Below are 72,089 nucleotides of genomic sequence, written 5' to 3' on the forward strand. Positions count from 1 at the left end.
TTTCATCCTATTCTATTCCACTCCGTTCCAATGCAATCCAATCCACTCCACTCCACTCTATTCCACTCCACTCCACACCACTCCATTCCATTCCATTCCATACCACTCTATTCCATTCCATTCCTTTCTTTTGACAGGATTTCACTGCCACCCAGGCTGGAGTGTAGTGGCACAATCTCAGCTCACATTTCATTTCATCATTCCATTCCTCTGCATTCCGTTCAGTTCCATTCCATTCCACTGCACTCCACTCCACTGCACTCCACTCTATTGCATACCTTCCTATTCCATTCCACTCCATTCCACTGCACTCTACTCCACTCCACTCCACTCATCTCCACTCCTTTCCACTCCATTCCTTTCTATTCCACTCCATTCCTCTTCATTCCATTTCATTCCAGTCCACTCCACTCCACTCCATCCCATTCCCTCCCTCTTTTCCAATCCATTCCGCTCCACACCATTCCACTCCATTCCATTCCATTGTATTCCATTCTATGCCACTCCATTCCATTCCATTTCTTTTTTCAACAGGATCTCACTCTGTACCAGGGCTGGATTGCAGTGGCACAATCTCAGCTCACATTTCATTTCACCATTCCATTTCATTCCATTGTGTTCCACTCCATTCCATTTCATTCCATTGCATTCCACTCCATTCCACTCCACTCCACACCTCTCCATTCCATTCCACTCCGTTCCACTCCACTCCACACCTCTCCATTCCATTCCACTCCGTTCCACTCCACTCCACTCCACTCCATTCGATCCCATTCCATCCCATTCCATTTCACTGCATTCCACTCCATTCCACTCCACTCCACTCCACTACACTCCATTCCATTCCATTCCATTCCATCCCATTCCATTAAACTCCATTCCACTCCACTCTACTCCACTCCATTCCCTTCCATTCCATTCCATTCCACACTATTTCATTCCATTCCTTTCTTTTGACTGGATCTCACTTTGTCACCCAGCCTGGAGTGCAATGTCACAATCTCAGCTAACATTTCATTTCACCATTCCATTCCATTGCATTGCATTCCATTCCATTCCATCCCATTCCATTCCACTTCATTCCACTCCACTCCACTCAACTCTACTCCACACCACTCCATTCCATGTCACTCCATGCTATTCCATTCAACTCTGTTCCACTCCAGTCTGCTCCACTCCACCTCACTGCACTCCATTACACCCCACTCCTCTCCATTCCTGTCCACACCATTCCATTCCCTCTCATGCCATTCCACTCCACTCCACTCCACTCCACTCCACTGCACTCCATTCCATTCCATTCAATCACATTCAGTTCAACTCCATTCCTCTCCACTCCAGTCCACTCCAATCCACTCCTCTCCATTCCACTACATTCCATTCTGTTCCATTCCATTCCACTTCATTCCATTCCATTCCTTTCTTTCGACAGGATCTCACTGTGTCACCCAATCTGGAGTGCAGTGGCACAATCTCTACTCATATTTCATTTCAGAAATCCATTCCTTTCCATTCTCTTTAATTCCATTCGATTCCACTTCACTCCACTCCATTCCATTACATTCCATTGCATTCCACACCATTCCCTTCCACTCCACTCCACTCCACTGGATCCCATTACATCCCATTCCGTTACACTCCATTCCACTCCACTCCACTCCACTCCATTCCATTCCATTCCACTCCATTCAACTCCACTCCACTCTACTCGATCCCATTCCATCCCATTGCATTCCACTCCATTCCACTCCACTCCACTGCACTCTACTCCACTCCACTCCATTCCAATCAAATCCATCCCATTCCATTTAATTCCATTCCACTCCACTCCACTCAACTCCATTCCATTCCATTCCACACCATTCCATTCATTTCTTTCGACAGCATCTCACGCTGTCACCCAGGCTGTAATGCAGTGGCAAAATCTCAGCTCACATTTCATTCCACCATTCCATTCCATTCCATTCCATTCCATGGCATTCCACTACATTGCATTCCATTCCATTCTGCTCCACTCAACTCCACTCCATTCCACTCCATTCCATTCCATCCAATTCCATTCCAATCCATTCCACGCCACTCCACACATCTGCACTCCACTCCACTACACTCAACTCCACTTCATTCAAGTCCATTCCATTCTATTCCACCACATTCTACTCCACTACACTCCATTCCATCCTATTCCATTCCACTCCATTCAGCTCCAATCCACTCCACTCCACCCCTTTCCATTTCACTCCATCCAATTCTATTCAACTCCATTACACTCCACTCCACTCCACTCCATTCCATTCTGTTCCTTTCCAATCCATTCCTTTCCACTCCTTTCCATTCTATTTTTTTCTTTCAAGAGGATCTCTCTCTGTCACCCAGGCTGGAGTGCAGTGGCACCATCTCAGCTCCATTTTATTTCAAAATTCCCTTGCATTCTATTGCATTCCATTTCATTCCTTTCCATTCCATTCCTTTCAATTCCATTCCATTCCGTTCCATGGCATTCCATTTAATTCCATTCCTTTCCACTCCTTTCCACTCAATTCCACTCCACTCCACTCCACTCTAATACATTCCATTCCATTCCAATCCATTCCTTTCCATTCCATTGTTTTCTTTTGACAGGATCTCACTCTGTAACCCAGGCTGGAGTGCAGTGACACAATCTCAGCACAGATTTCATTTCACCATTACATTTCATTCCATTCCATTCCATTCCATTCCACTCAATTCCATTTCATTCCTTTCTTTCGAGAGGCTCTCACTCTGCCACCCAGGCTGGGTGCAGTCGCATGATCTCAGCTACATTTCATTTCACATTTCCATTCCATTCCATTCCATTCCATTCCATTCCTCTCCATTCCATTCCATTCCACTCCATTCCATTCCATTACATTCCATCCCACTCCATTCAACCCCACTGCACTCCATTCCACTCCTCGCTAATGCATTACATTCCATCCCTTTCCATTCCACTCCACTCCCCTCCATTCCACTCCACTCCATTCCAATACATTCAATTCTATTCCATCCCATTCCATCGCCCTTCATTGCACTCCACTCCACTCCACTCCACTCCTTTCCATTCCACTCCACTCCATTCCTTTCCATTCCATTCCTTTCTTTTGATAGGATCTCACTCTGTGATCCGGGCTGGAGTGCAGTGACACAATCTCAGCTCACATTTTATTACACCATTCCGTTTCATTCCATTCCGTTTCATTCCTTTCCATTCCATTCCATTCCACTTCACTCCTCTCCACTCCACTACAATCCACTCCACTCTATTCCATTCAATTCCATACCATTCCATTCCACTGCATTCCACTCCACTTCACTCCACTCAACTCCATTCCTTTCCATTCTATTCCATTCCTTCCATTCCATTCCATTCCATTCCATTTCATTCCACTCCATTCTATTCCATTCCTTTCTTTCGACAGGATCTCACTCTGTCACCCAGGATGGAGTACAGTAGCGCAATCTCAGCTCACATTTCATTTCTTCATTCCAATACATTCCATTACATTCCATTCGACTCTATTCCATTCCACTCCACTCCACCACACTCCATTCCACTCCATTCCATTCCATTCTACTCCATTCCATTCCACTCTACTCCAATCCCTTCCACCCTATTCCATTCCTTTCCATCCCATTCCATTCCGTTCCACTCCACTCCACTCCACCTCACTCCACTCCACTCCACACCATTCCATTGCATTCCATTCCATTCCACTCCATTCCATTCTATTCCTCTCAAATGGATCTCACTGTGTCACCCACGCTGGAGTGCAGTGGGCAAATCTCAGCTCACATTTCATTTCACGATTCCATTCCAATCAATTCCTTTCCATTAAATTCCATTCCATTGCATTCCACCCGATTCCAATCCACTCCACGGTACTCCACTTCACTCTACTCCATTCCATTCCATTCCATTCCACTGCATGCCAATCAAATCCACTCCATTCCACTCCATTCCACTCTTCTCCACACCTCTCCATTCTATTCCATTCCATACCTCTATTCAATTCCACTCCTTTCTTTCGACAGGATCTCTCTCTGTCACCCAGACTGGAGTGCAGTGGCACAGTCTCATCTCACATTTCATTTCACCATTACATTCCATTGCATTGCATTCCATTCCATTCCATTCCATTGCACTCCACTCCACTCCACTCCATTCCATATATTCCCATTCCATTACACTCCATTCCACTCCACTGTACTCCACTCCACTCCACTCCTCTCCACTCCACTCCACTCCTCTCCACTCCATTCTACTCAATGCCATTCTATTCCATTCCATTCCTCTTCATTCCACTCCTTTCCACTCCACTCCATTCCACTCAATCCCATTCCCCCGATTCATTTCCACTACATTCCACTCCACTCCACTGCACTCCACTTCATTCCATTCCATTCCATTCTTTTCCATTCCATTCCACTCCATTCCATTCCATGTCTTTTATCGGCAGGATCACAGGTACTCACTCAGTACCCAGGATGGATTGCACTGGCGCAATCTCAGCTCACGTTTCATTTCAACATTCTCTTCCATTCCATTCCATCCCATCCCATTCCATTCCATCCCATCCCATTCCACTCCACTCCTCTACATCCCACTCCACTCCATTCAATCACATTCCATTCAACTCCATTCCACTCCACTCCACTCCCCTCCATCCATTCCTCTCCACTCCATTCTATTCCATTCCATTCCACTCCATTCTATTCCTTTCTGTCGATAGGATCTCACTCTTTCACCAAGACTGGGGTGCAGTTGCACTATCTCAGGTCACATTTCATTTCAGAATTCCATTCCATTGCATTCCATTTAATTCCCTTCCGTTTCACTCCACTCCACTAAATTCCATTCCATTCCGTTCTATTCCACTCCATTCCACTCCACTCCACTCCATTGCATTCCATTCCACTCCTTTCCACTGCACTCCATTCCTCTCCACTCGATCCCATTCCTTCCCATTCCATTCCACTCCATTCCACTCCACTCCACTCCAATCCATTCGATTCCATCCCATTCCATTAAACTCCACTCCACTCCACTCTGCTCCATTCCCTTCCATTAAATTCCGTTCCACACCATTCCATTCTGTTTCTTTCATTCGACAGGATCTCACGTGGTCACCTAGACTGGAGTGCAATGTCACAATCTCAGCTCACATTTCATTTCACCATTCGATTTCATTGCATTCCATTCCATTCCATTCCATCCCATACCATTCCACTCCATTCCACTCCACTCCACTCCTCTCCAGTCTATTCCATTCCATTCCACTCTATGCCATTCCATCCCACTCCATTCCACTCTACTCTACTCCACTCCTCTCCACTTCATTTCACTCCATACCATTCTATTCCATTCAATTCCACTCCATTCCACTCCATTCCACTCCAATCCAATGCACTCCATTCCATCCCATTACACTCCATTCCTTTCCACTCCATTCCACTCCACTCCACTCCACTTCTCTCCACTCCACTCCCCTCCATTCCATTCCATTCCACTCCATTACATTCCATTTCTTTCTTTCAACAGGATCTCACTCTGTACCCAGGCTGGAGTGTAGTGGCACAATCTCTGCTCTCAATTCATTTCACCATTCCACTCCGTTCCATTCCATTCCGTACCATTTGATTCCACTCCACTGCATTCCACTCCTCTACATTCCTTTCCATCCTATTCCATTCCATTCCATTCCACTCCACTCCGCTCCACTCCAGTCCACTCCAGTCCACTCCATTCCATTGCTTTCCTTTCCATTCCACTCCATTACCTTCCATTCCTTTCTTTCGACAAGATCTCACTCTTTCACCCAGGCTGGAGTGCAGTGGCACAATGTCAGCTTACATTTCACTTCACCTTTCCATTACATTGTGTTCCATTCCATTCCATTCCACTCCACCCCTCTCCACTCCACTCCATTCCGCTCCTTTCCATTCCATTCCACTGTACGCCACTCCATTCCATTCCATCCCATTCCATTCAACTCCACTGCACTCTAATCCGCTCCACTCTACTTCACTCCATTCCATTCCATTCCTTTCTTTCTACAGGATATCACTCAGTAACCCAGGGTGGAGTGCAGTAGAACAGTCTCAGCTCACATTTCATTTCACCATTCTATTGCATTCCACTGCATTTCGTACCATTCCATAACATTCCACTCCACTGCACTCCACTCCATTACACTCCACTCAACTCCATACCATTCCACTCCATTCCATTCCATTCCACTCCACTCCACTCCGGTACAATCCACTCCATACCATTTCATCCCATTCCATTCCACTCAATTCCACTCCACTTCTCTCCACTCCACTCCAGTCCACTGCACTCCACTCCATTCCATTCCAATCCATCCCATCCCATTCCGTTACATTGCACTCCACTCCACTTCACTCCACTCCACTCCACTCCATTGCATTCTGCTCCATTCCATTCCACTCGTTTCTTTCTACAGCATGTCACGCTGTCACCCAGATTGTGCAGTGGCACAATCTCAACTCACATTTCATTTCACTATTCAATTCCATTCTTTTCCATTCCATTACTTTCCAATCCATTACATTCCATTCCACTCCACTCCAATCCACTCCACTCCACTCCACGGCATTCCCTTCCTTTCCATGCCATTCCAACCCATTCCAGTCCACTCCACTCCACTCTATTCCATTCCATTCCATTCCACTCCATTCCACTCCACTCAACTCCACTCCACTCCACTCCATTCCATTCCATTCCATCCCATTTCATTCCTCTCCATTCCACTCCACTCTACTCCAGTCTACTCCACTACACTCCATTCAATTCCATTCCATTCCATTCGACTCCTTTCCTTTCTAAACCTTTCTTTCAACAGGATTTCATTCTGTCACACAGTTTGCAGTGCAGTGGCAAAATCTCAGCTCATATTTCATTTCACCATTCCATTCCATTCTATTCCATTCCATTCTATTCCACTCTAATCCACTCCACTCAACTCCACTCCACTACATTCCATTCTATTACACTCCACTCGACTCCACTCCACTCAATTCCTCTCCACTCCACTCCATTCCATTCCATTCCACTCCATAGAATTCCATTTCTTTCTTTTGACAGGGTCTCACTCTTTACCCAGGCTGGAATGCAGTGGAACAATCTCAGCTCTCAGTTCACTTCACCATTCCATTCCATTCCACTCTGTTCCATTCCATACCATTCCATTCCACTCTGTTCCATTCCATACCATTCCATTCCACTCCACTGCATTCCACTCCACTACATTCTTTTCCATCCTATTCCATTCCACTCCATTCCACTCCACTCCGCTCCACTCCACTCCAGTCCATTCCCTTCAATCCCACTCCATTCCACTCCATTTCACTCCACTCCACCCCACTCCATTCCACTCCTTTCCATTCCATTCTGTTCCATTCCATACCATTCCATTCCACTCCACTGCATTCCACACCACTACATTCTTTTCCATCCTATTCCATTCCACTCCATTCCACTCCACTCCGCTCCACTCCACTCCAGTCCATTCCCTTCAATCCCACTCCATTCCACTCCATTTCACTCCACTCCACCCCAATCCATTCCACTCCTTTCCATTCCATTCCAATCCTCTCTACTCCACTCCATTCTATTCCATTCCATTGCATTCCACTCCATTGCACTCCACTCCATTCCACTCCACTCCACTGTACTCCATTCCATTCCATTCCACTTCATTCCATTCCATTCCTTTCTTTCAGTAGAATATCACTCAGTCACCCAGGGTGGAGAGCAGTGGAACAATCTCAGCTCACATTTCATTTCACCATTCTATTGCATTCCATTGCATTCCATACCAATCCATAACATTCCTCTCCACTCCACTCCACTACATTACACTCCACTCAACTCCATTCCATTCCACTCCATTCCATTGCATTCCACTTCATTCCACTCCACTCCACTCCAATACAATCCACTCCATCCCATTTCATCCCATTGCATTCCACTCTTTCCACTCTGCTCCTCTCCACTCCACTCCAGTCCACTCCACTACACTCCATTCCATTCCAATCCATCCCATCCCATTCCACTCCATTCCACTCCACTCCACTCCACTCCTCTCCATTCCTTTCTGTTCCATTCCATTCCATTTGTTTCTTTCTACAGGATGTCACTCTGTCACCCATGCTGGCGTGCAGCAGCATAATCTCACCTCACATTTCATTTCACCATTCCATTCCATTCCTTTCCATTCCATTCCTTTCCAATCCATTACTTTCCATTCCACTCCACTCCAGTCCACTCCACTCCACTCCACTGCATTCTATTCCATTCTATTCCATTCCACCCCATTCCACTCCACTCCACTCTATTCCATCCCATTCCATTCCACTCCATTCCACTCCACTCAACTCCACTCCACTCCATTACATTGCATTCCATCCCATTTCATTCCACTCCATTCCACTCCACTCTACTCCAGTCTACTCCATTCCATTCCATTCCATTCCATTCGACTCCTTTCCCTTCTATACCTTTCTTTCAACAGTATCTCACTCTGTCACACAGTATGGAGTTCAGTGGCACAATCTCAGCTCATATTTCATTTCACCATTCCATTCCATTCCATTCTATTCCATTCCATTCCATTCTACTCCACTCCACTCCACTCAACTGCACTCCACTCCACTACATTCCAATCCATTCCACTCCACTCGACTCCACTCCATTCCACTCCACAGCATTCAATCCCATTCCATTCCTCTCCATTCCACTTCACTGGACTCCACTCCACTACACTCCTTTCCATTCCATTCTATCCCATTCCGTTCCACTCCCTTCCACCCCACTGCACTCCAGTCCACTCCACTCCACTCCATTCCATTCCATTCCATTCCTTTCTATTCCCTCCACTCCATTCCTTTCCATTCCTTTTTCGACAGGATCTCACTCTGTCACACAATCTGGAGTGCAATGCAACAATCTCAGGTCACATTTCATTTCACCATTCCATTGCATTCTATTCCATTCCATTCCATTCCATTGCTCTCCCCTCCACGCCACTCCATTCCACTCTATTCCATTCCATTCCACTCCATTCCATTCCCTTCTATTCCACTCCACTCCACTCCATTCCATTCTATCCCATTCTATTCCACTGCATTCGACTCCCCTCCACTCCACACCACTCCACTCCACTCCATTCCATTCTGTCCCATTATATTCACCCCATTCCACTCCATTCCACTCCAGTCCACTCCATTCCGTTCCACTCCTCGCCTTTCCATTCCACCCCATTCCATTCCATTCCCTTCCATTCCATTCCTTTTTTTCGACAGGATCTCACTCTGTCACCCAGGCTGGAGTGTAGTGGCACAATCTCTGCTCTCAATTCATTTCACCATTCCATTCCATTCCATTCCATTGCTCTCCACTTCACGCCACTCCATTACACTCCATTCCATTCCATTCCACTCCATTCCATTCCCTTCTATTCCACTTCACTCCACTCCATTCCATTCTATCCCATTATATTCCACCCCATTCCTCTCCATTCCACTCCAGTCCACTCCACTCCGTTCCACTCCTCTCCTTGCCATTCCACTCCATTCCATTCCATTCCCTTCCATCCCATTCCTTTTTTTTGATAGGATTTCACTCTGTCACCCTGGCTGGAGTGCAGTGGCACAATCTCAGCTCATATTTCATTTCACCATTCCATTCCCTTTCATTCCATTCCATTCCATTCCATTCCACTCCCCTCCACTCCATTTCATTGCATGCCACTCCCCTCCACTCCATTTCATTGCATTCCACTGCACTCCACTCCACTCCACTCCATCAATGCCATTCCATTCCACTCCACTCCTTTCCATTCCACTCTTCCCATTCCATTCAACTCCATTCCACTCCACTCCACTCCACTCCACTCTGTCAGGCCTCTGAGCCCAAGCCAAGCCTTTGCTTCTCCTGTGACTTGCACGTATACACCCAGATGACCTGAAGTAACTGAAGAATTAGAAAATAAGTGAAAACGTCCTGCTCCGCCTTAACTGATGACATTCCACTATTGTGATTTGTTCTTGCCCCACCTTAACTGAGTAATTAACCCTGTGAATTTTCTTCTCCTTGCTCAGAAGCTCCCCCACTAAGCACCTTGTGACCTCCGCCACTGCCCACCAGAGAACAACCCCCTTTGACTGTAATTTTCCATTACCTTCCCAAATCCTATAAAACGGCCCCACCCCTATCTCCCTTTGCTGACTTTCTTTTCAGACTCAGCTCACCACCACCCAGGTGAAATAAACAGCCATGTTGCTCACACAAAGCCTGTTTGGTGGTCTCTTCACACAGACGCGCATGTAATTTGGTGCCATGACTCAGATCGGGGGACCTCCCTTGGGAGATCAATCCCCCGTCCTCCTGCTCTTTGCTCCGTGAGAAAGATCCACCTACGACCTCAGGACCTCAGACCAACCAGCCCAGGAAATATCTCACCAATTTCAAATCCGTTAAGTGGCCTCTTTTTACTCTCTTCCCCAGCCTCCCTCACTAACCCTCAACCTCTTTCTCCTTTCAATCTTGGCGCCACACTTCAATCTCTCCCTTCTCTTAATTTTAATTCCTTTCATTTTCTGCTAGAGACAAAGGAGACATGTTTTATCCGTGGACCCATAACTCCGGCGTTGGTCACGGACTGGGAAGGCAGCCTTCTCTTGGTGTTTAATCATTGCAGGGACGCCTCTCTGATTATACATCCACGTTTCAAGGGTGTTAGACCACGTAGGGATGCCTGCCTTGGTGCTTCACCCTTAGTGGCAAGTCCCCTTTTCTGGGAAAGGGCCAAGTACCCCAACCCCTTCTCTCCTTGTCTCTATCCCTTCTCTGCCTTTCCTTGGGCAGAGGCAAGTGCCCCTCAACCCCTTCTTCTTCAACCTTAGTGGCAAGTCATGCTTTTCTGGGGGAGGGGCAAGTGCTCCTCAACCCCTTCTTCTTCACCCTTAGCGGCAAGTCACGCTTTCCTGGGGCAGGGGCAAGTACCCCTCAACCCCTTCTCCTTCACCCTTAGTGGCAAGACCCACTTTTCTGGGGAAAGGGCAATTACCCCTCAACCCCTTCTCCTTCACCCTTGGTGGCAAGTCCCTCTTTCCTGGGGCAGGGGCAAGTACACCTCCATCCCTTCTCCTTCACCCTTAGCGGCAAGTCCTGCTTTCCTGGGGGAGGGGCAAGTACCGCTCAACCCCTTCTCCTTCACCCTTAGCGGCAAGTCCCGCTTTCCTGGGCAGGTTCAAGTACCCCTCAACCCCTTCTCCTTCATCCTTAGCGACAAGTCCCGCTTTCCTAGGGAGCAAGAACCCCTCAATCGCTTATTTCCGCACCCCAACCTCTTATCCTGTGACCCAATCCCTTATTTCCATGCTCCAACCCCTTCTCTGCTTTTCTGGAGGGCAAGATCCCCCCACCCCTTCTCCATGTCCCTACTCTTTTCTCTGGGCTTGCCTCCTTCACTATAGGCAAGCTTCCACCTTCCATTCCCCCTTCTTCTCCCTTAGCCTGTGTTCTCCAAAACTTAAAACCTCTTCAACTCACACCTGACCTAAAACCTAAATGCCTTATTTTCTTCTGCAATGCCGCTTGACCCCAATACAAACTCGACAGTAGTTCCAAATAGCCGGAAAGCAGCACTTTCAATTTTTCCATGCTACAAGATCTAAATAATTCTTGTCATAAAATGGGCAAATGGTCTGAGGTGCCTGACGCCCAGACATTCTTTTACACATCAGTCCCTTCCTAGTCTCTGTTTCCAGTGAAACTCTTCCCAAATCTTCCTTCTTTCTTTCTCGCCTGTCTCCTCAGTCCCAACCCCAAGCATCGCAGAGTCTTTCTAATCTTCCTTTTCTGCAGACCCATCTGGCCTCTCCCCTCCATGCCAGGCCAAGATAGGTCCCAATTCTTCCTCAGCCTCTGCTCCTAAACCCTGTAATCTTTTTATCGCCTCCCCTCCTTACACCTGGTCTGGCTTACAGTTTCGTTCTGTGACTAGCCCTCCTCCACCTGCCCAGCAATTTACTCTTGAAAAGGTGGCTAGAGCTAAAGGCATAGTCAAGGTTAATGCTCCTTTTTCCTTATCCCAAATCAGATAGCGTTTAGGCTCTTTTTTATCAAATATAAAAATTCAGCCCAGTTCATGGCTCGTTTGGCAGCAACCCTGAGAAGATTTACAGCCCTAGACCCTAAAAGGTCAAAAGGCCGTCTTATTCTCAATATAAATTTTATTACCCAATCTGCTCCCGACATTAAATAAAACTCCAAAAATTAGAATCTGGCCCTCAAACCCCACAACAGGAATAAATAAACTCACCTTAAAGGTGTACTATAACAGAAAAAAGTTGCAATTCCTTGCCTCCACTGTGAGACAAACCCCAGCCACATCTCCAGCACACAAGAACTTCCAAACGCCTGAACTGTTGCAGCCAGGCTTTCCTCCAGAACCTCCTCCCCAAGGAGCTTGCTACAAGTGCCAAAAATCTGGCCACCAAGCCAAGGAATGCCCTCAGCCCGGGATTCCTCCTAAGCCGTATCCCATCTGTGTGGGACACCATTAAAAGTCGGACTGTTCAACGCACCTGGTAGCCACTTCCAGAGCCCCTGGAACTCTGGCCCAAGGCTCTATGACTCCTTTCGAGATCTTCTCAGCTTAGTGGCTGAAGACTGATGCTGCCTGATCACCTCGGAAGCCCCCTAAACCATCACAGATGCCGAGCTTCAGGTAACTCTCACAGTGGAGGGTAAGTCCGTCCCCTTCTTAATCAATACGGAGGCTACCCACTCCACATTACCTTCTTTTCAAGGCCCGTTTCCCTTGCCTCCATAACTGTTGTGGGTATTGACAGCCAGGCTTCTAGACCTCTTAAAATTCCCCAACTCTGGTGCCAACTTGGACAACACTCTTTTATGCACTCTTTTTTAGTTATCCCCACCTGCCCAGTTCCCTTATTAGGCTGAGATATTTTAACCAAATTATCTGCTTCCCTGACTATTCCTGGACTACAGCCACATCTCATTGCCGCCCTTCTCTCCAACCCAAAGCCACCTTCACGTCTTCCTCTCATATACCCCCACCTTAACCCACAAGTATGGGACATCTCTACTCCTTCCCTGGCAACTGATCACATGACCATTACCATCCCATTAAAACCTAATCACCCTTACCCTGGTCAATGCCAATATCCCATCCCACAGCATGCTTTAAAAGGATTAAAGCCTGTTATCACTCGCCTGCTACAACATGGGTTTCTAAAACCTATAAACTCTCCTTACCATTCCCCCATTTTACCTGTCCTAAAACCAGACAAGGCTCACAAGTCAGTTCAGAATCTGCACCTTATCAACCAAATTGTTTTGCCTATCCACCCCATGGTGCCAAACTCATATATTCTCCTATCCTCAATACCTCCCTCTACTACCCATTATTCTGTTCTGGATCTCAAACATGCTTTCTTTACTATTCCTTTGCACCCTTCGTCCCAGCCTCTCTTTGCCTTCACTTAGACTGACCCTGACACCCATCAGGCTCAGCAAATTACCTGGGCTGTATGGCCGCTAGGCTTCACAGACAGCTCCCATTACTTCAGTCAAGCCCAAATTTCATCCTCATCTGTTACCTATCTCAGCATAATTCTCACTAAAACAAACATGCTCTCCCTGCTGATCATGTCCGATTAATCTCCCAAACCTCAATCCCTTACAAAAGAACAACTCCTTTCCTTCCTAGGCAAGGTTAGTGTGGTCACAATTCTTACACAAGAGCCAGGACTATACCGTGTAGCTTTTCTGTCCAAACAACTTGACCTTACTGTTTTAGCCTAGCCCTCATGTCTGTGTGCAGTGGCTGCCGCTGCTTTAATACTGTTAGAGGCCCTAAAAATCACAAACTATGCTCAACTCACTCTCTACATTTCTCATAACTTCCAAAATCTATTTTCTTCCTCATACCTGACATATATACTTTCTGCTTCCAGGCTCCTTCAGCTGTACTCACTCTTTATTAAGTCCCACAATTACCATTGTTCCTGGCCCGGACTTCAATCTGGCCTCCCACATTATTCCTGAAACCACACCTGACCCCCATGACTATATCTCTCTGATCCACCTGATATTCACCCCATTTCCCCAAATTTCCTTCTTTCCTGTTCCTCACCCTGATCACGCTTGATTTGTTGATGGCAGTTCCACAAGGCCTAATCGCCACACACCAGCAAAGGCAGGCTATGCTATAGTACAAGCCACTAGCCCACCTCTCAGAACCTCTCATTTCCTTTCCATTGTGGAAATCTATCCTCAAGGAAATAATTTCTGAGTGTTCAATCTGCTATTCTACTACTCCTCAGGGATTATTCAGGCCCCCTCCCTTCCCTACACATCAAGCTCGAGGATTTGCCCCCACCTAGGACTGGCAAATTAGCTTTACTCAACATGCTCCGAGTCAGGAAACTAAAATACCTCTTAGTCTAAATAGACACTTTCACTGAATAAGTAAAGGCCTTTCCTACAGGGTCTGGGAAGGCCACCACAGTCATTTCTTCCCTTCTGTCAGACATAATTCCTCAGTTTAGCCTTCCCACCTCTATACAGTCTGATAACAGACCAGCCTTTATTAGTCAAATCAGCCAAGCAGTTTTTCAGCTCTTAGTATTCAGTGAGACCTTTATATCACTTACGGTCCTCCATCTTCAAGAAAAGTAGAAAGGACTAAAGGTCTTTTAAAAACTCACCTCACCAAGCTCAGCCACCAACTTAAAAAGGACTGGACAATACTTTTACCACTTTTGCTTCTCAGAATTCAGGCCTGTCCTCGGACTGCTAGAAGGTACAGCCCATTTGAGCTCCTTTTTATTAGGCCCCAGTCTCATTCCAGACACCGGACCAACATAGACTGTGACCCCAAAAATCTTGACATCCCTATTATTTTCGGTCTAGTCATACTCCTATTCTCCATTCTCAACTACTCGTACATGCCCTACCCTTGTTTACACTGCCGGTTTGCACTGTTTCCCCAAGCCATCACAGCTGATATCTCCTTGTGCTATCTCCAAACTGTCACTCTTAACTCTTGAAATAAATAAATAATCTTTGCTGGCAGGGCTATGCTGAATCTCCTTAGGCAGTCTCTAATCAGATGTCCCAGGTCCTCCCAATTCTTAGACCTTTTATATCTGTTTTTCTCCTTCTCTTATTCCATTTAGTTTTTCAATTCATACAAAACCGTATACAGGACATCACCAATAATTCTACACAACACTGTTTCTTCTAACAACCCCACAATATCACCCCTTACCAAAAAATCTTCCTTCAGCTTAATCTCTCCCACGTTAGGTTCCCATGCCGCCCCTAATCACACTTGAAGTAGCCCTGAGAAACATCGCCCATTCTCTCTCCATTCCACCCCCAAAAATTTTTGCCACCCCAACACTTCAACACTGTTTTGTTTTATTTTTCTTATTAATATAAGAAGGCAGGAATGTCAGGCCTCTGAGCCAAAGCCAAGCCATCGCATCCCCTGTGACTTGCACGTATACACCCAGATGGCCTTAAGAAACTAAAGAATCACAAAAGAAGTGAAAAGGCTCTGCCCCGCCTTAACTGATGACATTCAACCATTGTGATTTGTTCCTGCCCCACCTTAACTGAGTGATTAACCCTGTGAATTTCCTTCTCCTGGCTCAGAAGCTCCCCCACTGAGCAACATGTGACACCCACCCCTGCCCACCAGACAACAACTTACTTTGACTGTAATTTTCCATTACCTTCCCAAATCCTATAAAACGGCCCAACCCCTATCTCCCTTCGCTGACTCTCTTTTTGGACTCAACAAACCTGCACCCAGGTGAAATAAACAGCCATGTGGCTCACACAAATCCTGTTTGGTGTTCTCTTCACACTGACGCGCATGAAAAACTCTACTACACTCCATTCCATTCCACTCCATTCCATTCAATTTCTTTCTTTCGACAGGATCTCACTTTGTCACCTAGGCTGGAGTGCAGTGGCAGAATCTCAGCTCACTGTACATTTCACCATTCCATTCCATTCCATTCCATTCCATTGAATTGCATTCCTTTCCATTCCATTCCATTCCTTTCCATTCCATTCCACTAAACTCCACTCTATTCCACTCCACTCCACTCCACTGCACTCCACTCCACTCCACTGCACTCCACTCCACTCCACTGCACTCCACTCCACTCCATTCCATTCCATTCCACTCCATTCCACTCCACTCCACACCACTCCACTCAATTCCATTCCATCCCATTCCATTACACTCTATTCCACTCCAGTCCACTCCAGTCCACTCCACTCCAATCCACTCCACTCCATTCCATTCCACTCCATCCCATTCTATTCCATTCCATTCCCCTCCACTCCACTCTACTCCACTCCACTCCACTCTATTCCATTCCACTCCATTCCATTCCTTTCCTTTCTTTTGACAGGTTCTCACTCAGTCACCCAGGCTGCTGTGCAGTGGCACAATCTCAGCTCACCTTTCATTTCACCATTCCACTCTATTGCGTTACATACCATTCCATTGCATTCCATTCCATTTCTTTCCATTCCATTCCATTCCATTCCACTTCATGCAAGTCCACTCCACTACACTCCACTCCACTCCACTCGACTCGATTCCATTTCATTCCATCCCATTCCATTCCACTCCATTCCAGTCAACTCCACTCCATTTCAATCCATTCCCTTCCATTCCATTCCATTCCATTCCATGCCCTTCCACTCCATTCTATTCCATTACTTTCTTTCGACAGGATCTCTCTCAGTCATCCAGGCTGGAGTGCAGTAGCACAATCTCAGCTCACATTTAATTTCACCATTCGATTCCATTCCATTCCATTCCATTCCATTCCACTCCACTCCATTCCACTCCACTCCACTAAAACCCACTCAATTAAACTCCATCCCATTCCATTCCATTTCATTCCACTCCACTACACTCCACCACACTCTATTACATTCCATTCCATCCCATGACATTCCACTCCACTCCATTCCACTCCATTAAATTCCATTGCATTCGACTCCATTCCATTCCATTACTTTCTTTTGACAGGATCTCAATCTGTCATCCAGGCTGGATTGCAGTCCCACAATCTCAGCTCACACTTCATTTCAACGTTCCATTCCATTCCATTCCATCCCATTCCATTGCACTCCACTCCACTCCACTTCATTCCATTCCATTCCATTCCACTCCATTCCACTCCACTCCACTTCATTCCACTGAACTCCATTACATTCCATCCCATTCCATTCCACTCCATTCCACTCCATTCCACTCCACTCCACTCCAATCCATTTCATTACATTCCATCCCATTCCATTCCAATCCATTCCACCCCACTCCACTCCACTCCACTCCATCCCACTCCACTCCACTTCATTCCATTCCATTCCATTCCATTCCACTCCATTCCACACCATTCCATTCCATTCCTTTCATTCAACAGGATCTCACTGTCACCAAGGCTGCAGGGCAGTGGCACAATCTCAGCTCACCTTTCATTTCACCATTCCACTACATTGCATTCTGTTCCATTCCATTTCATAAAACTCCACTCCACTCCACTCAACTGCACTCAACTCCATTCCATTCCATTCAGCTCCATTCCACTCCACTCCACTCCACTCCATTTCATTACATTCCATCACATTCCATCCGTCTCAGTTCAACTCCACTCCACTCAACTCCACTGCATTCCACTCCATTCCATTCGACTCCACTCAATTCCATTTCATTCCTTTCTTTTGACAGTTTCTCACTCTGTCAACAGACTGGAGGGCAGTGACACAATCTCAGCTCACATTTCATTTCACCATTGAATTTCATTCCAATCTATTCCATTCAATTCCACTGCCCTCCACACCATTCCATTCCACTCCATTCCATTCCATTCCATTCCATTCCACTCCACTACACTCCACTGCATTCCATTCGATTCCATTCCTTTCCATTCCATTCCACTCTATTCCATTCAAATCCTTTCTTTCCACAGGATCTCACTTTGTCTTCCAGGCTGGAGTGCAGTGGCAAAATCACAGCTCACATTTCATTTCACCATTCCATTCCATTGCATTCCATTCCATTTTATTCCATTCCATCGCGTTCCATTATATTCCATTCCATTCCATTCCACTCCACTCCACTCCACTCCACTCCATTCAATTACATTCCCCTCCACTCCACTGCACTCCACTCCATTACAATCCATCCCATTCCATTCCACACCATTCCACTCCACTCCACTCCACGCAGTAACCTCTCCACTCCACTCCACTCCACTCTATTTGAGTCCATTCCACTCCATTGTTTTCCATGCCTTTCTTTTGACAGGATCTCACTCTGTCACCCAGGCTGAAGTGCAGTAGCACAATCTCAGCTCGCATTTCATTTCACCATTCCATTCCATTCCACTCCACTCCACTCCACTCCACTCCACTCCATTCCATTCCATTCCACTACATTCCGCTCCACTCCAGTGCACTCCACTCCACTCCACTTCACTGCATTCCATTCCCTTCCATTGCTTTCCATTCCACTGCACTCCTTTCCACTCCACTCCAATCTACTCCACACCATTACACTCCATTCCATTCCATTCCACTCCATTGTACTCCACTCCACTCAACTCCACTCCACTCCATTTGATTCCATTCCATACCATTCCATTCCACTGCATTCCACTCCACTGCATTCCACTCCAATCCACTCCACTCCACTCCAATCCACTCCTCTCCACCACACTCCACTCCAATCCATTCCATTGCATTCCATTCCATTCCACTCCATTCCAATCCATTCCTTTCTTTTGACAGGATCTCCCTCTGTCACACAGGCTGGAGTGCAGTAGCACAATCTCAGCTCGCATTTCATTTCACCATTCCATTCCATTCCATTCCACTCCTTTCCATTCCACTACTGTCCACTCCACTCCACTCCATTCCATTCCATTCCATTGCACTCCATTCGACCTCAGTCCAATGCACTCCACTCCACTCAACTCCACTCCACTCCATTACACTCCATACCATTCCTTTCCACTCCATTCCACTCCACTCCACTGCACTCCACTCAACTCCAATCTATTCCATTCAGTTCAGCACCATTCCACTCCACTCCACTCCATACCATTCGATCCCAATCCATTCCACTGCAATCCACTCCACCACATCCCTCCGCACTCAACACCATTCCATTACATTGCATCCCATTCCATTCTTCCATTCCCCTCCATGCCACTCCACTCCACTCCAATCCAGTCCACTCCACTCCACTCCAATCCACTCCATTTCTTTGCGTTCAATTCCATTCCTCTCCATTCCTTTCCATTCCTCTCGAGATAGTCTCACTCTGTCACCGAGGCTGGAGTGCAGTGGCACAATCTCAGCTCACATTTCATTTCAACATTTCTTTCCAATCCATTCCATTCCATTACCTTCCATTCCATTCCATTCTACTCCACTCCACTCCACTCCATTCTGCTCCAATCCTTTCCACTCCATTCCACTGCACTCCTCTCCATTCCACTCAATTCCATTCTATTCTATTCCATTCCACTTCATTCTTCTCCAATCCACTCCACTCCACTCCACTCCACTCCATTCCACTCCACTCCATTCCATTCCATTCCATTCCATGCGATTCCACTCCATTCAATTCCATTTATATTTTAGAGAGGATGTCACTCTGTACCCAGGCTGGAGTTCAGTGGCACAATCTCAGCTTGCATTTCATTTCACCATTCCATTCCATTCCATTCAATTCCATTTCATTCCATTCCATTCCATCCCATTACATTCCAGTCCATTCCACTCCACTCTACTCCACTCCACTCCATTCCACCCTACTACTCTCCATTTCAGTCCACCCCATTCCTTTCCATCCCAACCCATTCCACACCACTCCTCTACACTCCACTCTACTCCATTGAATCACACTCAATTCAACTCCATTCCACTGCACTCCACACCAATCCACTCCTCTCCACTCCATTCCATTCCATTCCATTCCATCCATTCCATTCCATTCCATTCCATTCCATTCCACTCCATTCCACTCCATTCCATTCCATTCCTCTCTTTCTAAAGATCCCACTCTGTCCCCCAGGCTGAAGTGCAATGGCAAAATCTCAACTCACATTTCATTTCAGAATTCCATTCCATTGCGGTCCATTTAATTCCATTCCGTTCCACTCCATTCCTCTCCATTCCATTAAATTCCATTTCTCTCCATTCAACTCCACTCCACTCCATTCCATTCCATCCAATTCCGTTCCACCATTCCACTCGACTCCCCTACACTCCACTCCACTCTGCTCCATTCCATTCCACTCCATGCCATTCCATTTCACTCCATGCAATTCCATTCCAATCCCTTCCACTCCACTCTACTCCACTCCACTCCCCTCCACTACATTCCACCCCACTCTTTTCCACTCCACTCCACCACATTCCCTTCCATCCTGTCCCACTCCACTCCTCTCATCTCCACTCCATTCCATTCCATTCAATAACATTCAATTCAACGCCATTCCACTCCACTCAGCTACACTCCACTTGATCCCATTACATCCCATTCCATTCCACTCCACTCCACTCCACTCCACTCCGTTCCATGCCATTCCATTCCATTCCACTCCATTCCACTCCACTCTACTCCACTACACTCCACTAGATCCCCTTCCATTCCATTCCATTCCACTCCATTCCACTCCACTGGATCCCCATCCATTCCATTCCATTCTACTCCATTCCACTCCACTCCACTCCGTTCCATTCCATCCCATTCCGTTAAACTCCATTCCACTCCACTCCACTTCTCTCCACTCCTCTCCACTCCTTTCCATTCCATTCCATTCCATTCCACACCATTCCATTCCATTCCTTTCTTTCGACAGGATCTCATGCTTTCATCCAAGCTGCAATGCAGTGGCACAATATCTGCTCACATTTCATTCCACCATTCCATTCCATTGCATTCCACTCCATTCCATTCCATTCCATTCCATTCCATTCCATTCCACTCCATTCAACTGCACTCCACTCCATTCCATTCCACTCCACTCCACTCCACTGCACTCCACTGCACTTCATTCAATTCCTTTCCATTCCATTCCACTTTACTGCACTCCACTCCATTCCATCCTATTCCATTTCACTCCATTCAACTCCTCTCCACTCAAGTCCACTCCACTCCACCCCATTCCTTTCCATCCCATTCTATGACATTCCATTCAACTCCATTCCACTCCACCCTACTGCACTCCATTCCATTCCATTCCATGACGTCTCACTCCATTCCACTCCATTCCTTCCTTTCGACAGAATCTCACTCTCTCAACCAGGAAGGAGTGCAGTGGCACCATATCAGCTCATATTTTATATGAAAATTCCGTTGCATTCAATTTTATTCCATTCCATTCCATTCTATTCTATTTCATGGCATTCCATTTAATTCCATTCCTTTCCACTCCATTCCACTCCATTACACCCCTCTCTACTACACGCCACTCCATTCCACTACACTCCATTCCACTTCATTCCATTCTATTCCATTACATTCCACTTCATTCTACTCCATTCCACTCCATTCTACTCCATTCCACTCCACTCCACTCCATCCAATTCCACCGCATTCCTTTCCACTCTATCCCACTCCACTCCACTCAATTCCATTCCATTCCACTCCACGCCATTCCATTCCATTTCTTTCTTTTGACAGGATTTCACTCTGTACCCAGGCTGGAGTACAGTGGCTCAATCAGCTCACATTCCATTTCACCATTCCATTCCATTCCATTCCATTCTATTCAACTCCACTCCACTACATTCTTTTCCATCCCATTCCATTACACTCCATTCTACTCCATTCCTCTCCAATCCACTCCACTCCACTCCACTCCATTCCATTCCACTCCATTCTACTCCATTCCTCTCCAATCCACTCCACTCCACTCCACTCCATTCCATTCCACTCCATGCTATTCCATTCCACTCCTTTCCACTCCACTCTACTCCACTCCACTCCATTCCACCCCATTCCTCTCCACGCCACTCCACCACATTCCATTTTATCCCATCCTATTCCACTCCACTCCCCTCCACTCCACTCCACTCCAGTACACTACAGTCCTTTATATTCAATAACATTCCATTCAACTCCATTCAACTCCACTCAACTGCACATTCCTTTCCATTAGACTCCTTTCCATTCCATTCCTTTCTTTCCACAGGATATCACGATGTCACCCAGGCTGGGGTGCCATGGCACAACCTAACTCGCATTTCATTTCACCATTCCATTCCATTCCTTTTCATTCCATTCTATTTCATTCCATTCTGTTTCATTCCACTCCACTCTACTCCTACACTCCATTCCACTCCACTACATGCCATTCAATTCTACTACATTCCATTCCACTCTTCTCCACTCCACTCCATTCCATTCTATTCCATTCCTTTCCCCTCCGTTATATTCCATTTCTTGCCTTTGACAGGATCTCACTCTGTTACCCAGGCTGCAGTACAGTGGCACAATAACAGCTCACATTTCATTTTACCATTCCATTCCATTCCATGGCATTCTATTTCATTCCATTCCATTCCAATCCACTCCAGTCCATTCCATTCCATTCCATTCCACTGCATTCCATTCAACTCCCCTCCACTCCACTCCATCCACTCCACTCCATTCCATTCCATTCCATTCCATCCCACTCTACTCCACTCCTCTCCACTCCACTCCATCCCATTCCTCTCCACTCCACTCCATCCCATTCCTCTCCATTCCGTTCCACTCCATCCAACTCCACTCCACTCAACTCCACTATAATGCACTCCACTCGTCTACACTCTACTCCATTCCATTCACTTCCTTCCCATTCCATTCCACTCCACCCCAGTCACTCCAGTCCACTCCACTCCACTACATTCCATTCAATTCAATTCCATTCCACTCCACTCCAGTCCACTCTACTCCAGTAAACTCCACTCCACTCAATCCCACTCCACCCCATTCCATTCCACTGCATTCCACTCCCCTCCACTACATTCAACTCCACTCCACTCCATTCCATTCCATTCCATCCCATTCCATTCTACTCCATTCCACTCCACTCCACTCCACTCCAACCCATTCCATTCCATTCTGTTTCACTCCATTCCATTGCGTTTCACTCCATTCCATTCCATTCCTTTCTTTCCACAGGATCTCACGCTGTCACCCAGGCTGGAGTGCCATGGCAGAATCTCAGCTCACATTTCATTTCACCACTCCATTCCGTTGCATTCCATTCCATTCCATTGTATTCCATTGCATTCCATTCCATTCCATTGCATTCCACTCCACTCCACTCCACTCCATTCCATTCTATTCCATTGCATCCCATTCCAGTCCAGTCCATTCCACTCCACTCCAATTTACTCCACTCCATTCCATTAATTTCCATCCCATTCCTTTCCACTCCATTCTATCAAATCCACTCCACTACACTACACTCCATTCCATTCCATTGCATTCAATTCCATTCCATTCCAGTCCATTCCACTCCACTCCACTCCACTCAACACCACTCCAATCCACTCCACTCCACTCTACTCCACTCCATTCCATTCCTTTCCATTCCATTCCATTCCACTCCATTCCATTCCACTCCTTCCTTTCACAGGATCTCACTCTGTCTACCAGGATAAAGTGCAGTGGCACAACCTCAGCTCACACTTCATTTATCCATTCCATTCCACTCGATTCCATTCCATTCCATTCCCCTTCCTTCTATTCCTTTCCTTTATTTCGACAGGATCTCACTCTGTCACCAAGCCTGGAGTGCAATGGAACAATCTCAGTTCACATTTTATTTCACCTTTACGTTGCATTTCATTCCTTTCCATTCCATAACGTTCCACTCCACTCCACTCTACTCCATTGCAAAACACTCCACTCCACTCCATTCCATTGAAATACATCCCATCCCATACCACTCAATTCCACCCCACTCCACTACTCTTCGCTCCATTCCACTCCATTCTATTCCATTCCACTCCATTCCATTCCATTCCTTTCTTTCGATAGGATGTCACTCTGTCACCCAGTCTGGAGTGCAGTGGCACAATCTTAGCTAACATTTCATTTCACCATTCCGTTCCATTCCAATTCATTTCACTCCACTCCACTCCACTTCACTCCACTCCATTCCTTTCCATTCCATTCCATTCCACTCCATTCCAGTACACTCCACTCCTCTCCACTCCACTCCACTCCATTCCATTCCACTCCATTCCATTCCACTCTATGCCATTCCCCTCCACTCCATTCCTTTCCATTCCATTCCACTCCATTCCAGTCGACTCTGCTCCTCTCCACTCCACTCCTCTCCACTCCACTCCTCTCCACTCCACTCCATTCCCTTCCACTCCATGCCATTCCATTCCACTCCATTCCACTCCACTCCATTCGTATCTATTCCATTCCACTCCATTCCATTCCATGCTATTCCATTCCATTCCATTCCACTCCACTCTATTCCGTTCCACTCCGTTCTATTCCATTCCACTCCGTTCCATTCCATTCCATTCCATTCCGTTCCATTACACTCCAATCCACTCCACTGCACTCCATTCCATTCCGTTCCATTCCATTCCACTCCAATCCACTCCATTATTTTCTGTCCCTTTCCATTTCACTCCATTCTACTCAAATCCACTCCACTCCCCTCCACTCCATTCCATTGCATTGCATCCCATTCCAGTCCAGTCCATTCCACTCCACTCCACTCCACTCAATACCACTCCAATCCACACCACTACACTCTACTCCTCTCCAGTCCATTCCTTTCCATTCCATTCAATTCCACTCCATTCCATTCCATTCTTTCCTTTCAACAGGCTCTCACTCTGTCCAGCAGGATAAAGTTTTGTGGCACTATCTCAGCTCACATTTCATTTCACCATTCCATTCCTTTCCATTCCTTTCCTTTCCATTCCTCTACACTCCACTCCAACACACTCTACTACATTCCACCCTAATCCACTCTAATCCACTTCACTCCATTGCATTCCATCCTATCTAATTCCACTCCACTCCTCTCCTCTAGCCTCCACACCACTCCACTCCATTCCATTCCATTCAATCCCATTCCATTCCACTTCATTCCACTCCCCTCCACTCCACTCCACTCCGTTCCATTCCATTTCATTGCAATCCACTAAATTCCATTCCATTCCTTTCCTACAACAGGATATCACTCTATCACCCAGGCTGGAGTGCAGTGGCACATTAAGAGCTGACATTTCATTTCATCTTTCCATTCCATTCCATTTCAGTCCACTTAATTCCATTCCATTCCTTTCCTACAACCGGATATCACTCTGTCACCCAGGCTGGAGTGCAGTGGCACATTAAGAGCTGACATTTCATTTCACCATTCCATTCCATTCCATTTTATTCCATTCCACTCCCCTCCACTCTATTCCATTCCATTCCATTACACTCCATTCCAATCCATTCCATTCTTTCGACACGATCTCACTCTGTCATTCTGGCTGTAATCCAGTGCCAGAATCTCAGCTTACATTTCGTTTCACCTTTCCATTCCATTCCATTCCACTGCATTCCATTCCATTCCGTTCCACTCCACTCCACTCCACTCCACTGCACTGCATTCAGTTCCTTTCCACTCCATTCCTTTTCACTCTATTCCACTCCTTTCCACTCCAATCCACTCCATTTCATCCCATTCCATCTCATTCCATTCCACTCCATTCCACTGCACTCCACTCCACTCCATTCCATTCCATTCCATTATATCCAATTCCATTCCCATCCATTCCACTGTACTCCACTCCACTCCTATCCAATCCACTACATTTCATTTCATTCCATTCCATTCCACTCCATTCCACTCCATTGCTTTCCATCCCATTCCAATCCACTCCACTCAACTCCATTCTATATCATTCTATCCAATTCCATTCCAATCCATTAGACTACATTCCATTCCACTCCACTCCACTCCCCTCCACTCCACTCCTCTCCACTGCACTCCATTAGATTGCATTCCTTACCCTTTCATTCCACTCCATTCCTCTCCATTTAACTCCACTCCACTCCAGTAGAATCCACTGCATTCCATTCCATTCCACTCCATTCCATCCACTCGATTCCATTCCACTCCATTCCATTCCATTCCCTTCTTTCGACAGGATCTCACTCTGTCACACACGCTGCAGTTCAGAGGCACAATCTCAGCTCACATGTCATTTCACCATTCCATTCCCTTCCATTCCGTTCCATTCCATACCATTCCATTCCACTCCACTCCACTCCACTCCATTCCACCCAATTCCACTCTAATCCACTCCACACCGTTGCATTCCATCCCATCCAATTCCACTCCACTCCTCCCCTCCCCACTCCACTTCTCTGCATTCCATTCAATTCAATCCCATTCCATTCCACTTCATTCCACTCCACTCCACTCCACTCCATTCCATTCCATTGCAATCCACTACATTCCATTCCATTCCTTTCTTACGATGGGATCTCACTCTGCCACCCAGACTGGAGTGCAGTGGCACATTAACAGCTGACATTTCATTTCACCATTCCATTCTTTTCCATTCCACTCCTCTCCACTGTACTCCATTCCATTCCATTCCATTCCATTCGACTCCATTCCACTCCACTCCACTCCATTCCATTCCATTCCATTCCATTCCATTCCACTCCACTCCATTCCATTCCATTCCATTCCACTCCATTCCACTCCACTCCATTCCATTCGACTCCATTCCACTCAATGCCACTCCACTCCACTCTCCTCCCCTCCACTCCATTCCATCCCATTCCATTACTCTCCATTCGACTCCATTCGAATCCACTCGACTCCACTCTATTCCATTCCATTCCACTCCATTCCATTGCATTCCTTTCTACTCCATTCCATTTCATTCCTTTCTTTCGACATGTTCTCACTCTCTCGCCCAGGCTGGATTGCAGTGCCACAACCTCAGTTCACATTTTATTTCATCATTCCATTCCATTGCATTCTATTCCATCTCATTTCAATCCACTCTACTCCACTCCACTTCATTCCTTCCCATCCCAATCCACTCCTTTCCACTCCACTCCACTCCACTCCATTCCATTCCACTCCATGACGTTAAATTCCATTCCATTCCACTCCTCTCCACTCCACTCCTCTCCTCTCCTCTCCACTCATTTCCACCCCACTCCTCTACCCTCCACTCCACCCCATTCCCTTCCTTCCCATCCCATTCCACTCCAATCCTCTCTGTTCCACTCCACTCCTCTACACTCCATTCCATTCCATTCAATCACATTCCATTTAAACCATTCCAATCCACTCCACTCCACTCCACTCTCTCTGTCACCTGGGCTGGAGTGCAGTAGCAAAATCTCAGCACACATTTCATTTCACCGTTCCATTCCATTCCATTCAATTCCACTCCATTCCATTCCACTCCACTCCATTCCACTCCATTTCATTCCATTACATTTGACTCGATTTCACTCCACTCCTTTCAACTCAAATCCACTCCATTATATTCCATACATTTTCATCCCACTCCATTCTACTCCACTCCACTAAACTCCACTCCACGTTACTCTACACCACTCCGCTCCATTACATTCCGTTCAATTCCACTCCTTTCCATTCCATTGCTTTCTTTCAACAGGGTCTCACGCTGTCACCCAGGTTGGAGAGACAGAAATATCAGCTTACATTTCATTTCACCATTCCATTCCATTCCATACCATTCCATTCCATTCCGTTCCATTCCACTCCACCTCACTCCAATATATTCCATTCCATTGTATTCGACTCCATTCCACTCCCCTCCAATCCACTGCACTCCACTCCATTACACTCCATTACACTCTATCCCATTCGTTTCCTTTCCATTTCAGTCCTCTCCACTCCACTCCACTCCATTTCCTTCCATTCCATCGCATTCCTTTCCCCTCCATTCCACTCCATTCCACTCCACTCCACTCCACTCCATTCCATTGCATTCAATTCCATACCACTCCATTCCATTCCATTCCCTTCTTTCGACAGGATCTCACTCTGTCACGCAGGCTGGAGTGCAGCTGTGTAATCTCAGCTCACATTTCATTTCTCCATTTCATTCCATTCCATTCCATTCCATTCCATTCCATTCCATTCCATTCCATTCCATTCCACTCCACTCCACTCCAGTACACTACATTCCATTCCATTCCATTCCATTGCGCTATATTCCACTCTGCTCCAATCCACTCCACTGTAATCCACTCAACCCGATTACAATCCATCCCATTGCATTCCACTCCATTCCACTCCACTCCACTCCATTGCTCTCCACTCCAATCCACTCCTGTCCACTCCACTCCACTCTATTCCATTCCACTCCATTCCATTCCATTCCTTTGTTTTGACAGGATCTCCCTCTGTCACACAGGCTGGAGTGCAGTGGCACAATCTCAGCTGACATTTCATTTTACCATTAAATTCCACTGCATTCCATTCCATTCCATTCCATTCCACTCCATTCCATTCCACTCCACTCCACTCCACTGCCCTCCACTCCACTCCATTCCATTCCATTCCATTCCACTCCACTCCATTCCACTCCATTCCACTCCAGTGCATTCAGTTCTTTACACTCCATTCCATTTCACTCCACTCCACACCTTTCCACTCCAGTCCACTCCATTCCATCCCATTCCATCCCCTTCGATTCCTCTCCATTCCACTCCACTCCACTCCATTCCATTCCATCCCATTCCAATACACTCCATTCGACTCCACTCCAATCCACCCGACTCCACTCCACTACACTTCACTCCATTCCATTCCATTCCACTCCATTACGTTTCATTCCTTTCTTTCGACAGGATCTCACTCTCTCACCCAGGCTTTAATGCAGTGCCACAATCTCAGTTCATTTTATTTCACCATTCATTCTGTTGCATTCCATTCCATCCCATTTCAAACAACTCCACTCCACTCCACTACATTCCTTCCCATCCCAATACATTCCACTCCATTCCACTCCTTTCCACTCCACTTTACTCCACTCCACTCCACTCCATTCCACTCCATGCCATTAAATTCCATTCAATTCCCCTCCTCTCTACTCCACTCCTCTCATTTCCACTCCACTCAATTCCTCCCCACTCCTCTACCCTCCACTCCACCTCATTCCATTTTTTCCCATCCCATTTCTCTCCAATCCTCTCTGTTACAATCCACTCCACTTCACTCCACTCCACTCCTCTACACTCCATTCCATTCCATTCAATCATATTCCATTCGAATCCATTCCATTCCACTCCACTGCACTCCACTCCACTCTCACTCTGTCACCTGGGCTGGAGTGCAGTAGCACAATCTTAACTCACATTTCATTTCACTGTTCCATTCCATTCCATTCCATTCCATTCCATTCCATTCTACTCCATTCCACTCCACTCCAATCCACTCAACTGAACTCCATTACACTCCATCCCTTTCCATTCCACTCCATTCCAATCCACTCCACTCAACTCCATTACACTCCCTCCCTTTCCATTCCACTCCATTCTACTCCACTCCATTCCACTCCAATCCACTCCATTTTATTCCATCCCTTTCCATTCCTCTCCATTCCACTCCACTCCACTCCACTCCACTCCACCCTACTCCACTCCACTCCACTCCACTCCATTCATTTTCACTCCATTCCATTCTATTGCTTTCCTTTGACAGGGTCTCACTCTGTCACCCAGGCTGGAGTGCAGTAGCACAGTATCAGCTTACATTTCATTTCACCATTCCATTCCGTTCCATTCTGGTCCTTTCCATTCTGTTCCATTCCATTCCCTTCCATTCCACTCCATTCCATTCCACTCCACTCCACCTCACTCCAATACATTCCATTCTATTGCATTCGACTCTATTCCACTCCATTCCAATCCACTCCACTCCTCTCCATTCCACTCCATTACACTCCATCCCATTCGATTCCATTCCAAAGCACTCCACTCAACTCAACTCCATTTCTTTCCATTTCATCCTATTTCATTCCCCTCCATTCCACTCCACTGCGCTCCACTCCACTCAACTCCATTCCACTGCATTCAATTCCATACCACTCCATTCCATTGCATTCCTTTCTTTTCACAGGATCTCACTCTGTCACACAGGCTGGAGTGCAGGAGTACAATCTCAGCTCACATTTCATTTCTGCATTCCATTCCATTCCACTCCACTCCACTCCACTGCACTCCATTCCACTCCACTACATTCCATTCCATTCCATTACACTCCATTACACTCCACTCCAATCCACTCCACCGTAATCCACTCAACCCGATTACACTCCATCCCATTGCATTCCACTCCATTCCACTCCTCTCTACTCCTCTCCTTTCCACTCCATTCCATTCCATTACACTCCATTCCATTCCATTCCTTTGTTTTGACAGGATCTCACTCTGTCACACAGGCTGGAGTGTAGTGGCACAATCTCAGCTGACATTTCATGTCACCATTAAATTCGACTGCTTTCCATTCCATTCCATTCCATTCGTTCCCATTCCATTCCACTCCATGCCATTCCACTCCACTCCAGTCCACTCCATTCCATTCAATCCCTTTTCATTTCACTCCATTTCTCTCCACTCCACTCCACACAAGTCCACTCCTGTTCACTACAGTCCACTCCTGTCTACTCCATTGCATTCCATTCCATTCAATTCCATTCCATTCCATCCCATTGCTTTCCACTCCATATCCCTCCACTCCACTCCACTCCAATCCACTCCAGTCCACTCCACTCCGTTCCACTCCATTCCATTCCATTCCACTCCGTTACACTTGATTCCATTCCGTTACACTTCATTCCATTCCATTCCTTTCTTTTGGCAGCATCTCACTCTGTCACACAGGCTGGAGTGCAGTGGCACAATCTCAGTTCATATTTCATTTCACCATTCCATTCCACTGCATTCCATTCCATTCCATTCCATTCCACTCCATTCCTTCCCATTCCATTCCAGTCCACTCCACTCCACTCTTCTTCAGTCCACTCCACTCCATTCCATTCCACTGCATGCCATTACATTACATTACATTCCACTCCACTCCACTCCACTCCACTCCATTCCATTCCATTCCATTCCATTTCCTTCCATTCCATTCCACTCCATTCCATTCCACTCCATTGCATTCCATTCCTTTCTTTCCACAGGATCTGACTCTGACACCCAGGCTGGAGTGCAGTGGCACAATCTCAGCTTCCATTTCATTTCACCATTCCATTCCCTTCCATTCCCTTCCATAGCATTCCTTTCCATTCCTTTCCAGTCCATTCCACTACACACCAAATGATTCCATTCCATTCCATTCCTTACACTCCATTCCACTGCACTCCACTCCACTCCACTAAACTCACCTCCACTCCATTCCATTCTTTCCATTCTATTCCATTCGATTCCATTCCATCAGACTCCATTCCACTCCACTCCACTTCACTACACTCCCCTCAAACCCATTCCATTCCATTCCATTCTACTCCACTCCACTGCACTCTAGCCACTCCACTCCTCTGTACTCCACTGCATTCCAACCCCTTCCATCCCATTCCATTTCACGACACTCCAATCCACTCCCCTCCACTCCACTCTGCTCCATTCCATTCCATTGCATGCATCCCATTCCATTCCATTACCCTCCATTTCTCTCCACTCCACTCCACTCAACTCCATTCCATTCCATGTCTTTCCATTCCACTCCATTCCACTCATCTCCACTCAACTCAACTACACTCCAGTCCATTCCACTCCATTCCATTCCATGACATTCTATTCAACTCCAATCCACTCCAATTCACTACACTCCTCTCCAGTCCATTAAACTCCACTCGTTTCCATTCCATTCCATTGCACTCAACGTCATTCTATTCATTTCTTTCGACAGTATCTCACTCTGTCACACAGCCTGGAGTGCAGTGGTACAATCTCAGCTCACCTTTCATATAACCATTCCATTCCATTCCACTCCACTCCACTCCAATCCCCTCCACGTCACTCCACTCCATTCCTCTCCATTCTTATCTATTCCATTCCACTGAATTCTACTCCACACCACTCCAGTCCACTCCACTCTACTCCATTCCATTCCATTCCATTCCACTCCTCTCCACTCCATTCCACTCCATTCCATTGCATTCCACTCCAATCCATTACATTCCTTTCTTTCGACTGGATCTCACTCTATGACCCAGGCTGGAGTGCAGTGGCAAAATCTCAGCTCACATTTCATTTCACCATTCCATTCCATTCCATTCCACTTCATTCCATTCCATTCCATTCCACTCATTTCCATCCCATTCCATTCCATTCCACTCCACTCTTCTCAACTCCACTCCATTCCATTCCATTCCATTCCTTTCCATTGCATTCCCTTCCATTCCATTTCACTCTATTCCATTCCCTTCCATTTCACTCTATTCCATTCCCTTCCTTTCTTCTGACATGTTCTCTCTCTGTCACCCAGGCTGGAGTGCAATGCCACAATTTCCGCTAAGATTTCATTTCACCATTCCATTCCATTCTATTGCTTTCCCTTCCATTCCTTTCCATGCCTTTCCATTCCATTCCTCTACACACCAATTCACTCCACTCCACTCCATTCCATTCCAATCCTTTCCACTCCAATCCACTCCATACCACTCCCGTCAAATCCATTCCATTCCATTCCATTCCATCCCATTCCATTCCACTCAATTCCACTCCACACGACTCCACTCCACTGCAATCCACTCCCCTGAACTCCATTCAATTCCATCTCTTTCCATTCCATTCCTTTCTTTCGACATGATTTCACTCTGTCACCCAGTCTGAAGTGCAGTGGCACAATCTTAGCTCACATTGCACTTCACCATTCCATTCCATTCCATTCCATTCCATTCCATTCCACTCCATTCCTTTCCACTCCACTCCACTGCACTCCATTATACTGCATTCCATTCCATCCCAACCAATTCCAGTCCACTCCACTTCACTCACCTCCATTCCACTACATTCCATTCCATTCTATTACATCCCATTCCAATCCACTCCATTCCGCTCGACTCCACTCCACTCCACTCTGCTCCATCCCATTCCAGTCCTTTCCATTCTTTCAACAGGATCTCACTCTGTCATACCAGCTGCAGCGCTGTGGCACAATCTCAGGTCAGATTTCATTTCATCATTCCATTCCAGTCCTTTCCCTTCCGTTACATCCATTCCACTAAACTCCACTCCACTCCACTCCATTCTACTTCAATCCATTCCATTCCATTCGACTCCGCTCCACTCCACTCCGCTACACTCCATTCCCTTGCATCCCTTTCCATTAAACTCCTCTCAACTCCACTTCACTCTACTGAACTCCTCTCTATTCCATTCCACTCCATCCCATTCCACTCCACTCCATTAAATTCCACTCCACTCCCCTCTACTCCTCCCCACTCCACTCCATTCCATTCTATTCCATTCATCTCTTTCGACAGGATCTCAGTCTGTTACCCAGGCTGGAATGCAGTGGCACAATCACAGCTCACATTTCAATTCACCATTCCATTCCATTGCATTTCGTTGCATTCCATTCCATTGCATTCCATTCCGTTACTGTCCATTCCATTGCATTCCATTCCACTCAATTCCACTCCAATCCACTCCACTCTACTACATTCCTTTCCATTCCAATCCATTCCACTGCACTCCACTCCACTCGACCCCATTCCATTCCATCCCATTCCATTCTATTCCTTTCCATTCCACTCCACTCCACTCTACTCTACTCCATTCAATTCTATTCCATTCCAGTCCACTCCACTCCACTCGACTCCACTCCATTGCATTCCACTCCATTCCAATATACTCCACTCCACTCTACTCCACTCCATTCCATTCCATACCTTTCAATTCCACTCCACTCCACTCCTCTCCATTGCACTCCCCTCCATTCCATTACACTCAATCCCATTCGATTCCAGTCCATTCCAATCCAATCCACTCCACTCCACTGAACTCCACTGCACTACACTGCACTCTACTCCATTCCTTTCCGTTCCATTCCACTCCAGTCCATTCCATTGCATTCCATTCCATTCCACTCCATTCCACTCCACTCCACTTCACTCCAATCCAATCCACTCCATTTCATTCCACTCTATCCCATTGCATTCTACTATATTCCACTCCAATCCACTCCACTCTACTCCACTCCTTTCCTTTCCATTCCACTCCTTTCTTTCGACAGGATTCCACTCTGTCGCACAGGCTTGATTACAGTGGCACAATCTCCTATCACATTTCATTTCACCATTCCATTGCATTCCATTTCATTCCACTCCATTTCACTACAGTCCACTCCTCTCCACTCAACTCCACTCTATTCCATTCAGTTCCATGCCATTCGTTTCCACTCCATTCTATCAACTCCACTCATCTCCATTCCATTCCACTCCTCTTCAATCCATTCCACTCCACTCCTTTCCATTTCACTCCTTTCTTTCGACAGCATCTCTCTCTGTCACCCAGGCTGGAGTGCAGTGGCACAATATCAGCTCACATTTCATTTAACCATTCCATTCCATTCCTTTCCATTCGATTTCACTCTACTCCACTGCACTCCAATACATTCCATTCCTCTCCACTCCACTACAGTCCACTCCACTCCATTCCATCCCATTCCATCGCATTCCATTCAACTCCATTCCACATCACTCTACTCCACTCCAATTCACACCACTCCATTCCTTTCCATTCTGTCCCATTCCATTCCACTCCATTCCACTCCACTCCACTCCATTCCATTCCATTCCACTCCATTCCACTCCACTCCATTCCACTCCACTCCACTCCAATAAACTCCACTTCATTCCACAGAACTCCACTCCATTCCGTTAAATTCCACAAAATTCCATTCCACTCTTTCGATAGGATCTCTCTCTGTCACCCAGGTTGCAGTGCAATGGCACAATCTCAGCTCACATTTCATTTCACCATTCCACTCAATTCGAATCCATTCAGTCCACTCCATTCCACTCCATTCCGTTCCACTCCACTCCACTCCACTCCATTCCATTCCACACCATCCCATTCCATTCCACTTCATTCCATTCCATTCCTTTCTTCCAACAGGATCCATTTAATTCCACTTGATTCTACTCCACTCCATTCCATTCCGTTCCTTTCTTTTGACAGAATGCCACTCTGTCCATTCCACTCCACTCCCCTCCATCCCATTCCGTCCCATTCCATTCGACTCCACTCCACTCCACTCCATTGCCATCCACTCCACTCCACTCCACTTCATTCCATTCCATTAAATCCCATTCCATTGCAATCCATCCACTCCGATCCACTGCACTCCTCTCCAATCTTCTCCACTTCACTCCATTCCATTCCATTCCATTCCAGTGCATTCCTTTCCATTCCATTCCACCTCATTCCATTCCTTTCCTTTCTTTCAACAGGATCTCACACTATTACCCTGGCTGGAATGCTGTGGCACAATCTCACCTCAAATTTCATTTCACCATTCCATTCCATTCCACTAAATTCCACTCCACTGCACTCCAATCCACTCCACTCCACTCAATTCCATTCCATTCCATTCCATTCCCTTCCATTCCGTTCCATTCCACTCCATTCCACTCCAACATAGTCAACCCCCCTCCACTCCACTCGATTCCATTTAATTCTATTCCTTTCCATTCCACTACATTCCACTCCACTCCACTCCAGTCAACTCCAATCCACTCCCATCCACTGCACTCCACTCCTCTCAACTCTATTCCTTTCCATTTCATTCTGTTCCACTCCATTCCTTTCTTTCAAAAGGATCTCACTCTGTCACCCAGGCTGGAGTGCAGTGGCACAATCTCAACTGACATTTCATTTCACCATTCCATTCTATTCCATTCCGTTCCATTCCACTCCACTCTTCTCCACCTCATTCCATTCCATCCCATTCCATTCCACTCCATTCCACTCCACTCCTCTCCAGTCCATTCCACCCCACTCCACTCTATTACATTACACTCCATTCCTTTCCATTCCACTCCTTTCCACTCCACTTCATTCCACTCCAATTCTGCCCACTCCACTCCACTCCAAACCACTCCGTTCCATTCCAATCCATTTCATGCCATTTTGTCTTTCAACAGGAACTCATTCTGTCACCCAGTCTGGAGTGCTTTGGCACAATCTCAGCTCACATTTAATTTCACCATTCCAATCCATGCATTCCATTTCATTCCATTCCATTGCATTCCATTCCATTCATTCCATTCCATTCCGTTCCACTTCATTCAGATCCACTCCACTCCGCACGGCTACACTGCATTCCATTCCATAACATTCCATTCCACTCCATTCCACTCCACTCCAATTCCCTCCCCTCCACTCCACTCCATTCCATTCCCTTCCATTCCTTTCCAATCCATTCCCCTCCATTCCATTCTTTCGACATGATTTCACTTTTTCACCCAGGCTTGACTGCAGTGGCACAATCTCACCTCACATTTCATTTCACCATTCCATTCCATTCCATTCCATTACATCCCATTCCATTCCGTTCCACTCCACTCTACTACTTTCCACTCCACTCAGCTCCATTACATTCAATTCCTTTACACTCCATTCCATTCCACTCCACTCCACTTCAACCTCTTCCATCCCTTTCCATTCCACTCCATTCCTCTCCACTCCATGCCATTCCAATCTACTCCACTCTGTTCCATTCTCTTCCATCCCATTACATTCCACTCCATTTCACTCCACTCCACTCCACTCCATTCCATTCCATTCCATTGCATTCCACTCCATTCCATTCGAATTTTTTCTTTCAACAGGATCTCACTATGTCAACCAGGCTGGAGTGCAGTGACACTCTCAGCTCAAATCACTTTTCACCATTCCATTCCATTCCATTGCATTGCATTCCATTCCATTCCATTCCATTGCGTTCCATTCCATTCCGTCCCACTCCATTCCATTCGGTTGCATTCTGTTCCATTCCATTCCACTCCATTCCATTCCATTGCATTCCATTCCATTCCATTCCATTCCATTCCATTCCATTCTATTCCATTCCATTAAATTCCATTCCATTGCACTCCATTCTACTGCACTCCACTCCACTCCACTCCACTCCATTCCATTCCACTACATTCCGCTCGACTCCACTCCACTCCTTCCCATTCTATCCCATTGCATTCCACTCAATTCCACTCCACTCCAGTCCTCTAGACCCCACTCCAGTCCACTCCATTCCATTCCATTAAATCTTACTACATTCCACTCCTTTACACGCCATTCCAGTCCACTCCACTCCACTCTACTCCACTTCATTCCATTCCATTCCACTCCATTCCATTCCATTCCTTTCTTTCAACAGGATCTCACTCTCTCATCCAGGCTGGAATGTAGTTTCACAACTCAGCTCACATTTCATTTCACCATTCCATTCCATTACATTCCACTCCATTCTATTCCATTCCACTTGACTCCATTCCATTCCTTTCCATTCCATTCCAATCCACTTTCCTCCACTATACTACACTCTGTTCCATTCCATTCCATTCCATTCCTTTCCATTCCACTACACTCCACTCCGCTCCATTCCATTTCATCCTATTCCATTCCACTCCATTCCACTCCACTACACTACACTCCACTGCACTCCACTCCATTCCATTCCATTCAATTCCACTCCTTTCCACTCCATTCAATTCCACTCTTTTCCACTCCACTCCACTCCTCTCCATTCCACTCCATTGCATTCTTTTCCATTATGCCCTATTCCTTTCCACTCCATTCCACTCCACTACACTCCACTCCACTGCACTCCACTCCACTCCTTTCCATTCCATTCCATTCCATTCCATTCCATTCCATTCCATTCCATTCCATTCTACTGCATTCCATTCCATTCCTTTCTTTGACTTTCCATTCCATTCCTTTCTTCCAACAGGAACTCACACTGTCATCCAGGATGGAGTGCAGTGGCACAATATCAGCTCACATTTCATTTCACCATTGCATTGCATTCCATTCCATTCCATTCCACTTCATTCCACTACACTCCAACCTACTCCACTCCACTCAATTACAGTCCATTCCATCTCTTTCCATTCTACTCCATTCCACTCCACTCATCTCCACTCAACTCAACTACACTCCAGTCCACTCCACTCCATTCCATTCAAGTCCATGGCATTCCATTCCACTCCATTCCACTCCAATCCACTCCAATCCACTCCACTCCACTCCACTCCATTCAACTCCACTAGTTTCCGTTCCATTCTATTCCACTCAATCTCATTCTATTCATTTCTTTTAACAGTATCTCACTCCGTCACGCAGGCTGGAGTGCAGTGGCATAATCTCAGCTCACCTTTCATTTAACCATACCATTCCATTCCATTCTATTCCACTGCACTCCATTCCAATCCACTCCACTCCACTCCACTCCACTCCTTTCAACTCCACTCGTTTCCATTCCATTGCATTCCACTCAATTTCATTCTACTCATTTCTTTCGACAGTATCTCTCTGTCACCCGGGCTGGAGTGCAGTGCACTATCTCAGATCACATTTCATTTCACCATTCCACTCTATTCCACCTCATTCCACTCCACGCCATTCCACTCCACTCCATTCCATTAGATCCCATTCCTTTCCAATCCACTCCTTGCCATTCCACTCCACTCCTTGCCATTCCACTCCACTACATTCCATTACATCCCTTTGTATTCCACTCCACTCCACTCCACTCCATTCCATTCCATGCCATTCCATTGCACTCTATTCCACTCCAGTCCACTCCAATGCACTCCACCCCACTCCATTCCATTCCATTTCATTCCACTCCATTCCATTCCATTCCATTTCGTTCCACTCCATTTCATTGCATTCATTTCTTTAGACAGGATCTCACACTGTCACCCATGCTGGAGTGCAGTGGCATAATCTCAGCTCACATTGCATTTCACTACTCAATTCCATTCCATTCCATTTCCTTCCACTCCACTCCACTCCACTATACTCCACTGCACTCCATTCCATTTCATTTCATTCCATTCCATTCCATTCCATTTCTTTCCACTCCACACCACTCCAATCATCTCCATTCCATTCCATCCCATTCCGTTCCACTCCTTTCCACTCCACTCCACTCCACTCCATTCCCTTCCATTCCATTCCATTCCATTCCATTCCTTTGCACTCCATTCCATTCCCCTGCACTCCATTCCATTCCCCTCCTTGCTTTTGACAGGATTTCACTCTGTCACCCAGGCTGGAGTGCAGGGGCACAATCTCAACTCGTATTTCTTTTCACCATCCCATTTCACTGCATTCCATTGCATTCAATTCCATTGCATTACATTCCATTTCATTCTATTCTATTCTATTCCATTCTATTCCATTCCACTCCACTCCACTGCAGTCCACTCCATTGCATTCCTTTCCATTCCATTTCTATCCACTCCAATCTACTCCATTCCATTCCATCCCATTCCACTCCACTCCATTCCACTCTTCTCCAATCCACTCCATTCCACTCCACTCCATTTCACTCCAATCCACTCCATTCCATTCCATCCGATTCCACTCCACTCCATTCCACTCCTCTCCAATCCATTCCACTCCTCTCCAATCCACTCCACTCCAGTCCACCCCATTCCACTCCTCTCCAATCCACTCCACTCCACTCCACTCCAGTACACTACACTACACTCCATTCCCTTCCATTCCATTCGACTTCAATCCACACACCTCACAAATTTGTTTCTCAGCATGCTTCTGTTTAGTCTTAATGAGAGGATGTTTCCTTTTCCACAGGAGGTTGCAAGGCACTCCATGGATCACTCTGCAGATTCTATAAACAGAGAATTTCCAAATTATTCAATGAATGAAACTTTCAACCATGTGGGATGAATGCACACATCACAAAGAAGTTTCTCTGAATGGTTCTGTCTGGTTATTATGTGAAGATTCTTCCCTTTCCACATTAGGACTCAAAGAGCTCCAAATATCCACTTGCAGATTCTACAAAAAGAGTGTTTCAAAACTGCTCAATCAAAATAAATTTCAACCGTGTGAGATGTGAAGATATTTCTTTTTCCACAATAGGCCTCAAAGCGCTCCAAATGTCCACTTGCAGACAATACAAAAATATTGTTTTCAAACTGCTCAATGAAAAGAAAGGTTCATCTCTATCAGATGAATGCACATAGCACAAAGAAGATTCTCCAAATGCTTCTGTCTAGTATTTATGTGAAGATATTTCCTTTTCCAACATACGACTCTAAGCGCTCCAAATGTCCACATGCAGTTGCAGAAAAAAAGAGTGTTTGAAAACTACTCAATCAAAAGAATGTTCATCTCTGTGAGATGAGTGCACCCAACACAAAGAACTTTCTCCGAATGCTTCCGTGTAGTTTTTATGTGAAGATGTTTCCTTTTCCTCCATAGGTCATAAAGCACACGAAATATAGTCTTGTAGACCCTTCAAAAAGAATATTTCAAAACTGGTCAATCAATAGAAACTTTCAAATCAGTGAGATTAATGCACACTTCAAAAAGATTTTTCTCTTAATGCTTCAGCCTATGTTTTATATGAAGATACTTCCTTTTCCACCACAGGCCTGAAAGCGCTCCAAATGTCCACATGTGGATGCTACAAAACCAGTGTTTCAAAACTGCTTAATCAAAAGAAAGGTTCAACTCTGTGAGATGAATGCACACATCACAGAGGATTTTCTGAGAATGCTTCTGTCTAGATTTTCTGTGTACATATTTCCTTTTCCACAATAGGCCTCAAAGCACTCCAAATATCCACTTGCAGATTCTACAAAAAGATTGTTTCAAAACTGCTCAATGAAAAGAAAGTTTCAACTCTGTGAGATGAATTCACGCATCACAAGGACGTTTCTCAGACTGCTTCTGTCTTCTTTTTATATGAAGATATTTCCTTTTCCACCATAGGCCTCAAAGCGTTCCAAATGTCCACATACAGATACTACAAAAAGAGTGTTTCAAAACTGCTCAATCAAAATAAAGGTTCAACTCTATGAGATGAATACACACATAAAAAAGAGATTTCTCAGATTGCTTCTCTCTAGTTTTTATGTGAAAATATTTCCATTTCTACCACAGGCCCCAAAGTGCTCCAAATGTCCACTTTCAGATTCTACATGAAGAGTGTTTCAAAACGGCTCAATATAAAGAAAGATTCAACTCTGTGAGATGAATGCACACATCACAAACAAGTTTTTCAGAATGCTTATGTCTAATTTTTATGTGAAGATATTTCCTTTGCCACCATAGACCTCAAAGCTCTCCAATTGTCCACTTGCAGATTCTACAAAAATAGAGTTTCAAAACTGCTCAAATGAAAGAAAGGTTCAACTCTGTGAGATGAATGAACCCATAACAAAGAGGTTTGGCAGAATGCTTCCAACTAGTTTTTATATAAAGCTATTTCCTTTTCCACCATAATCCAAAAAGCACTCCAAATATCTACTTGCACATTCTACAAATGAGGGGGTCCAAACTGCTCAATCAAAAGAAAGGCTCAACTCTGTGAGAGGAATTCACACATCACAAAGAAGTCCCCCACATTGGTTCTGTGAAGTTTTTATGTGAAGGCGTTTCCTTTTCCACCATAGGCCATAAAGTGCTCCAAATATCCTCTTGCACATACTTCAAGAAGCGTATTTCAGAACTGTTCAGTCAAAAGAAAGGTTCAACTCAGTGAGGAGAATGCACAATCAGAGTAGTTTCTAAAAATGCTTCTGTCTAGTTTTTATGTGAAGATACTTCCTTTTCCACCATAGGCCTCAAAGCGCTCCAAATGTCCACTTGCAGATAATACAAAAAGAGTGTTTAAAAACTGCTCAATCATAAAAAAGGTTCAACTCTGTGAGACTAATGCACACGTCACAAAGAAGTTTGTCAGAATGCTTCTGTCTAGTTTTTATGTGAAGATATTTCCTTTTCCACCATAGGAAACAAAGCGCTCCGAATGTCCACTTTCAGATTCTACAAAAAGAGTGTTTCAAAACTACTCAATAAGAAGGAAGGTTCAACTCTCTGAGATGAGTGAACACTTCACAAAGTAGTTTCTCAGAATGCTTCCGTCTAGTTATTGTGAGAGGATATTTAGTTTTCCACCAGAGGCTGCAAAGTGATCAAAAAATCCCTTTGCAGATTCTATAAAAATACAGTTTACGAACTGCTCATTCAAATGAAAGTTTCAACTCTGTGAGGTGATTACACAGATAACGAAGAGTTTTCTCAGAATGCTTCTGTTTAGTTTTATGTGAAGTTATTTCCTTTTCCACCATAGGATGCAAAGCGCTCAAAATGTCCCCTTGCAGGTTCTACAAAAAGGGTGTTTCTAAACAGCTCCAACCAAAGAAACGAGAAACTCTGTGAGATGAATGCACACATCACAAAAAAGTTTCTCAGAATGCTTCTGTCTAGTTTTTATGTGAAGATATTTCCTTTTCCAACATAGACTTCAAAGCGTTCCAAATGTCCACTTGTGGATTCTGCAAAGAGAGTGTTTCAAAGCAGCTCAATCAAAAGAAAGGTTCAACTCTGTGAGATGAATGCACACATAACAAAGTAGTCTCTCAGAATGCTTCTGTCTAGTTTTAATGTGAAGATATTTCCTTTTCCACCATAGGCCAAAAATTGCCTCAAACGTCCACTTGCAGATCCTACAAAAAGAGTTTTTCAAAACTGCTCAATCAAAAAAAAAATTTCAACTCTGTGAGATGAATGCACACATCACAAAGGAATTTCTCAGAATGGTTCTGTCGTTTTTCTGTGAAGGTATTTCCTTTACCATCATTGGCCATAAAGCGCTCCAAATGTTCTCTTGAAGATCCTTAAAGAAGAGTATTTCAAAACTGCTGAATCAAAACAAATGTTCAAATAAGTGAGATGAATGTGCACATCACAAATAAGTTTCTCAGAATGCTTCTGTCTAGTTTTCATTTGAACATACCTCCTTTTCCAACATAGCCCTCAAAGCGCTCCAATTGTCCACATTCAAATCCTACAAAAAGAGTGTTTCAAAAATGCTCAATCAAACGAAAGGTTCAACTCTGTGAGATGAATGCACACATCTCAAAGAAGTTTCTGAGAATGTGTCTAGATTTTATGTGAAGACATTTCCTTTTCCACCATAGGCTCCAAAGTGCTACGAGCATCAACTTGCAGATTCTACAAAAAGCGTGTTTCAAAACTTCCGCAACCGAAGAAAGCTTCAACACTTTGAGAAGAATGCACACATCACAAACTAGTTTCTGAGAATGCTTCTGTCTAATTTTTATGTGAAGATATTTCCTTTTCCACCATACGCCCCAAAGCGCTAAAAATGTCCACTTGCAGATGCTACAAAAGGAGTGTTTCAAAAATCCTCAATCAAAAGAAAGGTTGAACTCTGTGAGTTGGGTGCACTAATCAAGGAAGTTTCTCAGAATGCTTCTGTGTAGTTTTTACATCAGGATATTTCCCTTTACACCATGGGCCAGGAAGCCCTCCAAATATCCAATTGCAGATTCTACAAAAAGATTGCTTCAAAACTGCTCAATCAAAAGAAAATTTCAACTCTGAGAGATGAATGCACACATCTCAAGGAAGTTTCTCAGAATGCTTCTGTCTAGTTTCTATGTGAAGATATTTCCTTTTCCTCAGTAGGCCACAAAGCCCTTTAAATATTATCTTGCTGATTTTACAAAAAGAGTGTTTCAAAGCTGCTCAATCAAAAGAAATGTTCAAGTCTGAGAGATAAATGTGCACATCATAAAGAAGTTTATCAGAATGCTTTTGTCTAATTTTTATGTGAAGATATTTCCTTTCCCAGCATAGGCGTAAAATGCTCCAAATATCCACTTGCAGATACTACAAAAAGAGTGTTTCAAAACTGCTCAGTCAAAAGAAAGGTTCAATTCCATGAGTTGAATGCACACATCACTAAGAAGTTGTTCAGAATGTTTCTGTCTAGATTTTATGTGAAGATATTTCCTTTACCGGCATAGGACACATTTTGTTCCAAATATCCTCTTACAGATTCTACAAAAAGAGTCTTTCAGAACTACTCAATCAAAAGAAAGATTCAACGCTGTGATATGAATGCACACATCACAAAGAAGTTTTTCAGAATGCATCCGTCTAGTTTTTATATGAAGATATTTCCTTTTCCACAATAGACCTCAAAGCGCTCCAAATGTACACTTGCAGATTCTACAAAAAGTGTGTTTCAGAACTGCTCAATGAAAGGAAGGTTCTACTCAGTGAGATGAATGCACACATTACAAAGGAGTTTGATGGAATGTTTCCATATACTTTTTAAGTGAAGATATTCCCTTTTCCCCCATAGGCCTCAAAGTGCTCCAAATGTCCACTTGCAGATTCTACAAAAACTGTGTTTCCAAGCTGCTCAATCAAAAGAAATGTTCAACACTTTGAGATGAATGCACATATCACAAAGAAGTTCGTCAGAACGCTTCTGTCTAGTTATTATGTGAAGATATTACCTTATCCAACATAGACGTCTAAGCGCTCCAAATGTCCACTTGCAGATCCTACAAAAAGAGTGTTTCAAAACCGCTCAATGGAAAGTAAGATTCAACTCTGTGAGATGAATGCACACATCACAAAGAAGTTTGTCAGAATGCTTCTGTCTAGTTTTAATGTGAAGATATTTCCTTTTCCACCATAGGCTGCAAAGAACTCCAAATGTCCATTTGCAGATTCTACAAAAAGAGTGCTTCAAAACTGCTCAATGGAAAGTAAGATTCAACTCTGCGAGATTAACGTACACATGAAAAAATGTTTGTCAGAATGCTTCTGTCTAGTTTTTATTTGAAGATATTTCCTTTTCCACCAAAGGCCACAAAGCTCTACAAATGTCCACATGCAGATTCTAGAAAAACAGTGTTTCAAAGCTGCTCATTCAAAAGAAAGCTTCGACTCTGTGAGATGAATGCACACATCACTAAGAAGTTTCTCAGAATGATTCTGTCTAGTTTTTATGTGAAGATATTTCCTTTTCCAGCATAGGCCTCAAAGCGCTCTGATTGTACAGTTGCAGATTCTACAAAAAGAGTGTTTCAAAACTGCTGAGTGAAAAGAAAGGTTCAACACAGTGAGATGAATCCACACATGACAAAGAAAATTCTCAGAATGCTGTATAGTTATTAGGTGAAGATATTTCGTTTTCCACCATAGGCTTCAAAGTGCTCAAAATGTCCACTTGCAGATTCTACAAAGAGTGTGTTTCAAAACTGCTGAATGGAAAGTAAGGTTCAACTCTGTGAGATGAATGCACACATCACAGAGAAGTTTTTCAGAATGCTTCTGTCTAGTTTTTATGTGAAGATATTTCCTTTTCCACCATAGGCTGCAGAGAGCTCAAAATGTCCACTTGCAGATTCTACAAAAGAGTGTTTCAAAATAGCTCAATCAAAAGGAATATTCAACTCTGTGAGATGAATGCACACATCACAAAGTAGTTTTTCAAAACGCTTCTGCATGGTTACTATGTGAAGATATTTCCTTTTCCACCATAGGCCCCAAAGCGCTCCAAATGTCCAATTCCAGATTCTACAAAAAGAGAGTTTCCAAACTGCTCAATCAAAAGAAAGGTTCAACTCTGTGAGATGAATGCACACATCACAAAGCAATTTGTCATAATGTTTCTGTCTAGTTTTTATGTGAAGTTATTTCCTTTTGCACCGTAGTCCTCAAAGCACTCCAAATATCCACTTGCAGATAGTAAAAAAAGGGTGTTTCAAAACTGCTCAAACAAAAGTAGGTTCAAGTCTGTGAGATGAATGCATATATCACAAAGAAGTTTGTCAGAATGCTTCTGTCTAGTTTTTATGTGAAGATATTTCCTTTTCCACCATAGGCCCCCAAGCGCTCCAATCGTCCACTTGCAGATTCCTCAAAAAGAGTGTTTCAAGGCTGCTCAATCAAAAGAAAGTTTCAACTCTGTGAGATGAATATAAATATCACAACGAAGTTTCTCAGAATGCTTCTGTCTATTTATTATGTGAAGATACTTCGTTTTACACGATAGGTCTCAAAGAACTCCATGTGTTCACCTGCATATTCTACAAAAAGTGTGTTTCATAACAGATCAATGGAAAGTAAGATTCAAGTCTGTGAGATGAATGTGTATTTCACAAAGAAGTTTGTCAGAATGCTTCTATTTTTTTATGTGAAGATATTTCCTTTTCCACCATAGGCCTCCAAGCGCTCCAATCGTCCACTTGCAGATTCCTCAAAAAGAGTGTTTCATGGCTGCTCAATCAAAAGAAAGTTTCAACTCTGTGAGATGAATATAAACATCACAACGAAGTTTCTCAGAATGCTTCTGTCTATTTATTATGTGAAGATACTTTGTTTTACACCATAGGTCTCAAAGAACTCCAAGTGTTCACCTGCATATTCTACAAAAAGTGTGTTTTATAACAGATCAATGGAAAGTAAGATTCAAGTCTGTGAGATGAATGCGTATTTCACAAAGAAGTTTGTCAGAATGCTTCTGTCTATTTTTTTATGTGAAGAAATTTCCTTTTCCTCCGTAGGCCTCAAGGCACTCCAAATGTCCACTTGCAGATTCTACAAAAAGAGTGTTCCAAACTGCTAAATCAGAACAAAATTTCATTTCTGTGAGATGAATGCACACATCACAAAGAAGTTTCTCTCAATGATTCTGTCTAGTTTTTATGTGAAGGTATTTCCTTTTCCTCCATAGGCCTCAAAGAACTCCAAATATCCAGTTACAGATAGTACAAAAAGGGTATTTCAAACTGATCAATCAAAAGAAGGTTCAACTCTGTGAGATGATTGCACATATCACAAAGAATTTTCTCAGAATGATTCTGTCTAGTTTTTATGTGAAGATACCTCCTTTTCCACCTTAGGCCTCAAAGAAATCCAAGTCTAGACTTCCAGATTCCACAAAAAGTGTGTTTCAAAACTGCTCAATGAAAAGAAAGTTTTATCTCTGTGAGTTGAATGCACATATCACAAAGAAGTTTCTGAGAATGCTTCTGTCTACTTAAGTGAAGATATTTCCTTTTCCACCATAGGACTCAAAGTGCTCCAAACGTCCACTGGCAGATTCTACAAAAAGAGTGTTTCAAAACTGTTCAGTCAAAAGAAAGGTTCAACTCTGAGATTAATGAACACATCAAAAAGTATTTTCTCAAAATGATTCTCTGATTTTTACGTGAACTATATTTCCCTTTCCACCATAAGCTTCAAAGCCTTGCAAATGTCGACTTGCAGATCCTCTGGAAAGAGATTTTTCAGACTACTCAATCAAAAGAAAGGTTCAACTCTGTGAGATAAATGCACACATCACAAAGAAATTTGTCAGAAACTTCTGTCTAATTATTATGTGAAGTTGTTTCCTTTTGCAGCATAGGCCTCAAAGCACTCCAAATGTCCACTAGCAGATAGTACAAAAAGGGTATTTCAAAACTGCTCAAACAAAAGTAAGGTTCAAGTCGGTGAGATGAATGCATATATCATAAAGCAGTTTTTCAGAATTCTTCTGTCTAGTTTTTATGTGAAGGTATTTCCTTCTACACCATAGGCCTCAAAGTACTCAAAATGTCCACTTGCAGATTCTACAAAAAGAGAGTTTCAAAACTGCTGCATGAAAAGAAAGGTCTAACTCTGTGAGATGAATGCACACGTAACAAAGAAGTTTCTCTGATTGCTTATGTCTAGATTTGATGTGAAGATATTTCCTTTTCTAACATAGGCTGCAGAGCGCTCCAAATGTCCACTTGCAGATTCTACAAAAAGAGGGTTTCCAAACTGCTCAACCAAAAGAAAGGTTAAACTCTGTGAGATGAAAGCACATATCAGGAAGAGGTTTCACAGAATTCTTCTGTCTATTTTTTATTTGAAGTTATTTTGTTTTCCACCATAGGCCACAAAGCGTTCCAAATGTCCCCTTGCAGATTCTACATAAAGAGAGTTTCAAAACACCTAAATCGAAAGAAAGGTTTAACTCTGTGAGATGAATGCACACATCACAAAGAAGTTTCTCAGATTGCTTCTGTCTGGATTTCATGTGAAGATAGTTCCTTTTCTAAGATATTCCAAAAAGCGATCCAAATTTCCACTTGGAGATTGTACAAATAGTGTGTTTCCAAAATGCTCAATTAAAAGAAAGGTTCAACTCTGTGAGATGAACACACACATCAGAAAGAGGTTTCCCATAATTCTTCTGTCTACTTTTTATGTGAAGATATTTCTGTTTCCACCATAGGCCTCAAAGCAATCCAATTGTCCACTTGCAGATTCTACAAAAAGAGAGTTTCAAAACTCTTCAACAAAACAATGGTTTAACTCTGTGAGATGAATGCAAACATCACAAAGAAGTTTTCATATTGCTTCTGTCTAGATTTTATGTGAAGATATTTCCTTTTCTATCATAGGCCACAAAGCTCTCAAATCTCCTTACAGATTCTACAAATTGAGTGCTACGAAACTGTGCCATCAAAAGACAGTTTCAACTCTGTGAGATGAACGCACACATCACAAAGAAGTTTCTTAGAATTATTCTGTCTAGTTTTTATGTGAATAGATTACCTTTTCCACCATAGACCTCAAAGTGCTCTAAATGTCCACTTGCAGATTCTACAAGAAGAGAGTTTCAAAACTGCTCTATGAAAACAAAGATTTAACTCTGTTAGATGAATGCACACTTCACAAAGAAGTTTCTCTGACTGCTTCTATCTAGATTTTCTGTGAAGATATAAACTTTTCCACCATAGGCCTCAAAGAGCTACAAATGTCTACTTGCTGATTCTACAAAAAAAGAGTTTCAAAACTTCTCTATCTAAAGAAAGTTTTAACTCTGTGAGCTGAATGCACACATCACAAGTTTCTCAGATTGCTTCTGTCTAGATTTTATGTGATTGTATTTCCTTTTCTACCACAGGCCACAAAACGCTCCAAATCTACAATTGCAGATTATACAAATAGAGTGTTTCCAGACTGCTAAATCAAAAGAAAGGTTCAAATCTGTGAGATGAATTCCCGCATCACAAAGAGGTTTCACAGAACTGTTCTGTCTAGTTTTTATGTGAAGATATTTCCATTTCCACCATAGGTCTCAAAGCGTTCCAAATGTCCATTTGCAGATATTACAAAAAGAGAGTTTCAAAACTCCTCATTCAAAATAAAGCTTTAAATCTGTGAAATAAATGCACACATCACAAAGAAGCTTCTCAGATTGCTTTTGTCTAGATTTTATGTGAAGATATTTCCTTTTCTACCATAGGCCACAAAGCGCTCCAAACGTTCACTTGCAGATTCTACAAAAACAGTGTTTCCAAACTGCTCAATCAAAAGAAAGGTTCAACTCTGTGAGATGAACGCACACATCACAAAGAAGTTTCTCAGAATTCTCTGTTTAGTTTTTATGTGAAAATGTTACCTTTACCACCATAGGTCTCAAAGTGATCCAAATGTCCATTTGCAGATTCTACAAGAAGAGAGATTCAAAACTGTTCTATCAAAGAAAGGTTTACCTCTGTTAGATGAATGCAGACTTCACAAACAAGTTTCTCAGATTGCCTCTGTCTAGTTTTTATGTGAAGATATTTCCTTTTCTACCAATGGCCACAAAGCACTCCAAATGTCCACCTACAGATTATAAAAATAGAGTGTTTCCAAACTGCTCAGTCTAAAGAAATGTCCAACTCTGTGAGCTGAATGCGCACATCACAAAGAAGTTTCTCATAATTCTTCTCTTTAGTTTTTATGTGAAGATACTACCTTTTCCAATATAGGCCACAAAACCCACAAAATGTCCACTTGCAAATACTACAAGAAAAGAGTTTCAAAACTGCTCTATCAAAAGAAAGGTTTAACTCTGTGAGATGAATGAACACATCACAAAGAAATTTTTCAGATTGCTTCTGTCTAGATTTATGAAGATATTTCATTTTCTACCATAGGGTGCAAAGCACTCCAGATGTCCACTTCCATTTTCTAAAAATAAAGAGTTTCCAAACGGCTCAATCAAAAGAAATGTTCAACTCTGTGAGATGAATGCACACATCACAAAGAGTTTTCTCAGAATTCTTCTGTCTAGCTTTTATGTGAAGATATTTCCTTCTTCACTGTAGGCCACAAAACGTGCAAAATGTCCAATTGCAGATTCTACAAACAAAGAGTTTCAAAACTGCTCTATGAAAAATAAACGACTAACTATGCGAGATGAATGCACACATCACAAAGAAATTTCTATGATTGCTTCTGTCTAGATTTTAAGTGAAGATATTTCCTTTTCTAACATAGGCTGCAAAGCACTCCAAATGTCCAACCGCATATTCTACAAAAGGAGGGTTCCAAACTGCTCAATCCAAAGAAAGATTCTACTCTGTGAGATGAACACACACATCACAAAGAAGTTTCTCAGAAGTCTTCTGTCTAGTTTTTATGTTAAGATATTTTCTTTTCCACCATAGGCCTCAAAGCCCTCCAAATGTCAACTTGCAGATTCTACAAAAAGAGAGTTTCAAAACCACTCAATCAAAAGAAAGGTTTATCTCTGTGAGATGAATGCACACATCACAAAAAGTTTCTCTGATTACTTCTCTCTAGATTTTATGTGAAGATATTTCCTTTTCTACCATACGCCACAAAGCGCTCCAAATCTCCACTAGCAGATTCTTAAAAAGGAGGGTTTCCAAACTGCTCAATCAAAAGAAAGGTTTTACTCTGTGAGATGAGTGCACACATCACAGAGAAGTTTTTCAGTATTCTTCTGCCTAGTTTTTATGGTAAGATATTTAATTGTCAACCACAGGCTTCAACGTGATCCAAATATCCATTTGCAGATTCTACAAAGAGAGTTTCAAAACTCCTCAATCAAAAGAAAGGTTTAACTCTGTGAGATGAATGCAAACATCACAAAGAAGTTTCTCAGATTCCTTCTGTCTAGATTTTATGTGAAGATGTTTCCTTTTCTACCATAGGCCACAAAGCGCTCCAAATGTCCCCCTGCAGAATCTACAAAAAGAGTGTTCCAAACTACTCAACCAAAAGAAAGTTTCAAATCTGTGAGATGAACGCACACATCACAAAGCAGTTTATCAGAATTCTTCTGCGTAGTTTTTTGGTGAAGATATTACCTTTTCCACCATAATCTTCAAAGCGCTCTAAATGTCTACTTACAGATTCTACAAGAAGAGAGTTTCAAAACTTCTCTATCAAAAGAGAGGCTTAACTGTGTGAGATGAATGCACACATCACAAATTACTTTCTCAGATTGCTTCTGTCCAGATTTCATGTGAAGATATTTCCTTTTCTACCGTAGGCCACAAAGCGCTTCAAATCTCCCATTGCAGATTGTACAAATAGAGTGTTTCCAAACTGCTAAATCAAAAGAAAGGTTCAACTATCTGAGATGAATGCACACATCACAAAGAAGTTTCCGAGAATGCTTCTGTCTAGTTTTTATATGAAGATATCTCCTTTTCGACCGTAGGCCTCAAGGCGCTCCAAATATCCACTTACAGATTCTAAAAAAAGTGTGTTTCAAAACTGCCCTATCAAAAGAAAAGTTCAGGCCTGTGAGGTGAATGCACAAATCACAAAGAAGTTTCTGAGAATGCTTCTGTCTAGTTTTTATGTGAAGATATTTCCTTTTCGGCCATTGGCCTCAAAGTGCTCCAAATATCCGTTTGCACATTCTACAAAAAGAATGTTTCAATACTCGTCTATCAAAAGAAAGATGCAACTCTGTAAATTGAATGCACACCTCAGAAAGAAGTTTCTGAGATTGCTTCTGTCTAGATTTCACTTGAAGATATTTCCTTTTCCACTACAAGTCTCAAAGTGCTCCAAATATCCACTTACAGATACTACAAAAAGAGTGTTTCAGAACTGCTCTATCAAAAGGAAAGTTCAACAGTATGCATTGAGTGCACACATCTCAAAGAAGTTTCTGAGAATGTTTCTATCTAATTTTTTTATGAAGATATTTCCTTTTCAACTTTAGACCACAAAGCTCTCCATATATACTTGCACTTTCAACAAAAAGAGTGTTTCAAAACTGCTCTACCAAAAGAAAGATTCAACTGTATGAGTTGGATGCACACACCACAGAGGAGTTTCTGAGAATGCTTCTGTCTAGTTTTTATGTGAAGATATTACTTTTCCACCATAGGCCAAAAAGCCCTAGAAGTATCCACTTGCAGATTCTACCAAAAGAGTGTTTCAAATCTGCTGTATCAAAAGAAATGTTCAACTCTGAGTTGAATGCAAACATCATAAAGAAGTTTCTGAAAATGCTTCTGCCTAGTTTTTACGTGAACATATTTCCTTCTCCACCATAGGCCTCAAATTGCTCCAAATATCCACTTGCAGATTCTACAAAAAGAGTGTTTCAGAACTGGTGTATCAAAACAATGGTTCAACTCTGTGAGTTGAATGCACACATCACAAAGTAGTTTCTGAGAATGCTTGTGTCTAGTATTTAAATGAAGATATTTCCTTTTCCACCGTAGGCTTCAAGGTGCTCCAAATATGCACTTGCAGATTCTACAAAAAGAGTGTTTCACAACTGCTCTGTCAAAAACAAAGCTCAGTCTTGAGAGTTGAATGCACACATCACAAAGTCGTTTCTGAGAATGCTTCTGTCTAGTTTTTATGTGAAGATATTTCCTTTTCCACCATAGGCTCCAAAGCTCTCCAAATATCCACTTGCAGATTCTACAAAAAGTGTGATTCAGAACTGGTATATCAAAAGAATGGTTCATCTCTGTGAGTTGAATGCACACATCACAAAGAAGTTTCCGAGAATGCTTCTGTCTTGTTTTTATGTAAAGATATCTCCTTTTCCACTGTAGGCCTCAAGGCGCTCCAAATATGCACTTGCAGATTCTACAAAAAGTGTGTTTCAAAACTGCTCTATCAAAAGAAAAATTCAGGCCTGTGAGGTGAATGCACAAATCACAAAGAAGTTTCTGAGAATGCTTCTGTCTAGTTTTTATGTGAAGATATTTCCTTTTCGGCCATTGGCCTCAAAGTGCTCCAAATATCCGTTTGCACATTCTACAAAAAGAATGTTTCAATACTCGTCTATCAAAAGAAAGATGCAACTCTGTAAATTGAATGCACACCTCAGAAAGAAGTTTCTGAGATTGCTTCTGTCTAGATTTCACTTGAAGATATTTCCTTTTCCACTACAAGTCTCAAAGTGCTCCAAATATCCACTTACAGATACTACAAAAAGAGTGTTTCAGAACTGCTCTATCAAAAGGAAAGTTCAACAGTATGCATTGAGTGCACACATCTCAAAGAAGTTTCTGAGAATGCTTCTATCTAATTTTTATATGAAGATATTTCCTTTTCAACTTTAGACCACAAAGCTCTCCATATATACTTGCACTTTCAACAAAAAGAGTGTTTCAAAACTGCTCTACCAAAAGAAAGATTCAACTATGTGAGTTGGATGCACACACCAGAAAGGAGTTTCTGAGAATGCTTCTGTCTAGTTTTTATGTGAAGATATTACCTTTTCCACCATAGGCCAAAAAGCCCTAGAAGTATCCACTTGCAGATTCTACCAAAAGAGTGTTTCAAATCTGCTGTATCAAAAGAAATGTTCAACTCTGAGTTGAATGCAAACATCATAAAGAAGTTTCTGAAAATGCTTCTGCCTAATTTTTATGTAAACATATTTCCTTCTCTACCATAGGCCTTGAATTGTTCCAAATATCCACTTGCAGACTCTACACAAAGAGTGTTTCAGAACTGGTGTGTCAAAACAATGGTTCAACTCTGTGAGTTGAATGCACACATCACAAAGAAGTTTCTGAGAATGCTTGTGTCTAGTATTTAAATGAAGATATTTCCTTTTCCACCATAGGCTTCAAGGTGCTCCAAATATGCACTTGCAGATTCTACAAAAAGAGTGTTTCACAACTGCTCTATCAAAAACGAAGGTCAGTCTTGAGAGTTGAATGTGCACATCACAAAGATGTTTCTGAGAATGCTTCTGCCTAGTATTTATGTGAAGATATTTCATTTTCCACTGTAGGCCTCAAAGCACTCCCAATATCTACTTGCAGATTCTACAAAAAGAGTGTTTCAGAACTGGCGTATCAAAAGAATGGTACACTGCTGTGAGTTGAATGCACACATCACAAAATATTTCTGTGAATGCTTCTGTCTAGTTTTTATGTGAAGATATTACTTTTTCTTCTGTGTGCCTCAAAGCACTCTAAATATTCAAAACAGATTCTACAAAAAGAGTGTTTCAAAACTGGCCTATCAAAAGAAAGGTTCAACTCTGTGAATTGAATGCACACATCACAAAGAAGATTCTGAGAATGCTTCTGTCTTGTTCTTATGTGAAGATATTTCCAATTCCACCATAGGCCTCAATAAGCTCCAAATATCCACTTGCAGATTCTACAAAAACAGTGTTTCAAAACTGGCCTATCAAAAGAAATGTTCAACGCTGTGAGTTGAATGCCCACATCAAAAATATGTTTCAGAGAATGCTTCTGCCTAGTTTTTATGTGAAGATATTTCCTTTTCCTCTGCAGACCACAAAGCGCTCCAAATATCCACTTGCAGATTCTACAAAAAGAGTGTTGCAAAACTGCCCTATCAAAAGAAATGTTCAATTCTGTGAGTTGAATGCACAAATGACAAAGTATTATTTGAGAATGCCTCTGTCTAGTTTTTATATGAATATATTTCCTTTTCCAACAAAGGCCTCAAGCACTAATCTCCACTTGCAGATTCTGCAAAAAGAATGTTTCAAAACTGCTCTGTCAGAAGGAAAGTTCAGCTCTGTGAGTTGAATATGCAGATCACAAAGAAGAGTGAGGGAACACTTCTGTCTAATTTTTATGTGAAGATATTTCTTTTTCCACCATAGGCCTCAAGGTGCTTCAAATATCTACTTTCAGATTCTACAAAAAGAGTGTTTCAGAATGGCTCTATCAAAAGAAATGTTCAACACTGTGAGTTGAATGCACACATCACAAAGAAGTTTCTGAGAATGTTTCTGTCTAGTTTTTATGTTAACATAGTTCCTTTTCCACTGTAGGACTCAAAGTGCTCCAAATCTCCACTTGCAGATTCTACAAAAAGAATGTTTCAAAACTGCTCTATCAAAAGGAAGATTCAACTCTGTGAGTTGAATGCACTCATCGAAGAAGTTTATGAGAATGTTTCTGTCTAGTTTTTATGTGAAGATACTTCCTTTTCCACCACGGGCCTCAAACTGCCCAAAATGTCCACTTGCAGATACTGCAAAAAGAGTGTTTCATAACTGCTGTAGGAAAAGAATGGTTCACCTCTGTGAGTTGAATGCACACATCACAAAGTAGTTTCTCAGAATGCTTTTTTCTAGTTTTTATGTCAAGATATTTCTTTTTCCACCGTAGGAATTAAGGCATTCCAAATATACACTTGCAGATACTACAAAAAGAGTGTTTCAAAACAGCTCTAACAGAAAGAAAGTTTAGCTCTGTGAGTTGAATATGCTCATCACAAAGGAGTTTCTGAGGATGCTTCTGTCTGTTTTTTATGTGAAGATATTTCCTTTTCCACCATAGGCCTTAAGGCATTCAAATTATCCACTTGTAGATTCTACAAAAGGGTGTTTCGAAACTGTTCCATCAAAAGAAAATTTCAACTGTGTGAGTTTAAGGTGCACATCACAAAGAAGTTTCAGAGAATTCTTCTGTCTAGTTTTTATGTGAAGATATTTCCTTTTCCACCATAGGCAAAAAAGCGCTCCAAATATTTACTTGTACTTTCTCCAAAAAGAGTGTTTCAAAACTGCTCTAACAAAAGAAAATTTCAACACTGTGAGTTGGATGCACACATCACAAAGAAGTCTCTGAGAATGCTTCTGTCTAGTTTTTATGTAAAGATATTTCCTTTTCAACATAGGCCTCAAAGCGCTCCAAATAAACAGTTGCAGATCCTACAAAAGGAGAGTTTCAAAACTGTTCTATCAAAAGGAACGTTCAACTCTGTTAGATGAATGCACACATCACAAAGAAGTTTCTGAGAATGAGTCTGTGTAGTTTTCAGGAGAAGATATTTCATTTCCCAGCAAAGGCCTCAAAAGGCTCCAAATATCCACTTGCAGATTCTACAAAAACAGTGTTTCAAAACTGCTCTTTCAAAATGAAGGTTCAAGTCTGTGAGTTGAATGCACTCATCACAAAGAAGTTTCTGAGAATGCTTCTGTCTACTTTTTATGGGAAGATAATTCGTTTTCCAGCATAGTCCTCAAATCGCTCCAAACATCCACTGGCAAATTCTACAAAAAGAGTGTTTCAAAACTATGCTTTCAAAAGGAAGGTTCAACTATGTGGGTTGAATGCAGAAAGCAAAGGGACGTCTCTGAGAATGCTTCTGTCTAGTTTTTATGTGACGATATTTCCTTTTCCAACATAGGCCTCAAAGCGCTCCAAATAAACAGTTGCAGATCCTACAAAAGAAGTGTTTCAAAACTGTTCTATCAAAAAGAACGTTCAACTCTGTGAGTTGAATGCACTCATCATGAAGAAGTTTCTGAGAATGCTTCTGCCTAGTTTTTAGATGATGATATTTCGTTTTACAGCACTGGCATAAAAGCCCTCCAAATATCCACTTACAGATGCTACTGAAAGAGTGTTTCGAAACTGCTCTATCAAAAGGATAGTTCAAGTGGGTGAGTTGAACGCACTCATCACAAAGAAATTTCTGAGAATGCTTCCGTCTCGTTTTTCTGTGAAAATATTTCCTTTTCCATCATAGGCCTCAAAGCACTCGAAATAGACACTTGCAGATTCTACAAAAGGAGTGTTTCAAAACTGTTCTATCAAAAGGAAATTTCAAGTCCGTGAGTTGAATGCACTCATCACACAGAAGTTCCTAAGAATGCTTCTGTCTAGGGTTTCTGTGAAGATATTTCCTTTTGCAGCATAGGCCTCAAATCACTCCAACTATCCACTTGCAGATTTTACAAAAAGGCTGCTTCCAAACTGCTCTATCAAAAGACAGGTTCAACTCTGTGAATTGAATGCACACATCACAAAGAAGTTTCTGAGAATTCTTCTGTGTAGTTTTCAGGTGAAGATATTTCATTTCCCAGCAAAGGCCTCAAAACGCTCCAAATGTCCACTTGCAGATTCTACAAAAAGAGTGTTTCAAAACTGCTCTTTCAAAATGAAGGTTCAACTCTGTGAGTTGAATGCAGTCATCATAAAGAAGTTTGTGAGAATGCTTCTGTCTAGTTTTTATGGGAAGATATTTCGTTTTCCAGCATAGGCCTCAAATTGCTCCAAACATCCACTGGCAAATTCAACAAAAAGAGTGTTTCAAAACTGTGCTTTCAAAAGGAAGGTTCATCTATGTGGGTTGAATGCAGAAAGCACAGGGAAGTCTCTGAGAATGCTGCTGTCTAGTTTTTATGTGACGATATTTCCTTTTCCAACATAGGCCTCAAAGCGCTCCAAATAAACAGTTGCAGATCCTACAAAAGAAGTGTTTCAAAACTGTTCTATCAAAAAGAACGTTCAACTCTGTGAGTTGAATGCACTCATCATGAAGAAGTTTCTGAGAATGCTTCTGCCTAGTTTTTAGATGATGATATTTCGTTTTACAGCACTGGCATAAAAGCCCTCCAAATATCCACTTACAGATGCTACTGAAAGAGTGTTTCGAAACTGCTCTATCAAAAGGATAGTTCAAGTGGGTGAGTTGAACGCACTCATCACACAGAAATTTCTGAGAATGCTTCCGTCTCGTTTTTCTGTGAAAATATTTCCTTTTCCATCATAGGCCTCAAAGCACTCGAAATAGACACTTGCAGATTCTACAAAAGGAGTGTTTCAAAACTGTTCTATCAAAAGGAAATTTCAAGTCCGTGAGTTGAATGCACTCATCACACAGAAGTTCCTAAGAATGCTTCTGTCTAGGGTTTCTGTGAAGATATTTCCTTTTGCAGCATAGGCCTCAAATCACTCCAACTATCCACTTGCAGATTTTACAAAAAGGCTGCTTCCAAACTGCTCTATCAAAAGACAGGTTCAACTCTGTGAATTGAATGCACACATCACAAAGAAGTTTCTGAGAATTCTTCTGTGTAGTTTTCAGGTGAAGATATTTCATTTCCCAGCAAAGGCCTCAAAACGCTCCAAATGTCCACTTGCAGATTCTACAAAAAGAGTGTTTCAAAACTGCTCTTTCAAAATGAAGGTTCAACTCTGTGAGTTGAATGCAGTCATCATAAAGAAGTTTGTGAGAATGCTTCTGTCTAGTTTTTATGGGAAGATATTTCGTTTTCCAGCATAGGCCTCAAATTGCTCCAAACATCCACTGGCAAATTCAACAAAAAGAGTGTTTCAAAACTGTGCTTTCAAAAGGAAGGTTCATCTATGTGGGTTGAATGCAGAAAGCACAGGGAAGTCTCTGAGAATGCTGCTGTCTAGTTTTTATGTGACGATATTTCCTTTTCCAACATAGGCCTCAAAGCGCTCCAAATAAACAGTTGCAGATCCTACAAAAGGAGTGTTTCAAAACTCTTCTGTCAAAAGGATCGTTCAACTCTGTGAGTTGAATGCACTCATCATGAAGAAGTTTCTGAGAATGCTTCTGCCTAGTTTTCAGATAACGATATTTCGTTTTCCAGCATTGACATAAAAGCCCTCCAAATATCCACTTACTGATGCTACTGAAAGAGTGCTTCAAAACTGCTCTATCAAAAGGAAAGTTCAAGTGTGTGAGTTGAATGCACTCATCACACAGAAATTTCTGAGAATGCTTCCGTCTCGTTTTTCTGTGAAGATATTTCGTTTTCCAACGTAGGCCTCAAAGCGCTCGAAATAAACACTTGCACATTCTAAAAAAGGAGTGTTTCAAAACTGTTCTATCAAAAGGAAGGTTCAAGTCCGTGAGTTGAATACACTCATCACACAGAAGTTCCTGAGAATGCTTCTCTCTAGGGTTTCTGTGAAGATATTTCCTTTGGCAGCATAGGCCTCAAATCGCTCCAACTATCCACTAGCAAATTTTACAAAAAGGCTGCTTCCAAACTGCTCTAACAAAAGAAAGGTTCAACTCTGTGAGTTGAATGCACACATCACAAAGAAGTTTCTGAGAATGCTTCTGTGTAGTTTTCAGGTGAAGATATTTCATTTCCCAGCAAAGGCCTCAAAACGCTCCAAATAGCCACTTACACATTCTACAAAAAAAGTGTTTCAAAACTACTCTTTCAAAAGGAAGGTTCAAGTCTGTGGGTTGAATGCAGTCATCACAAAGAAGTTTCTGAGAATGCTTCTCTCTATTTTTTATGGGAAGATATTTCGTTTTCCAGCATAGGCCTCAAATCGCTCCAAACATCCACTGGCAAATTCTACAAAAACAGTGTTTCAAAACTGCGTTTTAAAAAGGAAGGTTCAACTATGTGGGTTCAATGCAGAACGCACAGGGAAGTCTCTGAGAATGCTTCTGTCTAGTTTTTATGTGACGATATTTCCTTTTCCAACATAGACCTCAAAGCGCTCCAAATAAACAGTTGCAGATCCTACAAAAGGAGAGTTCAAAACTGTTGTATCAAAAGGAACGTTCAACTCTGTGAGTTGAATGCACACATCAAAAAGAAGTTTCTGAGAATGCTTCTGTGTAGTTTTCAGGGGAAGATATTTCATTTCCTAGCAAAGACCTCAAAACGCTCCATATATCCACTTGCAGATTCTACAAAAAGAGTGTTTCAAAACTGCTCTTTCAACATGAAGGTTCAACTCTGTGAGTTGAATGCACACATCAAAAAGAAGTTTCTGAGAATGCTTCTGTATAGTTTTCAGGTGAAGATATTTCATTTCCCAGCCAAGGCCTCAAAACGCTCCAAATATCCACTTGCAGATTCTACAGAAAGAGTGTTTCAAAACTGCACTTTCAAAAGGAAAGTTCAAGTCTGTGAGTTGAATGCACTCATCACAAAGAAGTTTCTGAGAATGCTTCTGTCTAGGTTTTATGGGAAGATATTTCATTTTCCAGCATAGGCCTCAAATCGCTCCAAACATCCAATAGCAAATTTTTCAAAAAGAGTGTTTCAAAACTGCGCTTTCAAAAGGAAGGTTCAACTATGTGGGTTGAATGCAGAAAGTAAAGGGAAGTCTCTGAGAATGCTTCTGTCTAGTTTTTGTGTGACGATATTTCCTTTTCCATCATAATCCTCAAAGCACCGCAAATAAACAGTTGCAGATACTATGAAAGGAGTGTTTCAAAACTGTTCTATCAAAAGGAACATTCAACTCTGTGAGTTGAATTAACACATCAGGAAGAAGTTTCTGAGAATGCTTCTGTGTAGTTTTCAGGTGAAGATATTTCATTTCCCAGCAAAGGCCTCAAAATGCTCCAAATATCCACTTGCAGATTCTACAAAAAGAGTGTTTCAAAACTGCTCTTTAAAAATGAAGCTTCAAGTCTGTGAGTTGAATGCACTCATCACAAAGAAGTTTCTGAGAATGCTTCTGTCTAGTTTTTATCGGAAGATATTTCGTTTCCCAGCATAGGCCTCAAATCCCTCCAAACATCCACTGGCAACTCCTACAAAAACAGTGTTTCAAAACTGCGCTTTCAAAAGAAAGGTTCAACTGTGTGGGTTGAATGCAGAAAGCACAGGGAAGTCTCTGAGAATGCTTCTGTCTAGTTTTTATGTGATGATATTTTCTTTTCCAACATAGGCCTCAAAGCGCTCCAAATAAACAGTTGCAGATCCTACAAAAGAAGTGTTTCAGAACTGTTCTATCAAAAGGAACGTTCAGTTCTGTGAGTTGAATGCACACATCAGGAAGAAGTTTCTGAGAATGCTTCTGTGTAGTTTTCAGGTGAAGATATTTCATTTCCCAGCAAAGGCCTCAAAACGCTCCAAATACCCACTTGCAGATTCTACAAAAAGAGTGTTTCGAAACTGCCCTTTAAAAATGAAGGTTCAAGTCTGTGAGTTGAATGCACCCATCACAAAGAAGTTTCTGAGAATGCTTCTGTCTTTTTGTGGGAAGATATTTCGTTTTCCAGGATAGGCCTCAAATCACTCCAAACATCCACTAGCAAATTCTGCAAAAAGAGTGTTTCAAAACTGCGCTTTCAAAAGGAAGGTTCAACTATGTGGGTTGAATGCAGAAAGCACAGGGAAGTCTCTGAGAACTCTTCAGTCTAGTTTTTATGAGAAGATATTTCCTTTTCCAACACAGGCCTCAAAACGCTCCAAATTAACAGTTGCAGATCCTACAAAAGGAGTGTTTCAAAACTGTGCTATCAAAAAGAACGTTGAACTCTGTGAGTTCAATGCTCACATCATGAAGAAGTTTCTGAGAATGTTTCTGTGTAGTTTTCAGGTGAAGATATTTCATTTCCCAGCAAAGGCCTCAAAACGCTCCAAGTATCCAGTTGCAGATTCCACAAAAAGAGTGTTTCAAACCTGCTCTTTCAAAATGAAGGTTCAAGTCTGTGAGTTGAATGCACTCATCACAAACAAGTTTCTGACAATCCTTCTGTCTAGTTTTTATGGGAAGACATTTCGTTTTCTAGCATAGGCCTCTAATCGCTCCAAACATCCACTAGCAAATTTTGCAAAAAGAGTTTTTCAAAACTGCGCTTTCATTGGGAAGGTTCAACTATGTGGGTTGAATGCAGAAAGCACAGGGAAGTCTCTGAGAATTCTTCTGTCTAGTTTTTATGTGAAGATATTTCCTTTTCTTCTCAGGCCTCAAAGCATTCCAAATAAACAGTTGCAGACCCTACAAAAGGAGTGTTTCAAAACTGTTCTATCAAAAGGAACATTCAACTCTGTGAGTTGAATGCACACAACACAAAGAGGTTTCTGAGAATGCTTCTGTGTAGTTTTCAGGTGAAGATATTTCATTTCCCAGCAAAGGCCTCAAAACTCTCCAAATATCCACTTGCAGATTCTACAAAAAGAGTGTTTCAAAACTGCTCTTTCAAACTGAAGTTTCCCGTCTGTGAGTTTGAATGTACTCATCACAAAGAAATTTCTGAGAATGCCTCTGTGTAGGTTTTATGGGAAGATATTTTGCTTTCCAGCATAGGCCTCAAATCGCTCCAAACATCCACTAGCAAATTCGACAAAAAGAGTGTTTCAAAACTGCACTTTCAGAAGGAAGGTTCAACTATGTGGGTTGAATGCAGAAAACACAGGGAAATTTCTGAGAATGCTTCTGTCTAGTTTTTATGTGAAGATATTTCCTTTTCCAACAGAGGCCTCAAAACGCTCCAAATAAACAGTTGCAGATCCTACAAAAGGAGTGTTTCAAAACTGTTCTATCAAAAGAAACGTTCAACTCTGTGAGTTGAATGCACTCATCATGAAGAAGTTTCTGAGTATGCTTCTGCCTAGTTTTTAGATGACGATATTTCGTTGTCCAGCATTGGCGTAAAAGCCCTCCAAATATCCACTTACAGATGCTACTGAAAGAGTGTTTCAAAACAGCTCTATCAAAAGGAACGTTCAAGTGTGTGAGTTGAATGCACTCATCACACAGAAGTTCCAGAGAATGCTTCTGTCTATGGTTTCTGTGAAGATATTTCCCTTTCCATCATAGGCCTCAGAGCGCTCAAAATAAACACTTGCAGATTCTACAAAAGGAGTGTTTCAAAACTCTTCTATCAAAAGGCAGGTTCAACTCTGTGAGTTCAACGCACACATCAGGAATAAGTTTCTGAGAATGCTTCTGTGTAGTTTTCAGGTGAAGATATTTCATTTCCCAGCAAAGGCCTCAAAACGCTCCAAATATCCACTTGCAGATTCTACAAAAAGAGTGTCTCAAAACTGCTGTTTCAAAATGAAGGTTCAAGTCTGTGAGTTGAATGCACTCATCACAAAGAAGTTTCTGAGTATGCTTCTGTTTAGTTTTTATGGGAAGATATTTCGTTTTCCAGCCTAGGCCTCAAACTGCTCCAATCATCCACTAGCAAATTCTGCAAAAAGAGTGTTTCCAAACTGCGCTTTCAGAAGGATGGTTCAACTATGTGGGTTGAATGCAGACAGCAAAGGATAGTCTCTGAGAATGCTTCTGTCCAGATTTTATGTGAAGATATTTCCTTTTCCAACACAGGCCTCAAAACGCTCCAAATAAACAGTTGCAGATCCTACAAAAGGAGTGTTTCAAAACTGTTCTATCAAAAGGAACGTTCAACTCTGTGAGTTGAGTGCACTCATCATGAAGAAGTTTCTGAGAATGCTTCTGCCTAGTTTTTATATGACGATATTTCGTTTTCCAGCATTGGTGTAAAATCCCTCCTAATATCCACTTACAGATGCTACCAAAAAAGTGTTTCAAAACTGCTCTATCAAAAGGAAATTTCAAGTGTGTGAGTTGAACGCACTCATCACATATAAATTTCTGAGAATGCTTCTGTCTCGTTTTTCTGTGAAGATATTTCCTTTTCCACCATAGGCCTCAAAGCATTCGAAATAAACACTTGCAGATTCTACAAAAGGTGTGTTTCAAAACTGTTCTATCAAAAGGAAGGTTCAAGCCCGTGAGTTGAATGCAATCATCTCACAGAATTTCCTGAGAATGCTTCTGTCTAGGGTTTCTCGGAAGATTTTTCCTTTTGCAGCATAGGCCTCAAATCGCTCCAACTATCCACTTGCGGATATTACAACAAGGCTGCGTCCAAACTGCTCTATCAAAAGGCAGGTTCAACTCTGTGAGTTGAATGCACACATCACAAAGATGTTTGTGAGAATGATTCTGCCTACTTTTTATATAACGATATTTCGTTTTCCCGCATTGGTGTAAAAGCCCTCCAAATATCCACTTACAGATGCTACTGAAAGAGTGTTTCAAAACTGCCCTATCAAAAGGAAAGTTCAAGTGTGTGAGATGAATGCACTCATCACACAGAAATTTCTGAGAATGCTTCTGTCTCGTTTTTCTCTGAAGATATTTCCTTTTCCATCATAGGCCTCAAAGCACTCGAAATAAACACTTGCAGATTGTACAAAAGGAGAATTTCAAAACTGTTCTACCAAAAGGAAGGTTCAAGTCAGTGAGTTGAATGCAGTCATCACACAGAAGTTCCTGGGAATGCTACTGTCTGGGGTTTCTGTGAAGATATTTCCTTTTGCAGCATAGGTCTCAAATCGCTCCAACTATCCACTTGCAAATTTTACAAAAAGGCTGCTTCCAAACTGTTCTATCAAAAGGCAGGTTCAACTCTGTGAGTTGAATGCACACATCACAAAGAAGTTTCTGAGAATGCTTCTGTGTAGTTTTCCGGGGAAGATATTTGGTTTCCCAGCAAAGGCCTCAAATCGCTCCAAATATCCACTTGCAGATTCTACAAAAAGAGTGTTTCAAAACTGCTCTTTCAAAATGAAGTTTGAAGTCTGTGAGATGAATGCTCTCACCACAAAGAAGTTTCTGAGAACGCTTCTGTCTAATTCTTATGGGAAGATATTTTGTTTTCCAGCATAGGCCTCAAATCGCTCCAATCATCCACTGGAAAATTCTACAAAAAGAGTGTTTCAAAACTGTGCTTTCAAAAGGAAGGTTCAACTATGTGGGTTGAATGCAGAAAGTGCAGCGAAGTCTCTGAGAATGCCTCTATCTAGTTTTTATGTGACGATATTTCCTTTTCCAACATAGGCCTCAAAGCGCTCCAAGTAAACAGTTGCAGATCCTACAAAAGGAGTGTTTCAAAACTGCTCTATCAAAAGGAAGGTTCAACTCTGTGAGTTGAATGCACACATCACAAAAAGTTTCTGAGACTGCTTCTGTGTAGTTTTCAGGTGAAGATATTTCATTTCCCAGAAAAGGCCTCAAAATTCCCCAAATATCCACTGGCAGTTTTTACAAAAAGAATGTTTCAAAACTGCTCTTTCAAAATGAAATTCCAAGTCTGTGAGTTGAATGAACTCATCACAAAGAAGTTTCCGACAGTGCTTCTGTCTAGATTTTATGGGAAGGTATTTCGTTTTCCAGCATAGGCATCAAATCGCTCAAAATTTCCACAGGCAAATTCCGCAAAAAGAGTGTTTCAAAACTGCGCTTTCAAAAGGAAGGTTCAACTATGTGGGTTGAATGCAGAAAGCACAGGGAAGTCTCTGAGAATGCTTCTGTCTAATTTTTAAGTGAAGATATTTCGTTTTCCAACACAGGCCTCAAAGCGCTCCAAATAAACATTTGCAGATCCTACAAAAGCAGTGTTTCAAATCTCTTCTATCAAAAGGAAGGTTCAACTTTGTGAGTTGAATGCACACATCACAAAGAAGTTTCTGAGACTGCTTGTGTGTAGTTTTCAGGTGAAGATATTTCATTTCTCAGCAAAGGCCTCAATACGCTCCAAATATCCACTTGCAGATTCTACAAAAAGAGTGTTTCAGAACTTCTCTTTCAAAATGAAGGTTCAAGTCTGTGAGTTGAATGCACTCATCACAGAGAAGTTTCTGACAATGCTTCTGTTCAGTTTTTGTAGGTAGATATTTAATTTTCCAGCATAGGCCTCAAATCGCTCCAAACATCCACTAGCAAATACTGCAAAAACAGTGTTTCAAAACTGTGCTTTCAAAAGGAAGGGTCAACTATGTGGGTTGAATGCAGAAAGCACAGGGAAGTCTCTGAGAATATTTCTGTCTAGTTTTTATGTGAAGATATTTCACATAAAATATGGAATGTGAAATGGAATGCGGAATGGAATATAGAATGAAATAAAATGGAAAGTGGAAAGCAAAGGAGTGGAACGTGGAATGGAATGGAATGGAACCTCAAATGGAAAGTTGAACAGAATGTGGAATGGAATGTGGTACGGAACGTGGAACAGAATGTGGAAATGTATGGAATGGAATAGAATTGAATGTGGAATGGAAAGGAAGGGAATATGGAAAGGAATGTGGAATGGAATGGAATGGATTGTGGTATAGAAAGGAACGTGGAATGGAATGGAATGGAATGTGGATTGGAATGGAATGGAATGTAGAATGGAATGTAATGGAATGCAATGGAATGCGAAATGGAATGCAAAGTGGAATGTTGAATGGAATGTTTAATGTAACATGGAATAGAATAAAGTGGAACACGTAATGGAATGGAAAGGAACGTGGAATGATATAGGATGGAACGTGGAATGGAACACGGAATGGAACGTGTAAGATAATTTTGAATGAAATGCAATGGAATGTGAAAGGGAAAGGAATGTATTGTGGAATAGAATGTGGAATTGAATGTGGAATGGAATGTGGAATGGAATGCAATGGAATGTGGAATGGAATGTGGAATGGAATGTGGAACGGAACATTGAAAGGAACGTGGAATGGAAAGGAATGGAACTTGGAATGAAATGGAATGGAATTTGGAATGGAATTTGGAATGGAATTTGGAATGGAATTTGGAATGGAATGTGGAATGGAATGTGGAATGGAATGGAATGGAATGTGCAATGGAAAGTGTAATGTAATGTGGAATGGAATGGAATGGAATGTGGTATGGAATGCACTGGAATGTGGAATGGAAAGTGATACTGAATGAAATGGTATGTGGAATTGTATGTATAATGGAATGGAAAGGAATGGAATGGAATGGAATGTGGAATGCAATGTTGAATGGAAATATTGTAATTTGGAATGGAATGGAATGCAATTTTTAAAGGAATGAAATGGAAAGCAATGTGGAATTGAATGGAATTGAATGTGGAATGGAACGGAAAGGAATGTGGAATGCAATGGAATGGAATGTGGAATGGAATATGGAATGGAATGGAATGTGGAATGGAATATGGAATGGAATGGAATGGAATGGAATGTGGAATGGAATGGAATGGAATGTGGAATGGAATGGAATGGAATGGAAAGTGGTATGGATTGGAATTGAATGTGGAATGGAATGGAATGGAATGTGGAATGGAATGGAATGGAATGCAATGTGCATTGGAATGGAATTCAATGTGGAATGAAATTCAACGCAATGTGGAGAGGAATGTAAAGGAATGTGGAATTGAATGGAATGCAATGAAGTGTGGAATGCAATGAAGTGTGGAATGGAATGGAATGGAAGGCAATCTGGAATGGAGCGGAATGGAATATGGAATTTAATGCAGGGGAATGTGCAAAGGAATGGAAGGTGGAATGGAATGTGGAATGGAATGTGGAATGCAATGGAATGGAAAGGAATGGAATGTGGAATGGAATAGAATGGAATATGGAATGAAATGGAATGTGGACTGGAATGGAATTGAATGTTTAATGGAATGGAATGGAATTTGGAATGGAATGGATTTGAATGGGGAATGGAATTTTGAAATGAATGGAAAGGAATGGAATGGAAAGTGGAATGGATTGGAATGTTTAATGGGAAGGAATGGAATGTGGAATGGAATGTGGATTGGAAGGAAATGGAATGTGGAATGGAATGTGGAATGGAATGGAAATGTACGTGCAATGGAGAGGAATGGAATTTGGAATAGAATGGCTTAGAATGCAATGTGGAAATTAATGGAATGGAATGCGGAATGGAACGGAATCGATTATAGAATGGAAAGGAACGGAATGGAATGTGGAATGGAATGGAATTGAATGTTGAATGGAATTTGGAATTGAATGGAAAGCAATGCAATGGAATATGGAATGGAATAGAATGTGGAATGGAATGGAATATGGAATGGAATGCAGTGTGTAATCAAATGGAATATGGAATGGTATGGAATGGAATGAGGAATGGAATGGAATGAAATGTGGAATGGAATGGAATTGAAAGCAATGTGGAATTGAATGGAATCTGGAATCGAATGGAATGGAAAGTAGAATGGAATTGAATGGAATGTGGAATGCAATGTCGAATGTAATGGAATGCAATGGAATTTAATGTGGAATGGAATGGAATGCAATATGGAAACGAAAGGAACGGAATGCAGAATGGAATAGAATGGAAAGTGCATTGGAATGGAATGGAATATGAAATGGAATGGAATGGAATGTGGAAAGGAATGGAATTGACTGTGGAATGTAAAGGAATGGAATGTGGAACTCAATGGAAAGCATCATGGAAAGGAACATGAAATGGAACGTGGAATGGAATAGAAAGGAATGTGGAATGGAACATGGAATGGAACGCGGAATGGAATGGAATGGAATGGAATGGACTGGGCAATGGAATGGAATGGAATGTGGAGTGGATTGGATTGGAATGTTTAATGGAATTTGTAATGGAATGGAAGGGAATGGAATGTGGAATGGAATGGAAAGTGGAATGGAAAGGAAAGCAATGTGGAGTGGAATGGAATGGAATGTGGAAAGGAATGGAAAGGAATGTGGAACGGAATTGAATAGAAGGTGGAATGGAATGTGGAATGGAGTGCAATGTGGATTGGAATGGAATGGAATGTGGAATGGAATGGAATGGAATGTGGAATGGAATGGAATGCAATGTGGAATGGAATGGAAAGAACGTGGAATGGAAGCTGGACTGGATTGGAATGCAATGTGAAATGGAATGTGGTATGGCATGGAATGGAAAGGAATGGAATGGAATATGGAATGCAATTGAGCGGAATGTTGAACAGATTATGGAATGGATTGGAATGGAATATGGAATGGAAAGTGAAATTGAATGGAATGGAATGTGGAATGGAATAGAATGGAATATGGAATGGAATGGAAACGAATGCAAAATGGAATGGAATGGAATGTGGAATGGAATGGAATGGAATGGAATATGGAATGAAGTGTGGAATGGAATGGAATGGAAAGTTGAATCCAATGTGGAATGGAATGTGGAATGGAATGGAATGGAATGAAACGGAATTTGGAATGGAATGGAAAGGAATGGAAATGAATGCGGAATGGAATGGAATGTAATATGGAATGGAATGGAATGGAATGTGGAATGGAATGGAATGTGGAATGGAATGGAAAGGAATGGAAATGAATGAGGAATGGAATGGAATGTAATATGGAATGGAATGGAATGGAATGTGGAATGGAATGGAATGTGGAATGGAATGGAATGGAATGTGGAATGGAATGGAATGTGGAGTGGAATGGAATGGGATGTGGAATGGAATATGGAATGGAATGGAATGGAATGGAAAGCAATGTGAAATTGAATGGAATGGAATGTGGAATGGAATGGAATGGAATGTGGAATGGAATGTGCAATGGTATGGAATGGAATGGAATGGAATGTGGAATGGAATGGAATGGAATGCAATGTGGAATGGAATGCAATGGAATGCGGAATAGAATGGAATGGAATATGGATTGAAAGGGAATGGAATGTAATGAAGAGTGTAAAGGAATGGAAAGTTGAAAGAAATGCGGAATGGAATGGAATTGAATGTGGAACTGAATGTGGAACGGAATTTAATGCAATGAAACAGAATTTGGAATGGAATGGAAATGAATGGAAAGAAATGTGGAATGGAAAGGAATGTGGTACAGAATGTGGAATGGAAAGTAATGTGGTATAGAATGTGGAATAGAATTTGGAATGGCATGTGGAAAGGAATGACGTGGAATGTGGAATGGAATGTGGAATGGAATTCATTGGAATGGGGAATGGTATGGAATGGAATATGGAATGGAACATGGAATTGATAGTTCAGTGGAAAGTGGAATGGAATCTGGAATGGGATGGAACGGACTGTGGAATGGAATGGAATGGAAGATAGAATAAAACGTGGAATGGAATGGAATGGAAAGTGGAATAGAATCGAAAGTGGATTGGAATGTGGAACGGAATGGAATGGAATGTAGAATGGAATGTGGAATGGAAAGTTGAATGGAATGGAATGGAAGGTGGAATGGAATAGAATGTGTATTGGAATGTGTAATGGAATGGAATGGAGTGGAATGTGGAACGGACTGTAGAATGGAAAGTGGAATGCAAGGTGAAATGGAAAGGAATGATGAATGGAACGTGAAATGGAGTGGAATGGAATGGAAAGGAATGTGGATTGGAATGCGGAATGGAATGGAATGGAGTGGAACGTGGAATGGAATAGAATGGAAAAGAATGGAATGTGGAATGGAAAGGAAAGGATTGGAATGCGTGATGGAATGAAATGGAATGTGGAAAGGAATGGAATGGAATGGAATGTGGAATGGAATGAAATGGAATTGAAAGAGGAATGGAATAGCATAGAATGCTGAATGGAAGGCAATTTAATGTGGAATGGAATGGAATTGAATGTGGAATGGAATGTGAAATGCAATTGAATGGAAAGGGGAATGGAATGTGGAATGGAATGGAATGGAATTTGGAATGTGATGTGGAATGGAATGTGGAATCGAATGTGGAAAGTAATGGAATGCAATGTGGAATGGAATGCACGATGGAAACTGCAATGGAATGGAATGCAATGTGGAATGGAATGGAATGGAATTTGCAATGGAATGGAATGGAATGTGGAATTGAATGTGGAATGGAATTGAATGGAATGTGGAATGGAATGGAATGGAAAGTGGACTGGAATGGAAAGGAATGGAATGGAAAGTGAAATGGAATGGAATGGAATGTGGACCGGAATGGAAAGAAATGGAATGGAAAGTGAAATGGAATGGAATGGAATGTGGAATGGAATTGAATGGAAAGTGGAATGGACTGGAATGGAATGTGTAATGGAACGTGGAATGGAATGCGGTATGGAATTGAAAGGAATGTGGAATGGAATGGATTGGAATATAGAATAGAATGTGGAATGGAATGGAATGGAATGTGCAATGGAACGTGGTATGGAATGGAATGCAAAGTGGAATGGAATGGAATGGATTGTGGCATGGAATGGAATGGAATTGTATGTAATATGGAATGGAATGGAATGTGGAATGGAACTTGAAATGTAACGTGGAATAGAACGTGGAACGGATCGAGGAATGGAATGGAATGGAATGGAATGTTGAATGGAATGGAATGGAACGTGGAATGGAATGGAAGTTGAAATGGATAGGAGTGGAATGTGGAATGGAATGGAATGGAATGTGGAATGAAATGTGGAATGGAATGTGGAACGGAATGTGGAATGGAATGGAGTGGAACGTGGAATGGAATGGAACGGAATGTTCAATGTAATGGAGTGGAATGTGGAATGGAATGTGGAATGGAATGGAGAGGAAAGTGGAATTGAATGGAATGGAAAGTGGAATAGAATGTGGAATGCAATGGAATAGAATGTGGAATGGAATGTGCAATGGAATGGAATGAAACGTGGAATGGAATGTGGAAAGAAATGGAATGGAACGTGAAATGGAACGTGGAATAGAATGTGCAATGGAATGTGGAATTGAGTGGAATGCAGTCTGGAATGGAATGAAATGCAATGTGGACTGGAATGGGAAGGAATGTAATGCAATGTGGAATGGAATGGAATTTGGAAAGGAAATGAATGGAATCTGGAATGGAATGGAGTGGAATGTAGAATGGAACGAGGAATGGAATGGAATGCAATGTGGAATGGAATGTGGAAAGGAATCGAAAGGAAAGGTGAATTCAGTGTGGAATGAAATGGAAAGAAACGTGGAATATAACGTGGAATGGAATTGAATGGAATTTGGGATGGAATGGAAAGGAATGTGGAATGGTATGTGGAATGGATCGTGGAATGGTACTTGGAATGGAAAGTAGAATGGAAAGTGGAATGGAACGTGGAATGGAACGTAGAATGAAATGGAACGTAATGTGCAGTGGAACGTTGAATGGAACGCAAAATAGAACATGGAATGGAACGTGCAATGGAACGTGGAATGGAATGGAAAACAATGTGGATTGGAATGGAATGGAAGGTGGAATGGAATGGAATGGAATGTGGAATGGAATTTGGATTAGAATGGAATGGAATGGAATGTGGAATGGAATAGAATGGAAGGGAATGGAAGGTGTAATGGAATGGAAGGGAATGTGGAAAGGAATGTGGAATGGAATGGAATGGAATGTGGAATGGAAT

This window comes from Pongo pygmaeus, chromosome 22 (assembly GCF_028885625.2).
Source record: "Pongo pygmaeus isolate AG05252 chromosome 22, NHGRI_mPonPyg2-v2.0_pri, whole genome shotgun sequence".
In the NCBI taxonomy this organism is placed as follows: Eukaryota; Metazoa; Chordata; class Mammalia; order Primates; family Hominidae; genus Pongo; species Pongo pygmaeus.